Genomic DNA, 72,089 nt, shown 5'->3' on the forward strand with positions numbered 1-72,089 from the left:
GACTCAGGGCATACATTGTCCACTCCATTTGGAGAAAACTGTGTCTCAGAGAAGATGTTACCTGTCCAAGGTCACACAGCAAGAAAAGATGGGTCAGAGCTGGGTTTTCCGACTCCCAGCCTAAGATTCTTCATCCTGAACCAGACCTCCAAATGCATAGGGCTTTAAAATTTTATAACCTGAGAGGTAAAATTTGAGCCAATCTAAGGAAAAAATCAAATGCTGAATCATTTATAAAGGACTTAGTCTTTTGATTCTAAAGCATTCATAAATGGTAAGAGTTATATTTTGCCTTCACCCTTATCTCTTTCTCCTCTCCATGACCATCTGCTGAGTCATTGAAGCTGGTTGTTTCTTCCCTTGTGGAGTTCTTCACCCTCCCCTTTCTTTCTCATTTCACTGCCACCCCCCAAGTTTAATTCTTCCTGATGTTGTGTCTGAACTACTGTAACTGCCTCCTGATTGATTTCCCTGGCTCCATCCTGATATGGTTTGGATCTGTGTCCCCACTGAAATATCATGTCAAAATGTAATTAATCCCCAGTGTTGGAGGAGGGGCCTAGTGGGAGGTGATTGGATCTATGTTATTGGGGTACAGGTGGTATTTGGTCCTTCATGAATGGTTTAGCACTACTGTCTTGGTGCTATTCTGGGTGATACTGTGTGAGTTATTATGAGATCTGGTTCTTTAAAAGTATGTAGCACTTCCCCCTTCTCTCTCCTTCCTGCTCTGGCCATGTAAAATGTAACTGCTTCCCCTTTGCCTTCTGCCATGATTGTAAGCTTCCTGGGGCCTCCCAGCCATGCTTCCTGTACAGCCTGTGGAAGCATGAACCAATTAAACCTCTTTTCCTTTTAAATTACCCAATCTCAAGCATTTCTTTGCAGCAATGCTAGAGAAGACTAATATACTCCCTTCATCCTATACTTAGAACTTGATGAACCTCCCTGGAGCATCACTCTCTGCATATCAGCTTCTCCATGCTTAGAATCTCCAGGAGTGCCCCATTTGATAAGGTCCATCACTTTCCCCAGCCTTCTCTGTTAGAATTCTCATCATCTACCATACTGGTTAAGAAGCCATTCTTTCTTCAACTACCCACATGTATTCTGGTGTTTTGTTTTGTTTGTTTGTTTTTAGCTTAGTGTGACTTTGAACTTCTGGCTCAATAAGATATACATATACGCACATATTATATACATAGAGAGAGACAAATCCCAGAGCGATTGTCTTGTATTTTATTTTTATTTTTCCATAAGTTATTGGGGTATAGGTGGTATGTGGTTACATGAGTAAGCTCTTTAGTGGTGATTTGTGAGATTTTGGTGCACCCATAACCCCAGCAGTATACACTGTACTATATTTGTAGTCTTTTATCCCTTGCCCCACTCCCTATCTTCCTTCCAAGTCCCCAAAGTCCACTGTACCATTCTTATGCCTTTGCTTTCTCATAGCGTAGCTCCCACATATCAGTGAGAACATATGATGTTTGGTTTTCCATTACGTCACTTACAATAATAGTCTCCAATCTCATCCAGGTCACTGTAAATGCTGTTAATTCATTCCTTTTTATAGCCGTGCAGTATTCCATTATATATATGTATATCACAGTTTCTTTATCCACTCATTGACTGATGGGCATTTGGGTTGGTTCCATGATTTTGCATTTGTGAATTGTGCTGCTATAAACATGCGTGTGCAAGTATCTTTCTCGAATAATGACTTCTTTTCCTCTGGATAGATACCCAGTAATAGGATTGCTGGGTCAAATGGTAGTTCTACTTTTAGTTCTTTAAGGAATCTCCACACTGTTTTCCATAATGGCTGTACTAATTTACATTCCCACCAGCAGTGGAGAAGGGTTCCCTGTTGACTGCATCCACACCAACATCTACTTTTTAAAATTTTTTTGATTATGGCCACTCTTGCAGGAGTAAGGTGGTATCACATTGTGGTTTTGATTTGATTTCCCTGATCATTAGTGATGTTGAGCATGTTTTCATATGTTTGTTGGCCATTTGTATATCTTCTTTTGAGAACTGTCTATTCATATCCTTAGCCCACTTTTTGATGGGATTGTTTGTTTTTTTCTTACTGATTTGTTTGTGTTCATTGTAGATTCTGGATATTAGTCCTTTTTCAGATGTATAGATTGTGAAGATTTTCTCCCACTCTGTGGGTTGTCTGTTTATTCTGATGACTGTTCCTTTTGCTGTGCAAAAGCTCTTTAATTTAATTAGGTCCCAGTAATTTATCTTTGTCTTTATTGCATTTGTTTTTGGGTTCTTGGTCATGAAATCCTTGCCTAAGCCAATGTCTAGAAGGGGTTTTTCAATGTTATCTACTTGAATTTCTGTAGTCCCAGGTCTTAGGTTTAAGTCCTTAATCCATCTTGAGTTGATTTTTGTATAAGGTGAGAGATGAGGATCCAGATGCATTCTCCTACATGTGGCTAGCCAATTATCCCAGCACCATTTGTTGAAAAGGGTATCCTTTCCCCACTTCATGTTTTTGTTTGCTTTGTCGAAGATCAGTTGGCTGTAAGTATTTGGGTTTATCTCTGGGTTCTCCATTCTTTCCCATTGGTCTATGTGCCTATTTTTGTAGCAGTATCATGCCATTTTGGTGACTATGGCCTTATAGGATACTTTGAAATCAGGTAGTGTGATGTCTCCACATTTGTTCTTTTTGCTTAGTTTTGCTTTGGCTATGCGGGCTCTTTTTTTGTTTCCATATAAATTTTAGAACTGGTTTTTCTAATTCTGTGAAGAATGATGGTGGTATTCTGATGGGGTTGCATTGAATTTGTAGATTGCTTTTGGCAGTATGGTCATTTTCTCAATATTGATTCTACCCATCCATGAGCATGGGATGTATTTCCATTTGTTTGTGTCATCTATGATTTCTTTCAGCAGTATTTTGTAGTTTTCCTTGTAGAGATCTTTCGACCCCTTTGTTGGGTATATTCCTAAGTATTTACCTTTTAGGAATTGAGTTCTTGATTTGATTCTCTGCTTGGTTGCTGTTGATGTATAGAAGAGCTACTGAGTTGTGTACATTAATCTTGTATTCGGAAACTGTTGAATTCTTTTATCAGTTCTAGGAGATTTCTAGAGGAGTCCTTAAGGTTTCCAGGGTAAATGATCACATGGTCAGCAAACAGTGACATTTTGACTTCCTCTTTACCAATTTGGATGCCTTTTATTTCTTTCTCTTGTCTGATTGCTCTGGCTAGGACTTCCAGTGCTATGTTGAAGAGGAGTGATGGGAGTGGGCATCCTTCTCTTATTCCAGTTCTCAGAGTGAATGCTTTCCACTTTTCCCCATTCAGCATTATGTCGGCTGTGGGTTTGTCATAGATGTTTTTTATTACGTTAAGGTAGGTCCCTTGTATGCTGATTTTGCTGAGAGTTTTAATCATAAAGGGATGCTGGATTTTGTCAAATGCTTTTTCTGCATCTATTGAGATGATCATGTGATTTCTGTTTTTAATTCTGTTTATGCAGTGTATCACATTTATTGACTTGCATATGTTAAACCATCCCTGCATCCCTGGTATGAAGCCAACTTGATCAAGGTGGACTATCTTTTTGATATGTTGTTGGATTCAGTTAGCTAGTATTTTGTTAAGGATTTTAGCATCTAAGTTCATCAAGGATATAGGTCTGTAGTTTTCTTTTTTGGTTATGTCCTTTCCTGGTTTTGGTATTAGGGTGATGCTGGCTTCATAGAATGAATGAGGCAGGGTTCCTTCTTTCTCTGTGTTTTGGAATAGTGTCAAAAGTATTGGTACCAATTCTTCTTTGAACGTCTGGTAGAATTCTGCTGTGAATCCGTCTGGTCCTGGACTTTCTTTGTTGGTAATTTTTAAATTACCATTTCAATCTCGCTGCTTGTTATTAGTCTGTTCAGGGTATCTAATTCTTCCTGATTTAAGCTAGGAGGGTTGTGTTTTCCCAGGAATTTACCTATCTCTTCTAGGTTTTCTAGTTTATGTGCGTAAAGGTGTTCCTAGTAGCCTTGAATGACCTTTTGTATTGCAGTGGTGTCAGTTGTAGTATCGCCTGTTTCATTTCTTAGTGAAGTTATTTGGATTTTCTCTCGTCTTTTCTTGGTTAATCTTGCTAATGGTCTATCAATTTTATTTATTTTTTCAAAGAACCAGCTTTTTGTTTCATTTGTCTTTTGTATTTTTTTCTTGTTTCAATTTCATTTAGTTCTGCTCTCATCTTGGTTATTTCCTCTCCTCTGCTGGGTTTGGGTTTGGTTTGTTCTTGTTTCTCTAGTTCCTTAAGGTGTGACCTTAGATTGTCTGTTTGTGCTCTTTCAGACTTTTTGATGTAGGCGTTTAGGGCTATGAACTTTCCTCTTAGCACTGCCTTTGCTGCATCCCAGAGGTTTTGATAGTTGTATCATTATTGTCATTCAGTTCAAAGAATTTTTTAATTTCCATCTTCATTTCGCTTTTGACCCAATGCTCATTCAGGATCAGGTTATTTAATTTCCATGTATTTGCATGGTTTTGAAGGTTCCTTTTGGAGTTGATTTCCAGTTTTACTCCACTGTGGTCTGAGACAGTGCTCGATATCATTTCAATTTTTTTAAATTTATTGAGGCTTATTTTATGGCCTATCACATGGTCTATCTTGGAGAAAGTTCCATGCCCTGTTGAATAAGAATGTGTATTCTGCGATTGTTGGATGAAATGTTCTATATATATCTCTTAAGTCTATTTGTTCCAAGGTATAGTTTAAATCCATTGTTTCTTTGTTGACTTTCTGTCTTGATGACCTGCCTATTGCTGTCAGTGGAGTATTGAAGTCCCCGACTATTATTGTGTTGCTGTCTATCTCATTTCTGAGGTCTGTTAGTAATTGTTTTATAAATTTGGGAACTACAGTGTTAGGTCATATATGTTTAGGACTGTGATGTTTTCCTGTTGGACAAGGCCTCTTTTACCATTATATAATGTTTCTCTTTGTCTCTTTTCTCCACTATTGCTTTAAAGTTTGTTTTGTCTGATATGAGAATAGCTACCCCTGCTGACTTTTGGTGTCCATTTGCATTTAAGCCTTTTTCCACCCTTTTACTTTAAGTTTATGTGAGTCCTTACGTGTTAGGGAGTCTGTTGCTCTATTTTTGTGCTGATTGTCCTCCTGCTAAGAGGTGGTGCTTTCCAGAAAGCATCAGCTATAGTAGTGTGGAGAGGGACCAGTGGTGGGCGGGGCCCTAGAACTCCCAAGATTATACTCCCTTTGGCTTCCACTACCAGGGTGGATAGGGAAGGACCATCAGGTGGTGGTGGGGGCTGGGCGTGTCTGAGCTCAGACTCTCCTTGGGTAGGTCTTGCTGCAGTTGCTGTTGGGGATGGGAGTGAGATTCTCAGGTCACTGGAGTTGTGTACCTAAGAGGATTATGGCTGCCTCTGCTGAGTCATGCAGGTTGTCAGCAAACTGGGGAAAAGCCAGCAGTCACAGTCCTCACCCAGTTCCCATGCAAACTGAAAGGCCAGTCTCACTCCCACCGTGCCCCCACCCCCCACCCCCCGCCTGCAACAGCCCAGTCTGTTTCCTGGTGGAGTGCCAAAGGGGCTTGAAAACTTGCCGGAGGCTATCTGCCTCCCAGTAGCTAGAGGAAACGGCTTTATTCTCCCCCTCCCTGTGAAGTCTGCCCTCCTGAATCGCACCCTCCCTGGAGTTCTGGCCAGGAGGCTTCACACCCTGTTTAAATTGTTACAGAGTTCAGCTGGAGAATTCCTTCTCCCTGTGGAGTTTTACCCTCTGCTCCTCTGGCCACCCTCCCAATGGATCCCTGTGGTGTCCGGCAGGAATGGGCTGCCTGGGGACCCAGTGAGCTCCCAAGGCCCTTCTGCTGCTTCCTCTACCCCTGTATTTTGCTCAGCTCTCTAACTTAACTCAGCTGCAGATAAAGTTAGAAACTTCCCCCGCAAACAGACCTTCAGCTTCTCCAGTGGGGAGGGGGGTGTGTTCAAGAGAGGAGGGTCTCCCTTTCCCACTTTCACAGTTGGGGCACTCGCAGTATTTGGGGTGTCTTCCGGGTCCTGCAGGGGCAGCTCCCTTCCTTCAGAGGGTCCGTGGGTCCTCTTGGGATTGCTAGCTCGTCCTTGCAGTCCATCTGCAGCTAAAATTCACAGTGTAAGCTTCCGCATGCTGCTCTGTCAGGAGCTGGAATCTAGTCCCACCTCCCGTACACCAGCTCTCCATGGTATCTCCCCACATATATGCTTTTTTGTACACCTTTGCTCACAAAGTTCCTTCTCTAGTGAATGTTTATCCCTCTCTCCCCTGCTGAGGTTCTAACTTTCCATCAAGGGCTCCCTTATGTACAAAGCCCTTCATGAAGCATCCCCTGTGTACCCCAATGTTTCCAGATTATTACCACTTTCTGAATCCTATACTGCCATCTGGACCACATATTTGATTCTAAGCTGGGGATGCCCTACTCATCTTTCTATGAAGAAGTCTAGTCTCAGCTACTAGCTTATACATTCGGTGGATCTTAGATCAACTATGCTCAAACATCTCTAATGTTTTAGACGAGTCTGAATTCTAAATATTTTGCTTGTTGGTAAAAGCATAAACCCTGATTTTACTTCAGAACATAAAGTAGATGAAGAGTTATAGATCTCCTTTTCTCCAGTGCCTAGATCAAGGGTATGTAATAAAGGCTTTTTGGGCCAGGCGCTGTGGCTCACACCTGTAATCCCAGCACTTTGCTGGGGCTGAGGCAGGCGAATCACGAGGTCAGGAGATCGACACTATCCTGGTCAATACGGTGAAACCCCGTCTCTACTAAAAATACAGAATTTAGCTGGGCGTGGTGGCGAGCGCCTGTAGTCCCTGCTACTCGGGGGGCTGAGGCAGGAGAATCGCTTGAACCCAGGAGGTAGTGGTTGCAGTGAGCCGAGATCCTGCCACTGCACTCCAGCCTGGGTGACAGAGCGAGACTCTGTCAAAAAAAAAAAAAAAAAAAGAGAGAGAGATACTTTTCAAGTCTGACTAGGTCTTTCTGTAGCTACATAGCCATACCTGAGTCTCATTTCATCTTTCAGCTTGTTATTTGACATGGCAGGTAAGGGTTAGATGAGTGGTTGTCTGAGTCTAAACCTTGGAATTCTAAGGGTTCTAGAAACATGATTTTCAGGAGTGTTCTGGGGAGAGGGAAAGGAAGGAGGAGGGCCAGGTATGTAGGATCCCTCATCTTCCAGCTCTTCCTACCTTCTTCAGAAACGCTTTTCATGGATCTAATTCACAAGTTTGTGTTTCTGCCCACAGTTTCATTTCTACAGAACATTCTCCATGGCTTTAAAATATTTCAAAGTTGCTGGAGTGGATGATTTCTAAAGTCTATTGTGGTTTTTCTATTTTTTTTTTTTAATCTGTTGCTGAGGATGAAGGAGAATGAGGGCTAACATGTACTGAGTCCTCACTGTGTGCCAAACACTGTGCAGAGTGCAGGCACTCTGATAATTCCCATTTTATATGTAAGGACAAGGGCTTGTGGTAAAGACACATGGTCAGTTAGTGATTAATAAGATTGAGACGTGAGTTGAAGTTGGTGGGGCTTAACTACTATACTGCCTGCCATTTTTAGTTATCTACAGAGAAAGGTTAGGAGCTGGAACATAGCCCCCTTTGCCTGCTTTGTGAGAAGAAGATGGTGCAAATGACAAAGCAGGGCATTAGCGCTTGCAGAAGTGTTTGACGAAGGTGGGTCAGCCACATGGTCAACCTTAGCCTCATCTATAGAAATGAATAGCTCGAATAGCTGTAGTATCCATGACTGGTGAATGCTCTTATCTTTGACAGTATTGCTTGAAGTCTGGAAGAAAATTGGACTGGCAGGGATTTAACTAGACCTGATCTTCCAAGCGGTTCACATTTTTGACAATATTGCTGACCTCTTCAGCAAGCCAGAACATGGCTTAGAACTCAGGATGTTGAATTGAGCCCAAAAGCACCTTCTCTAAGGTAGCCTACAAATATAGATACACAAGGCAGGTGTCTCAAGTTAGTGAATATCTTACATACAGCTACAAAAATCTTAAGACTTTACTGACACAAAGACACAACAGAGTCTCTTAAATTAAAAAAAAAAAAATGAGTCAAGGGAACTGCCAATTTCAATTCAGAGAGAGCAGGGTATTGCCTGAGAGTGGTTCCAAGACAAGCAAGATTTAGCCACAGACAAACCATTTGCCTGTGAACCTTAATCAGTAACTGAATCATACAATAAAATCTGTAAATTCCTTGTATCTGGTGCCGCCAAGATGTCTGAGAGGGGCTGGTCCAACCACCCAATCGACCCATCAGAAGATTTTTCCCCTCTGCTGACAGGGGTTCTCTGTGTAGAGCTTGACTGGGAACCAGGCTAGGATTCAGCGTAAGCTGCTCTGTAAAGCTGTTTTTTTCAGGGAGCCACCGTATAATTTCACTAAGAAGTTGCAAGCGTGGTTTTGACATTCTTCATATTGTCACAGAAATTATAACTGCACTTAAGTCCAGTGAATTGTGTGTGTGGCAGGGAGTGGGGGAAGGAGGGTTTGTTGTTTGGTTTTGTTTTTAAACTGGGACAGAGGAATTGAGTTAAGGGGGGAAATTAGGCCTTTACTAAAGGGAAAAAAACACACGCATACAATAGAGCATTTCAGAGGATGCATACAGTAAATTATAATGTTTAAAAAAAAAAAGAGATGGCATTTCTCTCGTCTTTTTTCATTTCCCACCTCCTTCTGCTTATTCTTCAAGAGTCATCTTTCTTGCCCAACACGCTCACAAAAGGCCTCCTTTATTACCTTTTGTTATGTCACCTCCTGATGTGGGAGTGGTGTGATAATGGGGTCTCCCAAGCTGAGTCCTTGAGGATAGATAATCACTCTTTGTTAGTGGGCTTTCCACCTTTCTTCTGAGGCTTTCAAAGGCTTAAAATAAGGCTCCACCAAATAGGTATGGCAGATGTTATTAAACTTCTATTTTTCCGGGTAAAAAACTGAAGAAAGTGGCACCTAGTGAAAGAGCCTTGGCTTCCATTTTATTCATTTTCAAAGCCAAGCTTGAGGACTTGTCATTATGTATATTTAAAAAATAAAAAGAGGAGAAAAGAGTTCTCAAATAGTTTCCAAAGAATACGCAGTGATGAAAGAAAGAAAGAAAGAAAGAAACAAAGAAGAGAAAGAAAGAGAGAGAGAGAGAAAGAGAGAAAGAAAGAAAAAAGGAAAGAGGGAGGGAAGGAAGGAAGGAAAGAAGGAAGGAAGGAAGGAAGGAAGGAAGGAAGGAAGGAAGGAAGGAAGGAGAGAGACAGAAAGAAAGAAAAGATGAAAGAGGGAAGGAAGGAAAGAAAAGAAAGAGAAAGGAAGAAAGAGAAGAGAAAGAAAGAAAGAAAGAAAGAAAGAAAGAAAGAAAGAAAGAAAGAAAGAAAGAAAGAAAAGAAAGAGCTACAAAAATAAAGCTGAAGCGAAATCATTTGCTGTGGTATAAACTCACCAACCCAGGTTTTCTCCTACAATATCTGGAGTTTGCAAAAGAATATTAAAAAAAATAGATGCGGCCCCATCTTCTGGCAGTCTGAAGCAATAGCTGTAGCAATCTGAGTTTTCAGATATGGTTTGTTTTGTTTCGTTTTATATTTTAAGGTGCTCTTCGAGGTTTGTACTTCCTTAAGGTGACTGCCATCTGAAGACAACTATTTCCTTAGCAGCATTTCTACTCCCAAAGGCAGACACCAGTTGGGTGGGTGTCAAAAAAGCTTTGTGATCTGACACCAAGCCCATCACAGGTCTGCCTGTGGACAGGTTAGGCATTGGTGTGGGAGTCTGTGCATGGGCAGTTGCCTTCTGTGCAGAGAAGTAGACAATACCCTTGGATTTGCTGACTGAAACAGACTCCATGGACCTGAATGTTCTATAAAGGTATTTTGTCAGCTTATGCTGGTGACAACCTCCAACCTAAACTCCATAGTAACTGGACAGTTCCTCGAGTTCAGCAAGAATGATGGATGATGTGCACAAGTCAAATCTTATCTGCTTCTCAACAATGATTAATTGTTCCCCAAGATAAAAGCTCAAAGAGTCAAGATTCACTTAGGGCTCAATTTTGACCAAGAATTCCATGGTTGTTTGTGTGGGTTGGTAAGGATTAGAGGACAGACAGACTGGGGTGAAAGGAAGGCATGGTAATGCATTCTGTTTCCTCAGATAAAGATAAAAGAGACAAAAGAAACAGCTAGCTGAGTCTAAGGGTTGAATAAGCTCATCTGCTTAGTTGTCTTCCTCTGAGGGTACAGTGTTCACTGAGGTTGCCTGACTGTAGACCCTGTAGTGAGATGAACCCAGAATTTCTAAAGCCTTCCAAGCTGGAGTAGATTTGGACTGGGGGCTATGCAAAAAAGCATGTTCCCTCTCCCACAATCGAAAATGAGGCTTCCCAACATCCCATGGAAATGGTGACACTTGTAGATGTCAGATCATAGTGATATCATAAAACTTGAGACAGGATGGTAAAAGAGGTTATTAACTACCTATATAGACTGTAAAACCAAGGGCATGGGCTTGTTTGTTCTCAAGCGAGGTAAACATCTCCAATTTCATGTCAAAGTATAAATGAAAAACAAGAGCACCTAACTATGACATCTGCTGAAACAATGACCATCATCTCTCTAGACCGTGCTGGGCCAGCTCTCTCCTGTCTCCTGCATCTTTATCAGCTTTGTAATGGGGAACACAGTAGTACCTTAGCCTCAATATAATCATGTGACAACAACAATACAGCAATAACTAATCTAAACTGTGCTCTTACTATATGCCAAGTACAATAAACAGCACTTGGCATGAATCGTCTCCTTGAATTTTTAAAACAAAACTGTGAGAGGTATTTTTATTGTTCCCTTGTTACGGATGAGAAAAGGGAAGATTCGTTAGGGCAAGGACACACCAAAGACATTCTAGCTTTTTTTCACTTATTCATTAACTCACAATTCATCACAGTTTTTCTTGAGCTCTAATTATGTCAGGCCATATTTGAGACTTGGTAGGATACAGCAGTGAGCAGAACAGGTAGGTTCTTGCCTTAATGGAGTCCACATCAGCAGATGATAAACAAATATGTCATGTTATGGACTAAATTATCTCCCCCCAAAATTCTTATGTGGAAGCGATAACCCTCAGAGTGACTGTATTTGGATAAGGTCGTTAGGAGGCAATTAAGGTAAATGAAATCACAAGGCTGGAACCCTCATCTGAAATAGAATTAAGGTCTTTATGAGAAGAACAACTCAGAACACGCACTCAGAGGAAATGTTATGTGAGGACTGCTGCGAGAAGGTGGCCATGTGCAAGTCAGAAAGAGAGCCCTCACCAGGAGTCAAACTCTACTGGACCTTGATCTGGAATTTCCAACCTCCAGAACTGTGAGAAATAGATGTCTGTTGTTTAAGCCACTGTTTGTGGTATTTTGTTATGGCAGTCCACGCTTACTAATGCATGTCATATGTCAAGTGATGATAAGTGCTGTGCAATTTGCTATTTCGTATTTCAGTGCTAGGGATTACTGTTTTATATAGGGGCTAAGTATCTCCTCTCTGATAAGGAGCTTTAAGGGAAGAAAGACAAAGAACGTGGTGAAGCAAACTACATGGGTACCTGGAGAAGGACTGGTCCAGGAAGAGAGCATGGACATGGAGAGTGTTTGGGATTTCTGAGGAACAGCAAGAAGGACAGATTGACTAGAATAGAATGAATGAAGGAGAAATATTAGGAGATGGGAATGGACAGGAATTCAAACCCAGATATCCTGCTACAGAGCCTTGTTCTTAAATAATTCACACAGCATAGATGCCTGGCTTTATTTGATTATTTCCATTTGCTTGGTAAATTTTTGTCCATCCCTTCATTTATAGTTGTTTTGATTCATTCATTTAAAGAGTGTCTCTCATATATGGTATGGAGTTGGGTTTTGCTTTATAAACCACTTAGAAACGCTGCATACTTAAAAAATAGATATGCTAAATCCCTTCATATTCATTGATAGGACTGACTGGTTTGGTCTCAATTTTGACTATCTTATGTTTTGATACATGTGTACATTACATTTACTGTGTTCCTTCTCTATTTGATGTGTTGTCCATTTTTTGCTTTTGGTTTTTACAAAAATTTTCTTTTTAGCGTAGTGTTTTTATTGGTATCAATACTTTTTATATTCTACTAATTCCCTATTTTCCTACTTACCCTTCTTTATTATCTTTTCAGTTCAAAAAAATTATTCTACTTATACCTAAATGGTTTATTCTGCTTTTTACTATTTCTCTCTCTTCTCCTCCTATTTTAATATTGTTATTTATTTTATAAGTTGGTAATTCTAGATTCACAGAGGTTGCAAAGATAGGACAGAGTGGTCCTATGTACACTTCAGTTTCCCACAATAGTTACAGATGACAAAATTTTATAGTATAGTAGCAAATCGGAAATTGACATTGGTATAACATGTTTATATAGTTCTATGTTGTCTTATCACAATGGCAGATTGTGATAACCACCACTGTGTAACCACCACTGTGATCAAAACACAGACTTATTCCATTACCACAGAGATCTCCTTTGGGCTACTTCTTTATTGCCACCTCTACTCCCATCCCTCCCTAAATCCCAAAACACTGGCCATCAATAATTTGTCCTCCATCTATAGTTTGCTATTTTGAAGGTGTTGCCTTCAATTATTGATGAAATAAAGCTCAAGTCTGCCATATTGGTTTTTGTTCTCTGCTTATTTCTTCTGTTTTCCAGCTTTGTTTTTTCTGCCTTTCTGTAGGTTACTTGAATGTTTTTTAGAATTCTGTTTTTATCTCTAGTGCTGGCATGTTTTGGTGCATTCCAACTCAGAGCCTTTTGTCAGTTTCTAGACAGTCTCTTTTCTTCTCTTCACCTTTTCAAGTCTTCTTATGTTCATTTTACATATAATGTTCAGATTTTTAGCTTCACGTAGTAGTAGAAATATAGGAAAATGTGTCCTCTTCATCTTTCCAGAAGTTGAAGTCTCCTGTCATTTTTAAAGTTGTGTTCTTTCTTATTTGTCAGAACATGTAATGTCTACATATTATTTTTTATTAGTACTTTTGGCAAAGCTTTCCTAGACATCTTTTGGTTGATTGAAGCTCATTCCCTAACAGAGAATGCAACTCTGCTATTGCCTTGCTTTTCATGTTGTTTTAAAGAAGTCTGATGACAAACTAATTATCTTGCCTTTCCAAATTATTCTATCTTTGTGCCTGGAGGACTTGAGGATTTTTTCTTTTTCTTTAATGTCTACTGATTTAACTAGTCCATGTCCCAGAATCAATTACTCCGATTTTTCCTAGTCCCCTTTAGACCCTGTCTATGTGTAAATTCACTTTTTCTTTTAGTTCTGGAACTTTTCTGGAATTTCACTTTTTAAAATATTAGTTCTATTCTATTTATTTTCTTCTTTGGGGATGCCAATCGTAGGTATGTTAGACACCCTTTTCCAATTTTGTATCATTTCAACCACTTTCCCTCTGACCTTTTTTACTTTGTTCTTCATGTCATAGTTATTTTGATTGGTGATCTATTTTTGTCAACACTCTTTCCACTTTTATTTGATTCTATCCTCCTCTTTAGTCTTCATGACTGATGTACTTTTATCTTTTGCCCTATTTCTTTCCCAACTCCCTTCCCAATTCATTTTCACTCATTTTATTATTTTCTGGGTTTAAAAAAATTGTTTACATTCTTTTAATTTTTAAAAAATCAACACAGTTATTGCACATGTTCATGGGGCACACAGTGATATTTTGATACACATAAAGTATAGTGATTGGATCAGGGAAGCTGGGTGGCACACACCTGCAGTCCCAGCTACTTAGGAGGATGAGCAGCAGAATCACTTGAGCCCAGGACTTTGAGTCCAGCCTAAGCAACATAGCAAGACCCTGTCTTTATTAAAAATTATTTTTTAAACCTACTCTTTGGGATTCTTTCTGGGTAGTGGTTTTGTGTGCTTTTTGGGGGGTCTATTTCTGTTCCTGGTTTTAATATTTCTGATTCAATGTGTTTTTTCATATCTGTAAATTGATTCACTTTGGAGTGTTCCTTTACACTTGTTTTAGAGTTTTCTTCTGATTTTTAGTTAAATTTCCTGGGGAGAATTTCTGTTAACAGAAATGCTTTGATTCTCATTTTCTGATTTTTAATAACAATCTCATATAAATGTGGCTTTATTTTCTTGATTCTTATTCCTTTCATGAACAGGCTTCCTAATTTAAGAGCCTCCCTTTCTTCAGGTTCTTCCCTCTTCTAGGCAGTTTCTTTTATGGATGGTTTGGGCTCTAGGTTGGGGTGGGATGAGGTGAAGGAGGGTATATTTCTCTTGGAGAGTCATTTATCTCCCCTGCTGATGTTCTTCATTGATTTATCTCCCAGGGGCACCAGCTCTTGTCTCTCTGTAGCTCTTCCCTCTCTTCCCTCTCTGCCCTGTGTAAAGTACTGAGAATTTCAGGTCACAGGCTACATTCTGTACTTTGGAATTTAATGTTGGACTTTCGTTTCTGGTTTTATTTTGTTTGCGCCTTTTGTGGAGTCTCTTAAGCCTCCCCTTTTCTAATCTCTCACCCACAGGCAGGGGCTCTACTGGAATTCACCTTTTTCTCTACTTACAGGTAATTTAGAGGCTGTGACGCTTCTGTCTCCTAGTAACACAAAAGACATGGTCATGTGTGGTTTTGTTTGCTTTTTCTCCTTGTTATTCTGTGTTTTCCTTTTGGGAGGGTGTGGTAAGTTTTGAAATCAAGGAGCCTCCATTGTTCTCTGAATCCAGAAGTGTCCTCTGCCTGCCTTTGTTTTAGATAGTCAGCAAAGCCAACTATTCCTATCAACTCTAACCTTTATTCAGTGACATGTTTTGTGAGACAATGTGCCCCAAAGCTCCGGTTATCTTTTTCTTTTTCTTTTTTATATTTTCCCTGCAAAGACAACAGGTTACCAATGATTTTGTCTACTTAGAAAGAACATCCTATTGACTAAGTAATAATTTCATTATTGATCTACGTGTAGCCAATGATATCTTATCTGACAGCTGTATTAGCACAGAGTTGATAAACTAACCACCAAGCAAAGGGGCATTTCACTCAACTGGAGCTAAGCTCTTGAGAGTAGATGTGCAATATTCATTAAAATTGTTTGACATTAATAATGGCTTATGCATCCTGGTTATTGCTATGGTGAATGTCTGGAGGATCAGCAGTCCCTAGGTTGGGAACTATTCCCCTGCCCATTCCACCTCATTTAATCAGCAAACATTTACAGAAGATGGGGGTTAAAGAGAAGAATATGAAGCCAGCCAATGAAGGAAGACTATGGACTGGAGGAGACAGGTAAGCATTTAATTACAAGATTAGAAGAGCCTTAATAAGTTGTTCACGGTAGAGTGGGGTCAAAAGAGGAAAAGGATCAAGTCTGCTTGGGTGAATCAGAAAAGCCTTCAGAAGAGATATGTCTAATCCAGGTCTTAAAAGGGTAAGGAAATTTGTCAGATCAGCTTATTCCAGGATTCAGCACCTCTCCCAGCTGCCTCCCCAGAGCAGCACAGGTTAGAACTCACCTCCACACTTTCACTCCTAAACACACACACATACACACACACCAAACTCAAGAAAAAGTGGATGCATTTTGTTTTTGATTTTTTTTTCATTCTGTTTTTAAATATATATATATTTGACTATGAGAGTATAGTGGAATCATCCAGGGAGCTTTTTGTTTTCAAAATACCCAAGCAAGAGGCCTCTCTACTCATAATCTTGTATCACCCTCATGTTATTTGGGACGGGGGTATTCACTAATATAAAGAGGTTTACACAATTTTGGTCCTTAATGTGGAGAGAATTAGACTAAAGGACCTCCTGGTCTCCTACTCTAGGTTTCTTCTGGAACAGAAGACTTTTCTCTGCAACAATGATGAGAAGACTCTCCTGCGGAATGCAGAGTTATGTTGGTCAAAACCCCTCTGAGTGTTTCCAGGGTACCAGATGGAAAGACCTCAGTTTCCAAAGAATAGGTTCCTGTCCTCCATGATGGGGGTAGGGCTGTTTCTCCAGCCCTGTTGGGCAATTCCAGTCAGCCATACTACCTGAGTGCTTGCTTCTGAAGTAAACTAGCAAGTCATCTCTCCTAGCACTTTTTCCTTCTAAGAAATACAGCCCCACTGAGCTGGTTGTTAGTTCACTCCACTTTGTTTGATCAAAGGGAACAGGGGGTCCTTTGAGAACCTCTTTGGGTGGAAGGGCAGGCCCACATGTGCTGATTATCTACCCCCATGCCCCATGGCACCCAACTGTGTCCTGGTGAGAAGCTGTAGAACTCCATGAGCCAATCTTCAAAGCTGACAGGGATGGCGCCCATGGAATGAGGGACCGTGTGCAGGTACATTTCCCCAGAAGACCTGTGGCTCATGTGTGTTCATATTTTCAACTCAGGAGCCTGGTTTTCAGCTTCTCGGGTCTAACCTTCCTGTATACTAGAGTGGGCAGAAGGTGAGCAGGGAGGGTTTAGAGGAGTCAGAGAGAAGTTCAAGTTCAGTATTGGGGGAAATGCCTTCACTCTGGAAGCCTGGACCTTGTTTGGGGGATGTGCCTGCAGCTAACATCTCTTTGAAGAAACATAAGAAGATACCTGCTTCTCTTACCTATTCAGTCTCAAATCTGGCAGAATTGCAGAGTCTGTGGGCGAGAGACCCAAAGAAAATGCACAGGAATTAACAACTCTTCATTTACTGAGCAGTTACTAAGAGCTGGCTGTGTGTGTGATGCTGGGGAAATACCAATGACAAGACACAGTCCTTGCTGTCTTTAAGCTCCTTGCCTGAGGAGAAAGCTAGACAAGGACACATATGAGTTATAAATCATTTGGAATTATAACACTCTAAGCAGAAACATGGGTAGCCAAAAAATCAGGCAGCCCAGCGATCTCCAAGTGCTCCTGCCTGCCTCCCAAACCTCACCTAAAACCACTTTCTGTCTTGCTTACTTTTCACCTTTTTCACATTTATCTTCTCTTTGTTGTTCAAATTGCTGAGGTCTTTTCCTGCCCAGGGCTTCTTCACTTGCTGTAACCTCTACCTAGGATACTCTTCCCCCAGTTTTGGGGAAGCCTGCCTCATTTTTGCCCTTCGGCTTTTGATTTAAATGTCTCTTCCTCAAAGGGACCTTCTTTGTGACTACACTATCTAAACTTGATACCCTGAGGCTCAGAACTTACTGTTTTACTTGATTACTCCAATTCTTATCTAAATATTCTTAACACTGACAATGGAAAACAGCACCAGATACTTGCCAAAGGCAGCAAGACAGATTTTATTCAGGCTCCTGCAGTAGGAGAGAAACCAGTATAAACTGAGCTCAATTCTAACCAAGACAAGGGAAATAAGGTTGCAAAGGGAGAGCAGAGGGGGCTGTCAGGAAGTGTGAAAACAGGAACCAAAAGAAAGTAGGGGGGCTACAGAGAAATTGCAGAAGAAAAATTACAGAAAGAGGTAAATAGAGAATTAATTACTAAAATGGCTTGGTGATGTCGGCTGGAATAATGTATTTTCTTAGGTCTGGCAGCATTGTCTTTTCTTTTCTTTTCTTTTCTTTTTTCTTGAGACAGTCTCGCTCTGTCTCCCAGGCTGGAGTACAGTGGCAAAATCTCAGCTCACTGAAACCTCTGCCTTACAGGTTCAATTCTCCTGCCTCAGTCTCCTGAGTAGCTGGGACTACAGGTATGTGCCACCATGTCTGGCTAACTTTTTTTTTTTTTTTTTTTTTTAGTAGAAACGGGATTTCACCATGTTGGCCAGGCTGGTCTCAAACTCCTGACCTCAAGTAATCTGCCCACCTCAGCCTCCCAAATTGCTAGGATTACAGGCGTGAGCCACTGCTCCCAACCAGCATTGTCTTTTCTTGAGCAAAGACTCAGCCTGGGACTGAGGTCACCTTTGGGGAGGTAACCTAGTGGAAGCCAGAGGTCAGCTTTAGGGACACAACGTAGTGCAGGTGGAAGGCTGGCTGAAGTGTGGTCAAGTCTCTTGGCACAGTGTTCAAGCAAGTCCTTTGTGCATGGTTCACAACACATGCATTTATGCTTAGCATTTCTTTCTGTTTGTTTTAGTCAATATTTAGAGTTCATTGCTATCTCTGGTTACTCTCAAATAGAACAAGACCTAACCACACTTTAAGTTTCCCTTTTTCTTTGGTTTACCTTCAGCTACCATGTGAGACAATCTGAGATGTATTAAAGTTATTACATAGTCTAATAATTAAAATGTTGTTATAGTTAGTAGTATATTTTACTGGTTTTGTTTTTCTCTTTTCTCCTTTTACCTCGCATCTTCCTCTTGGATTTGTCTTGTTTGTTTGTTTGTTTGTTTGCTTGTTTTGCCAAGTACAATTTCTAGTAATTTTTTCAGTTACCATTTAAAGATGATAAACTATCCAAGTCAGTGATAAGTGTCTATTTTGTATTTCCATTTGAAGTGAACAATAGTTTGGCTGGGTATAGAAATCCAGTTATACTGTTATATTTTCCTCTTGCATCCAGTGTTGTAAATGAAAGATTTATGCCAATATGAGTTATTCTCTCTATAAGCAAGCTTTCTTTTTCCTTGTCTGAAAAGTTTTGGATTTCCTCTTTTTTTAGTGGTTTAAAAATTTTTTAATATGTTTAAATCTGGAATATTTCACATTCTTTCTGTCCAGCACCTAACAGTCTTTTTAAATCTGAAACTTATGTCTTCTTCAAGTTGAGTATGTTTCTCCTATTTTTTTTACCCTTTCTTTCTATGCTCTGTGTTCTTTTCCTCTAGAACCCTTCATAGGACTTCTGATTTCTACATTCAGTACAACTACTGCTTTTTCTTTTATTTCAACAAAACATCCTATGTCCAAGATCTCTAGTCGATTATTTTTTATTTGGATGCAATGTCCTCTCTCATTGCTCCATAATTGCTGTGTTAATTTGATATCCTTAGTTCTCAGAACTTGGATTTGTTGAGTTTGCTGTCTTCCTTTATTAGACTGACTTTCTTAAATGTCTGATGTTTCTAATGTTTTGTGCTGATCTTTGTATTTCTGAGTCACTGTTTGCATTTTTGAGACTAGACTATACTGCCTGTTGCCTGTGATGATAAAATGAAGGTGAGATGTTCTGCGTACTGGGAGAGTCAGTTGCCAGGCTTCTGGTTATGGGGGCTCGTTGTTTCCCTTGACTATCATCTGCCACTCATGGGGCTATTCTGCCTCTCAGGCCCAATGCCTCCATTTAGAGTTCCTGCCTAAGGAGGACCCTTCTGCTACTGCCCTTAAAAGTGGGTGCTAATGGTAGGGAGGAGAGAGAAGCAAGACATCTGGTTTATCCTGCTGTGGTATTGTAGAAGTCACCTTGACTATCAAGAGCTCCCTAGAGCTCCCTCCTGCCCCAGTATCCAATCCTTAGCAGTTACACAGAGTATTTGAAGCCACTCCCAACTGCGAGCAGGCACCTCCTGGGTGTGTTTAGCGCTAAGGCTTCATCAATTATACATATACCATCTGCCTCAAGCCTCTCAGGAGTTCTTTATAATTTCTGGTCTATGTATAGTAGTTCTTATTTTTCAACATTGTTATGGATAGTTTATTTTATATATTTGGGGCAGGAAAAGGAAAGTTTAGCATGTGCTCAGTTTATCATCTTAATACCATCTCCTGTATTTAACTTCACATTTGTTTTTGATACATAGCTGTACAAAAGCTATAAGCATAAGAGTATATATCCAATTGATTTGTACACATTTAAGTAATATTATAATTAAAATAATTGAACACTAGGAAATCACCATATTTTTTAAAATAATTTCTTTAGAAGAGTGTGTATATATTATTCCAGTTTTAGAAATATTGTTCTGGGTTCTTAAATGAAAATGCACTTTATTGAGACTTGACTCAAGAATTACAGACAAAGAGATGAAAATCAATACCCACTGCCTCAGCCATGAAGCCTTCACTATAGAAACAACACATTTGCTGATTGACCCCTGGAACAGCCTCTCTCTTCATGCCAACACAGTCCATTTTGGTTCTGCCAACGTGCTGATCAACCCCAACAGACAGAAGGAAGGAAGAGAAAGCTGAGATGCAGATGATCTGGCTTATGCAATATTTTTATTGTGCCACTATTCAAATGTATTACATTGATTTGTTCTGACCGAAAATAACATGGATGTTTTGATATCAGTGGATTGGGTATTATCTTCATTTTACAAATGAGAAAAACACTCAGACTAATCAAGTGACCTGTCCAAGGTCCCACTGTCACTCTTGACTATGAAGTCAAAATCCTTTACAAGGTTTGTCAGTCAGTGCCCTAGCAGAACACAGACAGCATACTGAAATTAGGATAACTTAAGGAGGGACTACTTACAATGGTGTGGAGAGTGTAGAGGAACGACAAGGCAAAATTCCTGTCCTCCTTAAGGCTAGCGAGAGTGGAGCAGTCGCGACCACCAGGCTGATGGAATAAAGGCAGAAATGGTTACTTGGCGGGCTCCTAACCTTTTGTTACTCTGATGGACTCCAAAGACTGATCTCAAGTTAATGTCTTTAAATGTCTTTAAATGAATTTAATAAAATACTTAGAATTACAAAAGAATACAATGATATCAAAATCCAATGAATAAAATATGCTAATAAGTGTGTAATATATTAACATAAGTGTTTCTTTATTAACACACTATCTAACAAGGCCTGATGGTGGGTCTAATAATGACTGCAACTTCAAAGTAGGGGTGAGCATAAAAGAGACTTTGACATGTCTGCATCCTCTGTGATGTAATATGAAAATACTCATGACAGCAGTCACAGGCATTGCTAATACCATTAGGGTGTGTTGCCTAGCCTGGTGATTGAAGGAAATGGTCAATTTTGGTTGGAGATCAGTGATTATAAAGATATAGTTTTAGTTTCTCCATTGAAGTTCACAAATCTCCTAAACTTTATCTACAGATCTCAGATTAACAACTTCTTGGCTATTGGAAACCAGAAGAAAAGAGTCATGTAAAGAGGTTACTTGAGAGGAACAGCAACCCTAGTTAGAGGGACAGAGCCAGCTCAAAGACCACACCACAGGGAGGAACAAACACCCCAACAACCTTCTCCTCTTTCCACCCCATCTCATGCCAGCTTTCCCCATTGGTGTAGTTCGTGCAGATTGGCTTCTCAAGCCAGAGAACAGGGTGAGGAAGGCTGGAGAGTGAATCTGGAGGCAAACTAAAGACATCCACCTCTCAACAATCTGCCACTCTACCTATATCTACCCCTCATCCACCTGCTTCCCACCTTTTTGCTCTACATAGTCAAGACTGACTTATTTGAGTGAGAATAAGTCAGAAATAAACTAGAAAGTACTCGAGCCCCTCCAGCGTCAAGAGATATTTCTACCCCATGGAAAATTTTGCCTAACCCCACTAATTCTACATTCTCCAGTAATAATTTAAATCTACTTGATGACAGATATTTCAATTAAAATAAAAGTATCATTTATATGAGTATTTGTTTAATGTTTTGTATCAATAGCCATTATGTTTGGCTGCAGGTAACAGAAACCCACAACCAAAAACCAGTGGTTTAAGTATATCAGAAGTTTTGTTGTTATTATGCAACAAGAAGTCCAGAGGTAGGCAGGGCAGAGATAATTAATATAGAAACTTAGAGCTGTCATCAGAGATCCTGGGTCCTTCCTTTTCTATATCACAACCTTAGCATGCTTCCTCGCTTGCAGTGGACTTATGATTATGGGATGGCTGCTGGAACCCCAGCTGTAGACATTAAGGCAGGAAGAAGGAATAGGACAAGAGGAAAAGTTTATTTCAGCTGGAATAGCCCAGAGTTTTGGAGCTTTTACAGGAGCTATATGAGAAAGGGTCAACTGCAAGGTGTTTGTTAAGGAGTATTGGAATTGACACTGTGGAAGGAGAGGAATGGAAGCAGGAGCAGGCAGAGAAATACCTGGAGCTTCCAGACAGGGCCAGCAACAGCTTTGGCTGATGCCTCCAGAAGCTCCTGAGAGACAGCAGCTCTTCAGAGTCATCACTGTTGAGCTAAGATGCCTGGGCTCTCATTGACCACTGGGTATGGGCTACCTCAGAAAAAACATGACCTTGGGCAAGGCGACTCCCCACAGCTGAGACCATCAGGAGATGACAACTCCCTTCACATACAAACTTCAGGGGACACAATTCAGCTCCTAACAGAGAGGATGTGATGAAGACAAGGGGGTCCTTCCATTTCATCAGAGATCTTTATCCCTGTGGGTTTAGTTCCAGGCTTTTTGATGCTCCTTCATCAGCTTCAAGAAAGTTGTACCCCACCTTCAGTAGCCTCACGGTCACCAACCTGACCGGGGTGACCCAAGTAGGAAGTGTTGGAAACTTGGGGCCTGGAGCCCAGACAGGAAACAGCTTTCCTCAGAACTATGTTCCATTACAGTGTCCTTCTTCATACTAATGATATGGATTGTATTAAGGAATCATTGTACAATATATCTCTCTTTGAGGGAACTGTAATTAAATTGTTCTCGATATTCATGTATCTTGTATATGTCAGGGTTATGAGCTGGGTTCAAATTAAACATATATAGCTTCAAATCTCAATTTTTGTAATTCTAAGTGGACAGCTGTCGAATTCCCTCAGTTTCCTCATTTTCACTATAGTTACAATTATATATAAAATACATACATATGTGAATATATATTTCATATTGTATTAAAATATATTTTTACAAATTTTCTAATATAGCAGGTGATATATAAATATAGTTATAGTTTCTTCATTGTGTTTATTACATATAAAATAAGGTTATGCATTTAGAAGCTACATAAATGACAATTGTTATTTGGTAAATGTGCTGAATATGTCCACGTGCTCTACAACAGGGATATAGAAATAAATGTTCATTTCCTATCCTAAGGAAATTCATAATATACAAGGGAAGTAGCCAGAACATTGTGAAGAGTGGAATAAGAGAGCTAAAAACAAGCCTTCAGGAGAACACAAATGGTGCACATTCACACTGACTAGGATGGCTCCCTGAAACAGAGCACCTTTTTGCTGAACGGAGAGACAGAAGATATTGAAGAACTTTACAAGCACAGGAGACAGCATATGCAACTCCACAGAGGCAGAGGGATCTGGCCTTCGCAGGGAATCAAAATAGGCCATTATGCCAGAGAGATAAAGTGTGGTGAAAGAGGAAACCCAGGGTGGGGGGCACAGGGAGCAGGTTCTAAATTTCTGCAGTGGGCTGGGTCTGCCTTCAAAGGGAGTGATTCATGTGGGAAACTAGGTCAGAGCTGCTTCTGGTGAAGGCCAGGATTAATGGCAATCTACGTGTTACTATCCTCATGGAAAAAAAGAATAACAGGACTAATAATAATAGTCCTCCTGCAGGTATGCTGTATGTTTCCAACTTAGTCGCTCATTTAATTACCTGCAGAAGACACAAGCACCAACATGATTTCTGCCTCCACCTATTTTTGTGATTCATCATGGGAATTCTGAGTAACAGGTCCTTGTCATTCTTAAACCTTACCTAAAGTTAGGAATTAAGGGAGACACGGTGGAGATGGCTGGTGCCACCAATACTCTTTGATAGCTATATCTTCTCCCCTTTTGGTTTCATTTTACCTGTTCTTCTTTATTTATTTTTTTATTTTTTTACCCTTCCTTCCAATCAAACTTTGATCCTCCTAAAAAGTCTTTGATGAGTCCTTTCAATGTGATTTGATACTAATGAAGGTTTCCCACTGCAAATGATAAACTGAAAATCAGAATCAACATTTATTAAGCACCTCCTGTGTGTACTGTTTTCACAGCTGCTCTATCATTCCCATTTTATAGATTAGGAAAAGGAACATCAGAAATATCAAGTACTTTGTTTATCAATATTCATGTTCTCCTTTTCCTTCCTCCATTTCCTAGGCCACCCACATGGGGGTCACATGGTGAGGGCTCATCAATGGCATGTAAGTAGCGGTGACTGTCACCTCCAGCCCAAGGTGGTTAAAAGTGGGTGAGCCTTCTCTACACTCTTGCTTTTCCTTAATCACTTGGCTGAACTCGGGGGATCCAGTGCAAGACTCTGGGACTCTTGGAGAAGGCAAAGTCTATGTTGGAAGAACACTGATTTCCAAATGACTGTGGAAAAGTAAAGCACCCTCAACCTCATTTCACCTCCTCAACATACCACTGACCTACATTGGACTAGGACATGAGCCAGCAATGAAACTTTATTGTTTTATGCCACTATTAATATATATCTAGGGCAATATTTGTTCCAGTCAACTAATATTTTTGGAATGCTTTCTATAAAACAGTGTCATCAGTGCAATTCAGAGTATTATATGATAAATTCCAAGTGAGTGGCACACACAGACAAGGCATAGGTGATCAGAGTTTGGAGGGAGCATGAGTTTTGAAGGCTAGGCAGAACTTACATGGTGCCCTCAACCACACACAAGGCAAAGGCTTCTGTAATGGCCAAGATTCTGCCTCTGGAGGCAGGGATACGAGGTTTAATTCTAGATTTGCTCTTTACCAACTGAATGACTTTGTGGACCCCAAGCCTCAGTTCCCCCATCTGTAAAATAGAGCAAAAAATACCTATCTCCCAATGTTATTGGTTATTATAAAGATTAAATTCGGCCAGGCATGGTGGCTCACGCCTGTAATCCCAGCACTTTGGGAGGCCGAGATTTGCGGATCACGAGGTCAGGAGATCGAGACCATCCTGGCTAAGACGGTGAAACCCCGTCTCTACTAAAAATACAAAAAAACTAGCCGGGTGCGGTGGCGGGCGCCTGTAGTCCCAGCTACTTGAGAGGCTGAGGCAGGAGAATTGTGGGAACCCGGGAGGCAGAGCTTGCAGTGAGCCAAGATTGCGCCACCACACTCCAGCCTGGGCAATTGAGCAAGACTCGGTCTCAAAAAAAAAAAAAAAAAGATTAAATTCAGGGAGTGGGGGGTGAGGGGAGGGAGAGCATTAGGACAAATAGCTAATGCATGTGGGGCTTAAAACCTAGATGACGGGTTGATAGGTGCAGCCAACACCATCGTGGACATACACCTATGTAACAAACCTGCACTTTCTGCACTTGTATCCTAGAAATTAAAGTACAATTTTAAAAAAAATTAAATGAAATAATGTGTATTAAGTAAATATAATGGGACATTCTTGATAAATAATAATTATTATCACTATTATCGGTGTTACAAATATAAGGAGAAGTTCAGTTTCTCACTGGCTTAGACCCAAATAAATCAAGTACCCATCTTGACCATAAGTATTTTCATCTATTGCTATTGGATAGTCACATGACTACAGCTACCTCATTTTATGTTTTTATTTTCTCTAAGAATAATCAAAAGCTGAATCTAAAGTTTATCACATAAAAAATTTTACCTACTTTGGACCTCAACTAATTCTGTCTTCTTACCTTGGATTTACAGTCTATTTCATTACAAAAAACAAACAAACAAACAAACAGTCATTTGGTGAGTGGGCCTGGTCCAGACTGCAGCTGTTTCTTCTCGGTGTGTACATTGTTATGCAGAGTGAGTGATTTTACTCTGTCACTTTAATTCATAAGATACTAGAGCGGACAGGGGCTTTGGAGGACATTAGATCCAACCTACCATTTTACATCTACAGAGGAGGAACCTGAGGCCCAAATGTTAGTGCATCACAGATGTCCACGAGTATGTTTTCTTTCTTTCTCTCCCAGACTTTAAGGGTTCTAGCAGCTTCACTAAATGGCCCCAGTCTCACCCACAAGGCTTGATAGAACCTCTGTTAATCAAATCGCATGAGAAATGAGGTGCTATAGCCAAATTTTCCAGATCCAGTAAATTAACAGAGAACATATTCTTTATATATATTTTCCCCCGATATACAGTAATTCCCTTTTCCTGCCTTGTTAGGACAGTCTTGTGAACAAACTCAAGTGTGTCTTTAGTTAGCAGTGAAAGGAACCTAGGGATCACTTAGTCCATCTTGTTCATTTTTCAGATGTAAACAAAAAGATTTTATAATTGTCATACAATGTAATCTTTACACTGATCTTTTAAAAATTTTATTTCCTCCATCATATAGATGAGAGAACGAAAACTCCTAACTATTGAACGACCTCCTCTGGATCACAGAACTCATAATACAGACAGTGGCACAGGCACCAGGCCCACTTACCTGTCTCTCTGGGCTCACAGATTCCATTTCCCAGTTGGGTCTGGCCGTATAACTGAGTTCTCACCAGTGGAGTGTAAGCAGAAGGCAACTATGCCAGCTCCCACACATGTTCCTCCATGCTCACTCCCTTTCCAGCTGGCTAGAATGGAGATGAACCCCAGGGTGAACCTGGAAGCCATGAATAAAGATTCTGCAAGGACCAGATAAATAGAGCCTGAGTTCTTGAATCACTGCCAGAGGAGGATGGCCACCTCCTGGTCAATACTACTTGTTGTGGACTGTCTGTAATGAGAAATAAACTTCTCTTGTATTTGGTCCCTTGTAAACTTGGGGATTTGTGTGCTGAAGCAGCAAGTATGTCCTTAATGCATAGCTTGCTAACAGCAGAACTGCAGATACTTACTATGGGCAAGGCATTATGTTTGTGATAAAAGATAGGAATATGATTTCCAATAGTTTGGGTCCTTAAGAAGCATTAAGCACAGCTGGGTTCTGAGATATGGACAGAAACAGCATAATATGAAATAGAAATAGAAAAAGAAAGGTCTAAAGAAAGATAAATAGGAAAGAACCTAGGAATCCAGAGAAGAAATAAGTTGTGCTGTTATATAAACAGGAGTGATTTTTGGGAGGAGGATGGGAATTTTGGACTGGGAGGATGGGTAGCATGCACAATCAGAACTCCTAGGAAACAAGAAAAAGCCTGGCACAGTGAGCTGTTTATTGGGATGGAAATGGGATACACAAACAAATGGAAGGGTAGGATAAAGCTCCATCACGAAAGATGCTAATGCCAAGTTAATAACTTTGAGTACTGTTTACAAGTTTGGATAAAGCTCCATCACGAAAGATGCTAATGCCAAGTTAATAACTTTGAGTACTGTTTACAAGTTTGGCTAATGCTTGTCACCAACGCCTGCTGGCTGAGAAATCTTGAAAATGAATGGCATGCCATGCCCTCAGAGTGTGACGACAAGCGCTGGATCTCAGAACACAGGGAGTTTTCATTTCTGAGAGCTGACTCCCTAGTCTGCGGTAGATAGAGAGCAGAGGTGGGGCTGGGAGTATGGAGAAACAGCATTCAGAATCGGCCCACACTGTCAAATTTCCAGGCCTTGAACAAGGTTGGTAGGAAAATTATTTGATTAGCTGTTCAATCCTATTCCATTTCTGCCTTGCTCGGGAGACGTATGTTGAGGGACTTTTTTTCTTCCAGAAGTACATATGGAAATGGCAAGGTTGGTGTTTGATGGTGTGACAGAGAAAGCCACACTGGGGAAATGGTGTGCTTTGAAATCAGGTCACTTAGAAAAAAAATATATATATATATATATCCAGAAACGTCAAAGCTTAAATGAAGCTATCAATTTAGGGACTTTTCACAGCCTTACTTACTGGGTTCTCTTTCTAACTTAAAAATCAGGAAAGGCACTTTCTGAGTCTCTACCTCTGTAAAGTTTGTTTGAGTCTCTTTTATTATTTTTACAGTGCACACATTGATCTCAAGTTTTAAGTATCCTTTTTATCACTGTAGCTAGAAGCAAAAAAGCCACCCAGCTGTTCAGTCTGTTAGTGCCAAATGTGGTCTCTTCTGAACACTATAATTCTCATACTACAAGATATCCCAAATGTACAGAAAGGTCAAGCAGAAAGAGATGATGACAACTCTGAATTCTCATGTCGTTTTAAAGATAAATCAGTTTGGTATGAGACCCTTCTTGGTAAGAGAAAATATTTATCATTCTAGCCCAATTCATGTTAAAGTTCCCTACAGGGATTTCAAACCAATGTGCCTATTGTTTTAAGGAATAGTCACTGACACTACAACACTACATCATGTTTCTGTAGAGGGAAAGAGAAAGAAAAAAAAAAATAAAGCCAGTATTTATTTATCACATCCTACCTATCATTTGCTTATGTTATTATTTAGTTATCAAAACAACCATATGATATGGGAATCCCTTTTCCCAACCTTTACAGAATAGATATCAAAGTTCAGTTAACTTAAGGAACTTATTCAAGGTCATATAACAGTAAAGGATAGAGATATAAACAAGTTTATCCTGGCTTGAGAATTCATGTCAATAAGTTGCTTATAACCAAATATGCAATTGAATAGTAGAGATTTCATGAAAAGGCATCAGACGATAAAATAGGCCATATATATGCAAGTCTAAATAACACGGTATTAATCTCACTCATAAATACTGAATGAAAAGAATGTAATCAGTTGAAATTATCTCAAGAATGTATCTGGAAAAAGGTGAGATTTTAGGAGATTAGAAACTGCTCATTTTGGACACTATTAATTTGTAAACATCATTACAATATGAGTATACAGAATGTTATAATATTCTGCTGTGAAATCTACTATCATGCTGTTTTCTTATTGCACTTATTTCAAAAGGTCCTCTTTATAACTCATTGCTTTTAGGTCCTAAAAATTCTAATTCAACATGATTCTTGACAGATTCATGAAATCATTCATACATACACAAATTTACCAAACCTTATGATATCTCCCTGGTTTGAAGATTGAGAGGTTCATGCTTTGCTCACAAGAGATTTTGTTGTCAAAATCTCTATACAAGGAGTTCAAAATTCATCACGTCAATACTCCTAGGTCTAGGACTGAGAAGAAGAAAGAGGGGCCAATATAGTCTCACAGTGAGAAGAAAACAAATAAATATACAGTCATAAAATAATGTAGCAAGTGCTATGCAGCAGGAAGTCCAGAGGTAGGCAGCCCTTGGAACCATTTTTCCTCCTAGGCCTCTGAGCCTGTGATGGGAAGGGCTGCCTTGAAGATCTCTGATATGCTCCAGAGATATTTTTTCCATTGTCTTGGTAATTCACATTTGGCTCCTCGTTATTATGCAAATTTCTGCCGCAGGCTTGAATTTCTCCTTAGAAAATGGGTTTGTCTTTTATATCGCATCATCAGACTGCAAATTTTCCAAACTTTTATGCTTTACTTCCCTTTTAAACATAAGTTCCAATTTCAGATCACCTCTCTCAAGTTCAAAGTCCCACAGATACCAAGCGCATGGACAAAGTGCCACCAGTCTCTTTGCTAAAGAATAGCAAGAATGACCTTGGCTCCAGTTCCCAAGAAGTTCCTCATCTTCATCTGAGACCACCTCAGCCTGGACTTCATTGTCAGCACCACTATGAGAATTTTAATCAAAACCATTCAACGAGTCTCTAGGAAGTTCCAAACTTTCCCACATCTTCAGTCTTCTTCTGAGCCCTGCAAACTGTTTCAACCTCTATCCATTACCCAGTTCCAAAGTCACTTCCACATTTTCAAGTTATCTTTATAGCAGTGCCCCTCTCCCAGTATCAATTTACTGTATCAGTCTGTTTTCATACTGCTGTAAAGAAATACCCAAGACTGGGTTATTTATAAAGGAAAGAGGTTTAATTGACTCACAGTTCCACATGGCTGAGGAGGCCTCAGGAAACTTACAATCACGTTGGAAAGGAAAGCAGGCACCTTCTTCACAGGGTGGCAGAAGAGAGAGAAGAGAAAGGGTGAAGGGGGAAGAGCCCCTTATAAAAGCATCAGATCTCATGAGAACTCACTCACTTTCATGAGAACAGCATGAGGGAAACCACCCCTATGATCCAATTACCTCCCACGAGGTCCCCCCCTCAACACCTGGGGATCACAATTCAAGATGAGATTTGGGTGGAGACACAAAGCCCAACCATATCATTAGGTGTACAGGCTAGGTAAGGTATCGCAGGTCAAGGCAAAGTGTATTTCAAGGCTCAGAAAAGTGAGAGAATGTGTGGGGTTTTGTCCAATTTACTAGAGAGTGAATAGGTAAATAGAGGGCAGACCACTGAGGGTGAGGTTTGAACACCATAGGGTCCACCAGACATGTTGGAACTCCCCTTCTTTTCCCTAGGTTTTGCAGAATGGCACCCAGGCTGTTATAATACATACTTAAACTTTGCTTTCTCTTTAAAAGTACTTTCTATTCATCACTGTTTGGGCTCCTTCTGACAGAGGTCATTACCAGAGATTCAGACCTTTATTTACTCAATTCCCTGTTGTGGTTCTGCAAGGGAGGCTTTCTCGTTCCTCTCCAAAAACAGACATGCCTGTGAAGGTGGGTTACACTTCCGTTCTCTTAAGTCTGTCATAATAAAGACATTTCATCAAGTGCTAAAAGAAAGCCAGAATTTAGAATGTACTTTGTGACTTTTGAGGGTTATGAGATGCTGAATGTGAGACACTGTAGCCAGTTGCTTAGGGAAATTGAAAACAAATTCTTCTCTAGAGAAATTAGAAAACCAGGTCAATGCCTCATTGCATAGTCCTGCTGGAAGACAAGAATTAAGGCTGAATACATTGTCAAGGTCATTTCAGATCCTATTATTCTGCTTCTCTGGTGATAATGATAATAAAAATAGCACTTTTTATTTGTGACTCACATAATTTTCAGAACTCTTTCACCTATGATCTCCTCTGAACAGCTGATGAGGAATTCATGCCATCAACCTGGAGGACAACTTGGAGGACCAAGTGCTCCCAACCAGACCTCAAGGTTAAAAAGAATTTCAGATGGGAGGTATAAGATATTGACTAACTTACGATATATCCTTTTGTCTTTTATACCAAAGATTATTTCATAGATGTTAGCTGGCCTCCATATTTCTAAACGTAAAATTTAGGAATATTCCCAGAACATCCTACTCTTCCTGTATAGTCCTTTATAATTATTTGTTTTTTAAAAAGCCATCTAAATTTTCAGTTCATTTATGCCTTGGAGAAAGGAGTTTTATAATTACTGTCTTCCCTAATATTGTTTTAATTTTTGTTTCACCTATACAAAGTTTTCTAAATGTAAGCAGTACTCCATAGTTAATTGTGACATCACTATTAACAAAGATGTGTTTCAGAAACATACCCAACTGAGAGAAACATAGTAATCAGAGACAGAAATGATCTGAAAGACTTGGAGGAACTCTGCGGAAAACAATGAATACAACGAAGAACTGGAAAGCATAAAATATGTGTGAGCTACAGGGTAGAGAGAAAAGAGGTCAAGACTTAGGCAAAGTCATCTTTGCCCAAACTGTATTCTGTAGAACCCATTCTGCTACATGTTCTCAGAGGAAGAGTAGGGTCTTATGATCAGGTAAGTTGAATGTATCCCCTTTGATGGTAGGCATGTTAGCATAACCAAGCCTCTGAGAAGTCTGTAATAAAGAAAGTTGCAAAACTTTATTTAATCCAGAGACCTTCAAACATTTTGACAGCAGATACTTTTTTCCCCCTCATATAGCTTTGGATCAGGGTTCCATGAAATACACTTTGAGAAATGCTGCTTTGAAGTTAGGGAAAGTGAGAGAGAGGCCGGCCTAAATTTTTGAAGAAAAGGAGACCTACCAGCAGTGCTATCAAATATAAAAGGTTATTTTGCAATTTCTTTCTCAGAAATCTTTCAAAAATAAAACAACAAGCATGGTGAAGTGTTTGGAGAGAGATGTATTTCTGTCTTCAACTTACTTTGAAATGTATCAAAAATAGCTGAATTAATTAATTGACAGAGGGATGGATACATACATGATCAAACAAGTATAATAAAATGATAATTATAGAATCTAGGTGATAGGTACATTGAGAATTTACTGTACATTTTTTATAATTTTTCTGAATATTTGAATGAATTTCAGGTAACATGTTGAAAAAGAATAGAATATACATCCAACCAACACTTGCATGAAGTATGGCTTAGAAGGAGGTAGAAAGACTAGTTGGATTTTCAGCTTGTCATGATAGTTTCTATCAGTTGACCATGGGCTAAGTATTAAGCTGGATATATCACGTTCATATGTTATCTAATTTATTATTCAAACCAATACCAATGGAAGTTTGGGCATCAACACTTTAATAATGAGACAAATGAGATTCAGTGAGGCTAAGTATCATGACAAAATCTGCCCTTGTTGAACCATGTGTTAATGCTATGTGTAGAAGGTGCCAAAATGAGCATTTCCTTCCTCTCATCCCATTCCCCATATAAGAAATTCTGGCAATGCCCACAGGAAATTTTTCCCTTCCTCCAACCTCCTCTCCTTCTTACTTTTCAGCCTTCTTTTGTAGTTTGGTGGGACTAAGCAGTTGTGGTGAGAAGCAGAAAAGTAGATGTGAGTTATCTCATCCAGAAAGAGCCAATACTTACTGACCAATGAGGAGGAATGGGAATGAAAGGAAAGAAGGAAAGGAAGCAAAGAGAAGAAGCTGTGGTGGAAACGTGTGAATATGGTAGAGAAGGAGATGGAAATGAGGAAGAAAGAAAAGGCTTCAAAACAGGCTGGGGACCCAGTTGAGTGCAGGGGGAATAGACGAAAATAACTTTTTAAATGCTGCAGTGGCATATATTAATAAATTACATATTTACTATTCTTTGAGGGATACAGTATTGAAGTTACTTTTATTTCTTTGCAAGAACAATATTTCTTTGAATGTGATATTTCTGTGCACTATATTTTTAAAAATATGCATAGAAGGCTGGGCCTGGTGGCTCATGCCTGTAATCCCAGCACTTTGAGAAGCCGAGGTGGGTGGATTACCTGAGGTCAGGAGTTCAAGACCAGCCTGGCCGACATGAGGAAACCCCGTCTCTACTAAAAAATACAAAAATTAGCCAGGAGTGGTGGCAGGTGCCTGTAATCCCAGCTACTCAGGAGGCTGAGACAGGAGAATTGCTTGAACCTGGGAGGAAGAGGTTGCAGTGAACCGAGATCACGCCATTGCACTCCAGCCTGGATGACAAAAGAGAAACTCCATCTCAAAAAAAAAGCATAGGAAACAGATTGCTGTTTCTGCATAAACCTCGGCAGGAAGCATATCTCACATTGATCCACTTCACTGGGGTCATCAACTTTCTTGGATGCCAATGGGTTGAATGTTGGGAAAGACACGCAGTGGTATGGAACAGACATCCTCCTTCTCTTCTTGGTAATGTGTGAACTTAGGTAAGTTACTGAGCTGCTCTGACTGTCAGCACCATTATGCCAATCAAATGGTCTTGACTGCGGAGATCTTTGACTACATAATTATGGGGATTCTAGAATGGACATCAATGGGCAACCCACTGAAATGCTTCTTGAAATGTGATGAAAAATCTCTAGGTCAGGAGAAGAGAGGCCTGACATAAGCCATTAAGCAAGAAGATTAGGTATGGGTTTAGTTTCGTCTGCTTCAGCTTTGCAGCCCCACAAAATGAGTCAGTCTTTAGCCCAGCTAATGAAAGTCTTTAATTTCAGATCTTTACACTGAACCAGGAATTTAGGACTGTGTACTTAGTATTTTCTTTCTCTATTCACTTCCATTAGGACCCACCACCCATTCATACATCTTAGAATTTCTTATACCAGGTTCTACAGCAAGGGACCATGTGGTCCCCATACCTCATCTTCACTGGGGGTTTTATTACAGTTGACGATGCATGATAATTGGATTAATTGTTTTGCCAGTCTCTGTCTTAGGTTGCCAGAGTCCCATTCCTCGGCAAGAACTGGATTTTCGCTATTCATAGCCCTAAGTAAACCAGACAACCAACGCCAATTTTTCCAGTATCCTGAGGGTCTGCTGCTATAACCACACCACTTCTGGTATTGACAAATCCGGGTTTTTCAGTCAGGAAGATGATTCTGAGGAATCTACATAGGAAACAAATTGACCAGAAGCATATCGGATAAGATAGGGTTTCTAGAGAAGATAGAGAACCAGACTCAGGAGTTACATAACTAAGAAAAATGTAAGCCACAGAACTGGTTCCAGGCTGCCACTTCCTCTGGGTGGACACAAAGCTGGACTCGGGATGCTACTACCAGAAACCCTTCTGTGTCACCTCTGTGAGCAGGTGTTACTTTCTGTCTCTACCTATAGCCAGATAAGAGTCAGTATCGTCTCTGCCTTGAGGGACCACTAGTTTCTCATCCAAAGTCAAGGGACAGTTCTGAATGAAGGAGCCTAGGTCATTTGCTGTCCTAGGGTGCCTCACCCAGAAGCAGGCTCTGAGATAAGTGTTAGTATAGAAGTGACTTATTTTAAAAGGGCTTAATAATGTATGATATGAAAAAATACAATATACATTATAACAAATAACATAGTCTAGCCCAGATTTAATTTGTATATTTGGGAATCAGTGCAGTAGAGCAGAAAGCTTTACTACAGTGAGAGCATCTTGGGCCTAGATGTGGACATTAACCAGCAGCACACTTTTATTTAAGTAAGAGTGCCAGAAAAACAAAACAAAACAGAACTTTCAATTAATTTTATATTCCAGATATTTTAACAACAAAATAGTGTTCGTATTTTTAATTTTTTAGCTTTTAGTTTATTGCATGGGACCTGCATATACTGAAAGTTATCCATCATTTTTTAAAACTGTGCAGGATACTTAAAGCTATCAACCCTCAAATTTAACTGGGCTTTCCTTAATTTATTTGCTAAAGTTGGCAACCCTTTATTTATGTCACTTAACTTCTCTGATCCTTAATTTCCTCAGCTGTGAAATGGTCTGATAGCACATTAGTCCACAGGAGACACTCAGGCAGTAGTTGTGACTTTTACTTTTCTAACAGTTTACTCCTAATGCATATGGGGCAAGATCACATCTTGAAAGCACAGAGTTAAGGTGCTTTATATTTCCTTCACTTTCTGAAACATGAGCCAGATCAATTGTTCCTTGATCAGATAGAAACCTGTAAGGCATGGATGGGTTGTCATTTAATGCATTGTCTGTGTTCCAGCTGGCTACCTCCCCAGCTGGCCAGCGCACATTATTCCCTGGGTTCAACTTTGCTCCCGGCTTGCAGGAGGCAGCTAATATCCAAGTCGGGCTGCTTGGCTGGTGCATTCTTCCCAATGACTTCCCCTCCCCTTGCCTCTTCTATCTATGACATCAAAAAAAAAAAAAAAATCACAGCCTCTTCTTTACCAAGCAGCTGCTTCCCCTAGGACTTACTATCTCTCAGGCTAGAGTTCCTATTGGGAAACCCATAAAAAGAGATGTTTAGACACATGGGGTATTATAGTAATCACAGAACTCTGAATATTTAAGTTGGAAGAATAATTTATTAGGCTTATTACTTTTCAAAATATGTCTGTTATAGCATTTCCAGGGATTTGGGAAACAAAGGGGAAGGCAATATCATGTGCTTGGTCTTTGATCTTCAAATGAAACCCACTTCCTTGCAGTGGAGTCTGTGAAATGCTTTCCACAGATTTTCACTTGGTCTTCATGGTAACTGGGAGGAGAGTCCCCTATAGCATTTTCTGCTACGTTCTCTCTCATCTTGGTCTTTTCTGCAAGACTACCTAATGATAAGGGTGAGAGCCTGGGCTTTTCGTAAAAATATGACTCAGAATCTCCTAAGGAAATTAAGTTCACAGCTACTAGAAGAGGTCCTGCATAGGAGCTATTCACTTTCTGTGGGTGTCGACCCCTAAATTCTTTTTGTGTTTATTCATGCAACAATTACTTGTTGAGCTATGTCTTAGTTTGGAGTATCCAGCATCAGATGCAGAGATCAGAGTGTGTATGAAAATGATCAATCAGAGCTCCCATGGAGGGATGCATGGTCTATTCCTGACCCAGCTTCTGCCCTTCCAGACCCACTTCCACATCAATGGTGAGGACAGGCTGCTTGTGGGCCAGCAGTTGAAGACAGTGGGCACCCATATAGGCCCTTTCCTATGGGACACGGGATTCCTCAAGTGAGTGACTTAGGCTCAAGGAGTCTCATCAGCCTGGTCAGAACTTTCTTAGGACTGCACTGCAATCCATGACTCTTCCAGCCCAATCCTCCTTCCTTTCTACCTCCTCGCAAAGGCCAGATCAGCATCACAGTCTGAAGACTCCCTGCCTACCCCTCACCCTCCTGTTTACCCAACACACATATTTCCCCCAATGGGTTCCTTACACATTTGATGTTCTTTTGGCATTTCTTCTCAGAAGACCCAAACTAATACAAGATGCCATCCCAAAAGCACAGTGAGGGAGTGGGGAAGAGAGGCAGGGAAGAAGAGAGAGCTGACAGAGAGTGTTGACAAGGCTACCTCTGTGGGGAATTCGAGGTTCAGACTTCCCCAGAACCTTCTGAGAAACTGAATGGAACTCATTTCAGAATTCTATCCCTAAGCAGGAAGAAACCCGGAGTATTTATTCACAACTCCTGTCCCTCCATGAGTGAGGCACTCCCGGGCATTAACTGTCTTGCACTCCCTGGCTTGCTACATCACCTTGTCAGGGGTGACCCTAGCAATGGGCCAGGAAGTCTGACTCCAGAGCCTAAATTCTTAATCACTAAGCCATGCCCCTCAAATTTATTACATTTGAAAGCTTGAATTTAAAACTAACATAGTATCTATCAGCTACTTTTTTTTTGTCCCCAATTAAGGACAATTTGGCAATAAGCATCTTTCTTACTAAAATATTTTATACTAGTAGAGTTGTCAATCTATCCAGCTAGCTTATAGAAGACCATGGCCACTTACTAGCTGTGTGACTTTGGGTAGATGACTTAACCTCTCTGTGCCTTAATTCCTTTATGGATCAAAAGCAGATAACAGTCTGTCTTGCTGACTTTACAGGATTATTTTGAAAACTTTCAGAGTGCACGGTTATGAAAGAGCTTTGTAATAAACTGTTAAGTGCCATCCAAGTGGAATGGAGTATCCTTCTCAGATAAGCTTGAACTTTCTCCTTCTTCCCTGCTCTGCTCTACTTCGGAAACAAATGCATACACTGCTTACTCTGGCCTTCTCCCATCCCTGCCCCCACAGTGTTATAGGAGTTGTCCTCTGGTTCCTCTTCTAGTTCCAAAACTGGTTTCACAATCTCAACAGCACGAGATGTTTCATTCTATTCCAGTATAGCTTAGGTAATATAGATTAAGAATCTGTAATTCATCCTTCATTGATCAATGTTCTTGACTGTTTCATGCTTGCCTGAACACGGTCGATTCAGTTGTAAAGCCAGAGGCTTAAGGACAATGAATGGTTTCAGGCCTTTCTCATGTCAGTTAGGCAGCTTTTTCTTAATTCTCTCTTCCTAAGGAGGTTTCTAAAATCTTATTGGGTCATTTACTTCTTTGAGACTTTTATGAAAGCTAAGGTTTCTCTCCTTGGGAAAAATAAAAAATAAAAACATAAGCCTGTATACACAGAGACCCACAGCCCCCAAGCCCTCACCACTCCCCAACATACATATAAATTAAGTACAATTTTGTAGGTACCCACAGCCCTCTGAAAACTATAAATGAAGCTCCTTGGTAAAACATTTGCTCTCTGATATCAGCTAGATCTAGTTTTATATACTGGTTATATGTAAAATAACTACCAATAATGCTGGCACACAGTAAGTATTCAATAAATAAGAGCCGTTTTTATCATTAATGTAACATTACCTTCTCCGGAAACATTACACAGTCCTGGGAAATGTTCAAGAAAAGGGCTGGGCAGTTTCAAACGGATGAGACCATTTTCTAAAGAGAAGAGGTTTGCTTTAAACATAGAAAGAGGCTAGTGTTGGTTCTCCCTCTGCTGGCCTGAGGTTAACACACATCCTTTGTTTTGATTGTGGTGAGCTTTGATGTATCCTGGGGAGAAGACAATGGGGCCAGAGGTGGGAAATGGGCAGCTGAGGAGGTCGTGGTTAGTTCTGAGCCATCTCGCATACTGGGAAAGCTAAGGACAGGAAAGCTGTCTAACCCTTTGTTTATTATGCCCCAAATAACTGTATTTGCTGAGCAAATGAGTATCTGCTATGAGGAGGCTTCATGACAATGAAACGAATGAGATCCAGCCCTACTCACAGACCCGGGCCTCATCATCAAGAAGTTTGCCTTCACTTCCAGACTTGGAGTTATAGTTGAAATATGGGGGCTCTGGATAATGGTTAAGAACAAGAGCTTTGGGCTCTGGACTCCAGCTCTGCCCTTATTAATGAAGGGAATGATTTACTGGAACTTGAGCTTCCTGAGTCCCAGTTTACTCACCTGTAAAATAGGCTTAAAAATAGTCCCCACCTTATGAGGATTAAATAGTACATCAGGTGCTTAGTGGAGAGTCTAGCAATAAAACAAACTTAATAAGTGGCAGATACTAACATTATTTTGATTCTAACATAGGAATAGTATTTTTAAAGCCTTTAGTACATTTAAAATTCACAATAATCCTTGCTTGTTGTATGAGGTCAAACCACTTGAACTTGCTAATATTCAGCCACTTGTGACCTTACAAAACCAGCACATTTTCATATGGTTTAATGTAACAGAAGAATTGGAAAATTCATATTAAAAATAGAAATCATGCATAGTACTGCCATCCAGAGCTACACATTTGGATGTATCCTTCTGATATCTTGTCTATCTGTAAATAAGTCATGCCAATATGAAGTAGGAGTGCAATCCTGATCAGATCAGGTTTTCTAAAAATCCAGTCGGACTGCCAGGTGATCAAGGAGCGACAGTCAAAATGTCCCCCAGAGGATGCCAGGGTAATGGGCAGAACCTGTGGACAAGGGAAGGACATTGTTAACATCCACTGTGCTCAAGGGAGACCCTGGGTGCTCTGTCCAGTGTCTATACAACCCTTCCTGTAGCAGCAGCCAGCCCCTCTGGCTGTTAAGGGCAGACTGCTGCCTCAGCAGATACACTTGACCCTGGCAGCAAGGGATACAGCCTTGACAGGCGATTTCATCAGCTCCTTAGAAAGGAGATAAATTGTAGCTTTGACTTTATAATTTCCCAACCACTTTGGGTAATCAGGGTTTCTGCTAGAGCACAATTACTTATTAGAGTAAAACCGTGGTAGGGTTAAATCCACCATCTCTCTTTATTGTCCCAAGCTTTTTGCCAACATAAATAACTCCTAGCTATTTTTGGAATGGAGACGTAGCTATCAAGCTGTGCACAGCCTAGCAAGACTTCATGATGCATACGAAAGCTTTCTAAATGTCCTGCTGCTCCTGTTAAGAGGGTAGAGGAGGCTGGGCCCAGAAGGGCCTGCTCTTCTTGCCTTCTGGTCCTGGAGTTGTTGAAACTCTTATTGATGCAGACACAGATTATCAATTGTCCTGTCACTCCCCATGGAGACTCTTTTCCCACTACTCCAAGTTAATGAAATAGGGAATGTGCCCGGGCAAAGAACTATGGGCTAGGAGATGAGAGCCCACGATTTAATCTCAACTTTGCCCACGATTTAATCTCAACTTTGCTACTCATCAGTTCTGTGACCAGGAGCAAGTTACCTATCCTCTCTGGCTTGTAGTTTCCTAAAGGAAAAACCCAGGGAACTGAGAGAGATGATCTCTAAGCTTTTTTCTATTATAGTTTTCAAGATCTCCGTATACCTAATGGAAATCTTTTCTCTCCTCTTTCAGTGAGTCTGTGAACTAGGAAGTAATGAGGATCTAAGAGTAAAAGGGTCGAAGAGAAAATTAGAAATTATGGGAGATTATTTTGTTTATCAAGAACACTAATGAGAGAAGGAAAAGGCCAGCCAGATGGCAATGCATATATCTGACAAAGGACATATTCCCAACATATATAAAGAACTCCTACATATCGATGAGCAAAAAGGCAGACAACACAACATAAAAGAGCAAAATAGTTTAACTAAAAAGGATACACAAATAGTAGATAAAATTGTAGAAAGATACTCATTAGTTATCAAAGAATACAAATTAAAACTACAAAGACATGCCCCTCCACATACGCCAGAATGGCTAATGATGAAACCAAGCACTAAGGAGGATGCAGAGCAACAGGTACCTGCTTATACCTTGGGTGGGATAAAAAATAAAAATGGTACAACCATTTTGGAAAATGGTGTAATGTTATCTATGAAAGCTGAATATATTTATAATTTATGATCCAGTAGTTTTATGTATTAGCTATATACTCAACAGAAATGCATATACTCATCTCTTAAAAGACTTGTACAAGAAAACAGAATTACTTATAAATAGCTAAAAACTGGAAACCACCCAAATTTCCATCAACAGAAGAACAAAGAGATAAAAGTGGTGTATTTGCGCAATGAATTCTAAACAGCAATGTAAGTAGACTACCACCGAACACAACTTGAATGAATTTCAAAATATAATTTTGAGCAGAATAAACCAGACATGAAAAGGGCGTATTACATAATTTCATTTAAAGGAGAAACTCACCTCTGCTATTACATGTTGGAGTAGTGGTTTTCTTAGGGGTAGGTAGTGACTGGAAGGGAACAGAAAGGAGCTTTTGAGATGCTAGCAATGCTCCGTTTCTTGAACCAGGTCTTAGTTACAGAGATGTACTTAGTTTGTAAAATTTCATTGAGCTGCATATTTATGATATATATAAATTTGGGAGCATATTTTGTATAATAATAAAAATGTTTTTACTTGAAAAAATAGAAAATATGAATTCTGTGATATTTTTGGTATTGTTTTCTTAACGCCCCCCCCCCAGAGACTTTTTTAAACCATTCTAACGTCTGTTGATCTTTTTTTTTTTTCCCAAGCTTGCTCTGTATCACATAACCCAGAATTTGATAATCAGCTATCTTTTTATGGTTGATTATTTCCTTTGCTAAAATCTCACCCTGTCAACTGCATTGTGAGTTCTAGAGCCTGGTAGCTATGCCCTTTACTACTGGACTTGGGAAAACAAAAATGTAAAACCTTCCTATCTGTCCCTCTGGTTTCCATTATTTAGTGCACCCATATTCCCATGTGATATTACAGTCCTCAGTCCTGGCTTTTTCTATACTACTTGTGTCATGGATTTATAAACCTGTCAGTTTTTCCTACCTCTACACTTCCCATTTATAACATCTGCAGAATAACCTGCCTGTTTTCTCTTGATAACTCTAGCTTTATGGTTTACTTCTGTAAACACTTAGCAGCTGACCAAGCTGAATACTGTGATATGCTGCAGGGAGGTATAGGTAATAACAGAAAGTCCCTGACCCCAGGAGTTCCTTGGATGGCCGGGAAAGACAGCCTCCTCAATGCAAAATGTCTCATCAATGCATTAAGTAGATAGAAACAAAGAGAACAATTACCCAACACAGTCATGGGTGGCTCAGAGAAGGCTCCCAGATGAAGGAGTCACCTTAGAATTGGGGCCTAAAGGACGAATAGGGCTGGGCAGAGTGGCTCATGCCTGTAATCCCAGCACTTTGGGAGCCAAGGCGAGTGGGTCACCTGAGGTCAGGAGTTCAAGACCAGCCTGGCCAACATGGTGAAACCCCATCTGCAATAAAAATACAAAAATTAGCTTGGTGTTGTGGTGAATGCCTGTAATCCCAGCTACTTGGGGGGCTAAGGCAGGAGAATCACTTTAACCCAGGAGGTGGAGGTTGCAGTGAGCCGAGATCACACCATTGCACTCCAGCTTGGGCAACAAGAGCAAAACTCCATATTTAAAAAAAAAAAAAAAAAAAAAAAGAATTTGACCAAGTGAAGAGAGTGGAAAATCTTTTCAGGTGGATGAGACAGCAAGTGTAAAATCACAGAATCATGAAACAGCAGAGTGTCTGTGTGCACCAGTGTATGTGTGTCTGTATCCATATGTGTGTAGGGCAGGGTTATTATAACCACTTGGGTATCTCTGGCTTCTAGATAGAGGGGCTGGGAAGGCATAAAGTGGGCAAGGACAGTATGTACAGATATAGAAGTAGATGGGGGGCCAGGTAGTGAGGAGCCCTGAATCCTAAGCTAAGGAGCTTGAGTCTTGTGATATAGAACAGGGGTAGGCAAACTAGAATGGCAGCCAAATCTGGCGACCTGTTTCATAAATGAAGTTTTATTGGAACACAGCCATACCCATTAATTTAGGGATTTTTTGACTGCTGCACAGTAACAGCAGAGTTGAGTAGTTGCTCCTGAGACCATGTAGCCCAAGCCTTGACAGCCCCTTGATATGGTTTGAATCTGTGTCCCCACCCAAATCTCCTGTTGGATTGTAATCCCCAGTGTTGGAGGTGGGGCCTTGTGGGAGGTGACTGGATCATGGTGGTAGCTTTTTCATGAATGGCTTAGTACCATCCCCTTGATACTGTCCGTGCAATAGTGAATGAGTTCTTGTGAGACCTGATCTTTTAAAAGTGTGTGGCATCTCCTCCCTTCTTCTCTTGCTCCTGATCTGGTCATGTGGGGTGCCTGCTCCCCCTTCGCTTTCTGCCATGATTTTAAGTTTCCTGGGGCCTTCGCAGAAGCAGAGTAGATGCCATCACCGTGCTTCCTGTACAGCCTGCAGAACTGTGAGTCGATTAAGACTCTTTTCTTTAAAAGTTACCCAGTCTCAGGTATTTATTTATAGCAATAGGAAAACAGCCTAACATACCCTTGATAATGAACCACGGAGGGGCTCTAAGTAGAGTGTAGAGATGACTAGGTGTATGTGAGAGTAAAGTTGCCCAACATAGTCTCAGTGCATTCTGTGGAATGGAGATGGCTTATTTTGCTTAAGTAACAAAGAAGCATTATGGGAGCCTACTTGAGTCAAGTACTGTGTTTTCTGAGCCCAGGACTGTACTGAGTCTATCTCCATGCCTGTGAGGAACCACAAACATGACGTACATGTCCATGGATATAATCAGATCTCAGGAGAGGGAACAGGAAGTAAACTGAGGTAGGCACAGCTCTACCAACCTTGGGCTTTGTTCCCCAACACTGAGATTTAGGTTTAGAGAGCTAAAGTGACACTCCCCTTTCCCATTTTTTGAGTTTAGAAACCAAGTAGTAGAAAACCCTAGGAATCAAGTAAATAGAAATGAAAATATTTCTTATTAAAACTTCACCCCTGAAGTAAACAAATGTACCACCCCACAGACATTGGCAGGGCTGAATGACTTCAGGTTCTCTCTGTGGACACTTGTTCCTGAGTGTTCACTCCAGCAAATACGCAGTGACAGAGGAGACAAATGAGCCTGATAAACACACTTATCAGACATGTCATTACTCCCTCCCTGGAGAGGGAACGAGTTGAGAGCCAAGAGTGTCACTCAGTGGAGCACTCTCCACATGGAAGCATGAAGGCATGAAGGTGAGGAAAGGAGCTCCCTCCTCAACACTGTGCGTTTATTTTCCCTCGAATAATTCTATCTTTTGGTGATATACCAACGTTAGACAATTGTGAGATTGTCTCCTCTGGGTCACTGGGCCAGGCTATGGCTCTGTGGATAGTGGTTTTCCTTACAGAGAACTAAGGTCCTTGCTATCACTCATCCCAGAAGATGCTGATGCTGAGAAGGGAAACAAGGACCCGCATGAGTCCCACACTAGATGAGGATCAGTTTAGCCCAGTACCTGAAGTGTGAAGATGCCTGGAGAGTTCGTGGTGGTGGGAAGTTGGCTTAAAGGACCGGCACATGGAGAACACACCATCAGATAGGAAGGAAGGTGGTGTGAGAAGAGCCCCTAGGATGAGATTGAGCCAGCTGGGAGGAATGATACATTATTACCCACAGTGCATAGCTCTTCCATTATCCCTGAAGCTTCAATGCACTCCTGTTTCACATCCTAATTCCAGTTATTCTTTTAAGTATTATATGTGGTCCTATCCTGTGCTGCAGATGGAGTAGCAAGAGGAAGAACAATGCCACAATCCCGGGATGCGAAATTGGTAGAAAGAATAATAACTACTAGTTACCCCTCTTCACAGAAGAGTGGCCATCCCACCAGCCATCAGCAGCAGAGGAAGTAGCATGGGAGCATAATAAGAACTATGGGTGGAGGAACTCAAAGTCCATGTCCCTGAGCACCTCCGACCTCTGAGATACAGCCAGATGCCTTGCAAAAGGCTACTTCCCAGAAATCACGTTAGTGGGACTCAAACTGTTCTAATTTGGGCATAAAGGTAAATAAGGCATTGTTTTGCAGTCATAGGCAACATACACAAAGTACTTAGCCCATTTGTCAGCTTTTAACAAGCAATAATTACTCCACATACAGGACCTTTTGTTATTTCGGTAGTTATATTATCATGATCTGGGAATCTTGGCTTTCATTTCCCCAGAGTGGCTGATTGATAGGTCACTGTTGGTTTAGAGCTATTTGGTGTTCTCCAGGCACTTGACAAGGATTTGTGGAAACAAAGCGTTCTAAGTTCTGTTTAAAATACAATAAAGATTCGACTTTGCAGACAAAAAGCAGGGCAAGACAAAATGTGGGACAAGGCCATTGCAAGCTGGGCTGCCCAGGGAGAGATTTGGCAACAACAGTGACATGCAAAGGACAGGAGAACTTAAGGGTTGGGAGAAGAGAAAGAGAAGCGAAAGTTTATACGAGGTGGTTTTGTAGAAGATCAAACCTGACATATTTTTAGGACTTGCATATAAAATGCAAAATAGTCATGCCTTTTAAGAACCACCTTTGAAATTGCAATAAATTCTCCTTGACAGAAACTCAGTCAAGTCCAGCATGTAATATTCTGCTGTCAGGAAGAGTAATGATGAGTGGTGTACATTCTTCTGTTCTATGGGAAAAAAAAAAAATAGATGAAGGAGGTTGCTTGCCTGGGAAGATGGAAGTTAATTTTCCAAAGCTGCTTTTCAAGGCTTAGCTTGCTTTCTTTGTGTGGGTCTCCTTTTTATCACTCTTGTGTAAAATGAATACTTTTAGGAAGGCACTCTTTGGTCCATTCTTTCTCACCACTTCTTTCCCATGAAGAAGAAGTAAGAGGATCTGGAATTAGATAAATTGGGGCATGAACCCAAGCTCTGCCAGTTATTAGCTATGAGTTCTTGAGCAAGTTGTTTCCATACCCAAGCCCAAATAAAGGAAATTGTGAATAAGGGTAATAATAGGACATCTCTCCCAAGTCTTATTATGAGGACTGACTGAAATAAGACATGCTACATGCTTAGACTACAATTGTGGCATTTTGTAAGTGCTCAATAAATGTTAGTTGCTATTATCATCACCATCATTGTCGTCGTCGTCTTCTTCTTCTTCTTCTTCTTCCTCTTCTTCTTCTCCTCCTCCTCCTCTTCTTCTTCTTCTTCCTCTTCTCCTCCTCCTCCTCCTTCTCTTCCTTCCTTCCTTCCTTCCTTCCTTCCTTCCTTCCTTCCTTCCTTCCTTTCTTTCTTTCTTTCTCTCTCTCTCTCTCTCTCTCTCTCTCTCTCTCTCTCTCTCTCTTTCTTTCTTCTTTCTTCTTCTTCCTTTTCGATAGTTTCTCGCTTTGTCACCCAGACTGGAGTGTAGTGGCACAATCTTGGCTCACTGCAACCTCCACCTCCTCAGTTCAAGCAATTCTCCTGTCTCAGCCTCCTAAGTAGCTGAGACTACAGATGCATGCCACAACGCAGGCTAAGTTTGTATTTTTAATAGAGACAGGATTTTGCCTTGTTGGCCAGGCTGGTCTCGAACTCCTAACCTCAGGTGATCCACCCACTTCAGCCTCCCAAAGTGCCTGGATTACAGGCATGAGCCACCACACCCGGCCTCTTTCTTCTTTATAGTTGTCATTACTTTCTACCATCTCTAGAGATGTCACTTCTTTGTTTTTTGTTTTGTTTTGTTTTGTTTTGTTTTTTAACAGAATGTTTTCCCAATTCAAGGTCAGAGTTTTGGGATTCCACAATCATGTTTTGGGGCCACTGCAAAGGGTGAATTTGAGAAAGAGAAACCAAATGGACTTTAATAAGCTTCTTCCCTTCTGCTAGTTCATCTCAAGAAGTTTTGCTGTGTGTGTATGTCTCCTGTCCATTTTATTTTGAAAACTCTATTATAATCTAATCATGTAACAGATATTTTAGGAAAGTTACTATCAATCATCCCTATTAACACACAAATATCTCAACTATCCACCAGTTTTAAAGATAAAATAACACTTCATGACTACCTATCTCCTTTCAAGCACTGCTCATTAATCTGCTCCTCTTCAAGCAAAACTCCCCAAAGAAGTAGGTGCAATTCGTATATCCTGTTGCTCCCCCAAACTTCTCCTTTCAATGCAAGCTTCCTTCCTCAACACTATTGAGACCACCCTTGTCAAAGGCAGCAGTGACTTGAGTTGCCACATTCACTGGCCATTTCTCTATCCTTCTGGCACTTGACTTCATAGCAGCATTCAGCCAAATAGACCCTCCCTTGTTCTATTGTTGTTATTCTCTAACATCTTTAGAGATACTATAGTTTCACCAGCTTCTTCTGGTGTCCATGTCCTCACTTTCTCCAGACTTCCATCTAACCAGCTGTGCCTTTGCAGTTTTGTTGTTGTTGTTGTTAATTTCTTCCCAATGGCTTGAAATGCCCTAGAGCATTTCCCAGGCCCCCTTTCCCTTCTCAACCTCTACTCTCCTTAGGTGATCTCATCCAGTCTAATGGCTTTAAATGTCATATATACAACTTTGAAGCCCAAATTTTATCTCAAGATTTTAACCTTTTTCTGACTTATATATGAACTCCTACTAAATGCCATCTGATATGGTTTGGTTCGGCTCTGTGTCTCCACCCAAATCTTACCTTGAATTGTAATCCGCATAATCCTGATGTGTCAAGGACAGGACCAGGTGGAGGTAATTGAATCATGGGAGCAGTTCCCCCATGCTATTCTTGTGATAATGAGTGTGTCTCACAAGATCTGATGGTTTTATACACCTCTGGCATTTCCCCTGCTTGCACCCATTCTCTTTCCTGCCACCCTGTGAAAGGGTGTCTTCTATCATGATTGTAAGTTTCGTGAGGACTCCCTAGCCATGCAGAATGGTGAGTCAATTTAACCACTTTTATTTGCAAATTACCCAGTGTCTGGTATGTCTTCATAGCAGCATGAGAACAGAAAAATACAGTAAATTAGTACCAGGAGTGGGGTGCTGCTATAAGAGTACCTGAAAATGTGGAAGTGACTTTGGAACTGGATAACAGGCAGAGGATGGAACAGTTTGGAGGGCTCAGAAGAAGACAGGAAAATGTGGGAAAGTTTGAAACTTCCTAGAGACTTAGAGGGCTCAGAAGACAGGATGATGTAAGAAAGTTTGGAACTTCCTAGACATTTGTTGAATAGTTTTGACCAAAATGCTGATCATTATATGAACAATGATGTCCAGACTCAGGTTGTCTCAGATGGAGATGAGGAACTTCCCAAGGAATGAAGCAAAGGTGACTCTTGCTATGTGTTAGCAAAGAGACTGGTGGCATTTTGCCCCTGCCTAGAGGTCTATGGAACTTTGAACTTGAGAGAGATGATGTAAGGTATCTGGCAGAAGAAATTTCTAAGCAGCAAGGCAGAGCATGAAAGTGTGGAAAGTTTGCAGCCTGATTATGTGATATAAAAGAAATACCCATTTTCTGGGGAGAAAGTCAACCCTGCTGCAGAAATTTGCATAAGTAACAAGGAATGAAATGTTAATCACCAAGGCAATGGGGAAAATGTCTCCAGGGCATGTCAGAGACCTTCACAGCAGCCCCTCCTATCACAGGTCCAGAGGCCTAGGAGGGAAAAATGGTTTTGTAGGCCAGGCCCAGGGCTTCCCTGCTCTATGCAGCCTCAGGACATGGTGCCCTGTGTCCCAGCTGCTTCAGCTCCAGCCATTACTAAAAGGGGCCAAGGTACAGCTCAAGCCATTGCTTCATAGGGTGCAAGCCCTAAGCCTTGGTGGCTTCCATGTGGTTTTGAGCCTGCGAGTGCACAGAAGTCAAGAACTGAGGTTTGGAAACCTCTGCCTAGATTTCAGAGGATGTACAGAAATGCCTGGATGTCCAGGCAGAAGTTTCTTGCAGAGGCAGAACCCTCATGTAGAATCTCTGCTGGGGCAGTGCCAAAGGGAAATGCAGGGTGCAAACTACCACGCAGAGCCCCCAGTGTGGGGCTGCCTACTAGAGCTGTGAGAAGAGGGCCACCATCCTGCATACCCTAGAATGGTAGATCCACTGACAGCTTGCATTGTGCACCTGGAAAAGCCACAGGCACTCAATGCTACCCCATAAAAGCAGCCAGGAGGGGGGCTGTACCCTGAAAAGCCATAGGGGCAGAACTTCCCAAGGCCATGGGAGCCTACCTCTTGCATCAGTGTGACCTGGATGCGAGATATGGAGTCAAAGGAGATCCTTTTGAAACTTTAAGGTTTAATGACCACCCTATTGGATTTCGAACTTGCATGCGGCCTATAGCCCCTTTGTTTTGACCAATTTCTCCCATTTGGAATGGGTATATTTACCCAATGCCTGTACCCCCATTGTATCTAAAAAGTAATTTGCTTTTGATTTTACAGGCTCATAGGTGGAAGGTACTTGCCTTGTCTCAGATGAGACTTTGGACTTGGACTTTTGAGTTAATGCTGGAATGAGTTAAGACTTTGGGGGACTGTTGGAAGGGCATGATTGTGTTTTGAAATGTGAGGACATAAGATTTGGGAGGGACCAGGGATGGAATGATATGGTTTGGCTCTGTGTCCCCACCAAATGTCACCTTGACTTGTAATCCCCATAATCCCCACACATCAAGGGCAGGACCAGGTGGAGGTAATTGAATCATGGGGGGCAATTTACCTATGCTGTTCTCATGTCATTGAGTGTGTCTTAAAAGATCTGATGGTTTTATAAGCATCTGGCTTTTCCTCTGCTTGGACTCATTCTCTCTCCTGCTGCCCTGTGAGCAGGTGCTTCCACCATGATAGTAAGTTTCCTGAGGCCTCTCCAGTCATGCAGAACTGTGAGTCAATTAAATCCCCTTTTTAAAATAAATTACCAAGTCTCAGGTATTTCTTCATAGCAGCACGAGAACAGACGAATACATCATTTCTTCTCAGATTTATCTAGTTCTTAGTAAACCAAAGAAGAAGTTTGACCACGTCATACCCTCATTTAAAATCCATCAAATGTCTTGGATCTGGCCCCTGACTCGCTCCTCAAGCCTCATCTCTCAATATATTTTGACCCTGCTTATCCTTAATGCTCACCCTATGCCATGTGACCAGTGTTGTTTTCTCTACACATTATGCTCATGTGTTTCCCTTTTCATAGAATGTGCTTTCTCTCTATCTTTGTTAATGTCCCACAAATTCCTATGTATACTACTCAGACCCTATTTAATCATCTGCTCAGACTTAAATGCCCCTTCTTCTACCACTCCAGTGACTTAGCCACCTGTCAAGTACTTGCCACTTACTTATATCTTGGTTTATCATTACCTATCTCTTTCCCTTGCCAGCATGTGAGCATCTCAAGAGTGCAGTCTGTGTCATTCAGCCATATAGTCCCAGCACCTGCCATAGTGTCTTGCAGACCACACCAGCATTTTCAGGATCAACATTTAAGTTTTACTGAGATTACTCTGTACCAGGCATTGTACCAAGTGTTTAGAGAAACCCTGTCATTAGGCAGAAAGCACTTTCTCTTTCTCCATGCTTCTGTCCATGCAGAGGGAATTGTTGGTGTAGCACTTTTATCCTCTCTCCTCCTCCCAAGGTCAAACGGAATTACTTTTCTGATTGGAAGATGCAGAAGACAAAGTTAAGCATATGTAGTTCAGATTTCTCATAGGAGAGTGCTGTCTGCAATGAGCACTTGCTTCTTCATGCCAAAAATGTCCCTGTGGCTGGGCATGTCAGTCTTTCTAATTCTGGGGATTGCATTAAAAATCCCACTTTTCTGTTTTTGCAATATCAATATTATCAGAGTTTTTAAAAATGATATATTGGCCCTGTCTACTGACTCTTTTACTTTTCATTTGGTCAAAGTTCAGTTGTGGGAAGATAAAGGATTTTTATCGGTTCCCCACTTGAAGGTCCCAGCCCTTATGAAGCCTGAAATATTATCCCACATAGTAAGTTCTCAATAAAAGTCAATTGAACTAAAAGAAAATTAAGTCTAATATATTTATGAATCAAAGTGAATACCTTATGCTGTGGAACATATTAACACTGATATTTCATGACTTATAGACATTTGTTTATTGCTCATACTACTTGTCCCAGACATGATCCTCATAATAAAGACCTAATATATGAATATACCACCATCTTGTCATTATGTCATTTCAGCACATGACTACAAGGTAGACCCAGCAAGAGAGAAACGTTTGTAAGTTTACATATCCTTTATTATTTCCAACTGGAAGTGGCACTTCCATTTACAGCCATTTTGCCAGAACAAGTTATATGGATCTGTGCTAACTACAAGGAAAACTGAGAAACGTAAGAGAGCATGTGGGATATTCAGCAAGCCTTAGGGTCTCTGCCACAACACTTGAACACCATGCAACAGTATGTCTGGAGACAAGGAACTCTTGACTGAACTTCACAGTGAATGCCTCACTTCATTCCTATGCTGCTATCACAAAACACCTGAGACTGGGTAATTTATAAAGAACAGAAATTTATTTTCTCACAGTCCTGGAGGTTGAGAAGTCCAAGATCAAGGTGCTGATAAGTTCGCTGTGTCAGGTGAAGGCCCTCTTGCTGCATTTTCACGTGGCAAAAGGTGAAAAGGAAAAAAGAGAACAAAGTCTGTGTCTTCTGGTGGAAGACAGAAGAGAGTGAATCCACTCCCTCAAGCCCTTTTTATTTATTTATTTATTTATTTATTGAGATGGAGTTTCACTCTTGTCGCCCAGGCTGGAGTGCAGTGGTGAGATCTTGGCTCACTGCAACCTCCACCTCCTGGTTCAAGTGATTCTCCTGCCTCAGCCTCCCGAGTAGCTGGGATTACAGGTGCGCACCACCATGCCTGTCTAATTTTTTGTATTTTTAGTAGACATGGGATTTTGCCACACTGGGCAGGCTGGTCTCGAACTGCTGACCTCAGGTGATCTGCCTGCCTTGGCTTCCCAAAATGCTGGGATTACAGGCGTGAGCCACCATGCCCAGCCCTCAAGCCCTTCTATAAGGGCCCTCATCCCACCCATGAGGACTGCACCCTAATGACTTAATCACCTCCTACAAGACCCCACCTCTTAATATTATAACATTGACCACTAAGCTTCAACATATGAATTTTGGGAGACACATTCAGCTCACAGCAGTGAATGAGATGCATACTATGTGAAATTAGACAGATAGAAAGGGGGAAGTCAGGCATCATGTACAGAAAAAGGTCAAGCAAGAGGGATTGGAGGGATCCCCTACCCACTTCTCAACCCCAACACTCAGTTTCCTTATTTATAAAATCAAGATAATGTTTCCTTCTCCATGAGGTATTGTGAAGATTGAATAAGATAAAAATATATAGACTGTCAAGCACAGTATCTGGCTTTTGGTAAGTTTTCCAGAAATATTACTTCCTGTCCCCTTCTTGACTAAAAGATCACATCACAAGCCCTTTGATCTCCACTAAATACATATTCCTAAAGATATGAGGGTTTCCCCTAAAATTACTTTTCAGAACAAAGGAAGCTGCCTTATTTTTATGAGTTTACAAGGTATCTCATATAAAAAGAGTTCTTCTAATTATTTGGAACAATGAACTATTTGTCAAGATATATTTGCCTGAAATGTACTCAATGTTGATTTTCAAAGTGATAGAGGCCACTTGACAGCACTGGGTTTTTAAAAGGAAGAAAAGGAATTTAACACAGATTTAGTAATTATTTCTGGGGTTAAAGAGTATGATTTCCAGACAGAAGCACTGCTTATTGTTTTAAACAAGCCTTTCAAAAATAATTTTAAATACCAATTTAAATAAAAATAAACGAAATACTGATGCACGCTATAACATAGATGAACCTTGAAAACATAACGCTAAGTGAAAGAGCCAGTCACAAGGAAACATATTGTACAATTACGTTTATATCAAATGTCAGAACAGGCAAATTCATGGAGATAGAAAGTAGATCAGTGCTTGCCTAGGGCTGAGGGATTGGGAGTAATTACAGAGCGCCACTAATAGATGTGGAGTTTCTTTGGAGGGTGACAACAATGTGCTAAAGTTGAGCGTGATCATGGCTGCACAGCTCTGTGAATATACTAAAACCCCTGACTTGTACACACTGAATGGACAAATTGTATGGCATGTGAATTATATCTCAATCAAGTTACTACAAAAACCAGTTTAATAACTAGTTGCTGTGTAAATATTACACAGAAAGAATGAAAGAAAACTATGAGAACAGGTATCTACAGCTTGGAATAAAATGTACAGTGACAGCATCATGGATCCAAAAGACTTTGAATTCCAAATAACTTCAATGGGAATAAAGCTGAATTGCTCCAGGCATCCTACTTAGATGACTCACAAAGCAGATCTAGCAATGAGCAAAAAAGTAACAGCAAAGAGTTCCTTTGTGGAATTGAATACAGTTTTTTTCATGAAATATGATGTAGGAAAAAATATTTTTAAATTAACATACCATTTTATATAATATTATTCATATTATACTCTACTACATATATTAATATAATATTTAAAATATGTAACTAAATTAATAATGTGAATGCTATAAGTAGACTTCAGGCCATGTCTTCAATACCCCCAAAAGTGTATTTAATCAGACTGACCACAAATTTTTAGAAGATTTTCATACTAGATAAAAGGAGTTTCAGCTGAGAGAAGTAACACCTTAAAATTCTGAAGTTATGTAGAACAACGGGGAGCCCTCGTCCTCTAGACGCTTGCTAGTCCTATCGGCCATACTGTTCTCTACATCTTGAGATTTGGGCCACGCCCAGGTTCAAGCCTGAGCTAGAGAGAACATTTCTTCATTCCAGTGTGTAGAGCAGTGCATGACATAAATAGGTACTATTAAAACACAGTTCTTCAAAACCTATTACACAAATGGCCGGTTTTCCTTCTTGAAAACTTGCGACAACATAGAGGACATTATGCTAAGTGAAATAGCCATACACATAAAGATAAAATACTGCATGGTCTCATTTAAGTATAGGATCCAAAAAATTCAAACTCACAGAAGCAGAGAGTAGGACTGTGGTTACCAGGGGTTAAGGGTGAAGGAAATGGAGAGGTACTGATCAAAGAGGACAAACTTTCATTTATAAGATGAACAAGTTCTGGAAAGCTAATGTATATCATGAGTGGTTATCGATGTGTTAACCCTAATTTGATTGTGGAAATCATTATTCAATCTATATGTGTACCTAACAAATTAGTTGTATACCTTGAATATAGTCAACCTTTATTTGTTAACTGAATACTTAAAAATTTTTAAGTGTTACATATATGAATACTGATCGTAAAGTATAAAACTCCTCCATGCTGTCATTGTGCAAATGAAAACTAAACAATGACCAAATATCTGACAGCAATTCTGTAGTCCAGTGTTTTTAAACTGCAGCTTGCAATACATTAGTGAGACATGAAATCAATTTAGTGAGTACCTAATGGCATTAACACATATTTTTATATATATATATATATGTATCACACATACCTATACGATCAGAATACAATAAAATGGAAGAAATTATAATAAAATAATAATCAGTTATCAGTGGACAGAATAAAAGTAAAGCTATTGGTACACATTGTATATAGTAAGGGCATTTTAAACTTTTTTCACAAATATGTTTATGTGTGAGACTGCACATGCAAGGCATGTGCTTGGTTGTGGTGTAAAATGTATTTTTTACCATGATTTGCAGTTTAGGAATCATTGAAGCACACTGTGGTAGAACAAATTTCTGCATTCAGTGGGTGGGAAAGTTGGCTGTAATAACCCCTAAGTTTCCACCTAATTCTTGGTTGAGGATGCTGGAATTCTTAGCACTGTGAGGAAGAAAAAGTGGTAGCCTCTTCCAAGACCAGGGAGATGGTATGTTGCTCAGAACTGCTGAAACGCACGTCGAAGACACAAGTCCCCCAGCCATTCAGTAATTGTAAACACATTTCAAGCTGATGAACAGTGTTCAACAGCTCCAGTGAGAAGTCAATGGAGAAATAAAATCCAAAAACTCTTCCATTGCTGTTAACAGAGAAGCATTCCAGTGGTTTAAATCACAAATCTAATGAATGTAAATGCCCAGTATATTTAAATTTCTGGACAGAGCAGCCTTGTAATCAGTACATTTCTTACCCTCAGTTCCTCTTAGGAACTCTCATTTGCCTCATTTGTGCTAATAAAATCCTCAGTAGTAGGTCTCTTACCACTGATAATATTTTCAACAAGGCATTGGTGCCAACTTTGGGTCTGGAGTACAGCAATAAAACTGGAGACATGAGTAAAATCTGACCACAGAGCATTGGAACATCTCTTAAAAATTCCAAAACAAGTTTTAAAAAATGAATCAGAGTTTTTTCCTCTTAAAACATGAAATGTCATCACTTCACAAGAAGCTCTATGAGCCATATATAATTATAAACATATTTCGCTTTTTTGGAGTAAAGTGACTGAAACTGAAACAATCTGGTTAGGTCATTAACTCTACAACTGTGCAACTCACAAATGCAATGGTCCAACTTCAAAATAAGTTAACATTTACTGAGTATAAACTATGTGCCAGGCATAGTGGTAAGCTCTATGGGTTGGCTGAAAAATATATCAGGTATAGTTCCTGCTATGAAAGTCTCACGGATGTACAATTTAATTGTGGAAATGGATTGTACCCAAGTAAAAAAAAACAACACAGAGGGCAAGTCATGGTAAGAATTCAACTTTTCTAGGTAAAACTTTTTTAGATGAGATGAAGGTTATAGACTTTTCACCAGAAAAAAAGCATATTTACATAAACACTCCACCGCCAATGTATTTGCTAACAATTTAGTTCTACGAGTGCACTCTGGGTTTCAAACATTTAAATTAAGAGTTCAATGAAAATTCCATGGAAGAGTAAAGAATGAATTCACAAAAGAGGCTTTCTTAACCAACCTCTTCTTTACCAACTCAATGGCTTAACTAGCATTCTTCACTTCTTTAAAAAAAGAAAATACCAACAGATGCCAAGGTATACTGACTATTCCCTCTTCATAAGCTCTCTCTATATATACTTCTACTCCTATCATTTGAGGTTTACACTGACCAGTGGTCAGTGGTGTTTGCTCCTGTCTTAGTCTGCTTGGGCTTCCACACAAAATACCATAAGCTGTCTGGCTTAAACAACAGAAAGTTATTTTCTCTCAGTTCTGGAGGCAAGAATCGTAAGGTCAATTTGGTTTCTGGTGTGGGCCCTCTTCCTGGACTGTAGATAGCTGCCCTTTCACTATGTCCTCACATGGCTTTTCCTTGGTGTGTGTGTAAGCACAGAGAGAGAGAAAGAGAGCAGACTCTGGTATCTCTTCTTATAAGGACAATAACCCCTATTGGATTAGTGTCCCACCTTTAATTTAACATTGATTAATTCACTGGAGGCTCCATCTCCAAATGCAGCCACTCTGGGAATTAGGATTCCAACAGATGAATTTTGAGTGGAACACAAACAGTCACTTACAGCAGCTTCCGAACCTGATTTACACTGGGAATTATGCAATTTGCTCAAGAGAATGTGCATCAAGGTAAAACAAGTATGGGCTCCCTGGTAGGCAGAGTAATAGTCTCCCAAAGATGCCCGCAACTTCATCTTTGGTAACAGTGAATATGTTAGATTACAAGGTAAAGGAAAACTAAGTTTGCAGATAGAATTAAGGTTGCTAATTCTTTGCTTTTAGGATAGGAAGATTATCCTGAATTATTTAGGTGAACCAATGCAATCGCAAGCACCCTTAAAAGTAGAAGAGGCTGGAAGAAGGTAGCTGAAGAACTAAAGAACTAGAGTGATGGCAGCATGAGAAACAATCAGCCCTGACTTTGTCGGCTTTAAAGATGGAGGAAGCGAGACTTGAGCCAAAGAAAGCTGACAGCAAGGAAATGTATTTTCCCCTAGAGCTTCCAGAAAGTAACCTAGTCCAACCTTCATTTGAGCCCAGTGAGAATTGTGTTGGACTCTTAACCCACAGATTTGTAACATAATAACTGTGTGTTGTTTCAAGCCACTAAATTCGTGGTAATTTGTTACTGCAACAATAGAGAACTCAAATAGGATTTTTTTTTCATAAGAACTAAGTGGAATGTTTGGAAATACTGGATAACAAGTGAAATTAAGCTAAATATTTGCTGCTATGTTAGGCATGGCAAGATTCATTTTAAATTAATGGTGGAAAGAAATATAAAAACTAACATATCTTAACTAAAATTATTTTACCAGCATCAGAGTCTAAAGAAACAAACTGAATGTCATTCATGATGCATTATGGATATGCTTTATTGTATTTTCCAGAGTTCTTAAGAGAAGTTGAACCAATAGGAGATAGATAGATAGATAGATAGATAGATAGATAGATAGATAGATAGATAGATCCATATATTCCAATAGGAGGGGACACACACACACACACACACACACACACACAGAGACACACACACATTGATATGGTTTGGATTTGTGTCCCTGCCCAAATCTCATGTCAAATTGTAATCCCAAATGTTGGAGGTGGGGCCTGGTGGGAGGTGATTGGATCGTGGAGGTGGTTCTTCATGAATGGTTTACTGCCATCTCCTTGGTGCTGTTCTTGTGACAGTGAATGAGCGAGTTATCGCGAGATCTGGTGTTTAAAACTGTGTAGCACCTCCCTGCTCCCTCTCTTGCTCCTGGTCTGGCCATGTAAGATGTGCCTGCTTTCCCTTCATCTTCTGTCATGCTTGTAAGTTTCCTGACACCTTCCCAGAAGCTGAGCAGATGCCAACACCACACTTCCTGCACAGTCTGTGGAACTGAGAGCCAATTAAACCTTTTCTCTTCAAAAATTACCAGTCTCAGTTATTTCCTTATAGCAGTGCAAGAACTGAATAATACATATATGTAATACACACACACACATATGTATATACATATGTATTAGTATATAGATGTATTATGTGTATATATATGTGTGTGTGTTTATGTATAGGTGTATGAATACAGTTTGTGACAAGGTTACAAGAAACTGGCTCACAAAATTAGGGAAGCTGAGAAATCCTGCAACCTGCTAGTCTACAAGGTAAAAACCAAGGAAAACCGGAAAACTGGTGGTATAATTCAGTCAGAGTCTGAAAGCCTGTGAACCAGGGAAGCCAGTGGTGTAAATTCCCATTGGAGGGCCAGAGAAGAAGAGATGAAATGTCCAACTCAAGCAGGCAGGGAGGAAGCAAAAAGGGCAAATTCCCCCTTTCTTCACTTTTTGTTCTATTTAGGACCTCAAAGCACTGAATGATGTCCACCTACACTGCGAAGGGTGATCTACTTTACTGAATCTACTGATTCAAATGCTAATCTCATCTGGAAACACCCAGAAATTATAGATACACCCTGAAATAATATTTAATCTGGGCACCATGTGTTGCAGGCAAGTTGACACATGCAATTAACCATCACATTGATAAAAGAAAGGCAAAGTCTACCCCTTTGTCTACAAAGTCTACAAAGGAGTAGACTTTGCCATATTCGAAGAAAAGGTGTTAGCCCTACCTAAAAAGATTGGTACATGGACATATGTTTATATACGTTAGGTTAAATTAAATGAGTAAGGGAGAAATACATTTTTGTATATGTGAGTCCTTACATTAACAGATTTTATTTGCTTAAACAACCAGCTATCCATCCTGATCATGTTGAATAAAAAGACTCCTCTAACCACATTTTCTCATGTGGACAACTCAAAAGTGAGGAAATAATGGCATTTTTATAGGATCACTCAATCGAGACCATCAGTGGGCTGAGCTAAGTTGGTTTGTGTCTCTTTGATGACACTTTATGGTTCAGAGAATTCAAGAGATATTCATGGGTTACCTGCACAGTGCCTGGTAATTGGCTTTACACCAACAGTACAGGAAAAATAATTATTTATGTAATTATTTTTGTCTCCTTTCCTTGTGGCACTGTCTTTTTGAATGAGGTAGGAAGAATTAATTGGGGTTGGGGGAGAGTGTCACAGGGGCCAGCAGATGGAGAGGAGTCCTGGTCTTGGAGGCAGGGGTGGAGAGGCAGAGCTTGTTAAGAAATATCATTCCTGTGACAGTAGGTGTTGTGGGAAGACACAGGCAACTCCTGAAGCTTTTCTTGAAGCAGTTTGCTGTGATCCCCTACAGAGACTGATTACCCAGGTTCTGTTCTGAAGAAAATGCCTCTAGGATCTTCATGTCAAGAAAACTTTAAATGAGGGCTGAAAGATGTAGAATTAGACTGTCAATAAAGAAACAAGCAAATGTATCTCTATTAAAGGCTTTCAGTCCTATAAGAACCATTTCATTTCATCCAATATGAAAGACATACCCAAGCAAACAGGGAGGGAAAAACTTGGAGGAAATAGAGATTATACAGGAGAAGAAAAAACATGTATCAACAAAAATGTTAAAAGAAAACGATACATTTTCCCTTTCTTTTGAAAGGAATAACGTTATTTTTTCTACTTGCCGGTGTTCTCATGATATTTATGCCTGACTTAAATGTGGACACTAAAAACCCTTACCCAAGTATGACTAGAGGGAAACAGTATAGTGTAATAGAATTCTCTCATTAAAAAATGGTTGGCATAATGCACTCAAACCTGTGTTAGCCTGTGTTCCCCTTTGAAGCTCTAATAAAATGAAAATAACTGCATTTTTGGAGCACATAAGCCCACAAGGACAAAGAGAATGAAAGAGGAAAGAGGAGGCATCTCAATAATATTTCAGGAGATAGAAAGAAGAAATATTGGGTGACTGGCTTAAAAAACTCTAATATGGAGTCCTAAGAAGGCAAAGAAAGAAAAGGCGAGTCCACCAGGTTACATTATGGAAAATGTGAATTGCCAAAAAGCCTCAGGAATTTACATTGCCATGTGCTTCTTAAAGCGAGGGAAAGGTGGGCTGAAAACAGGACTAATTGAAGATCTGTTTAAAGAACTCCCACATCCCTTTCTTTGTCATCTCACGGGCGTACAACTAGTGGAAGAGTGTCTGAAGGATGTAAAATGGAGAAGCTATGATACCAGAAAAACACAATACCATATTAAAAGCTGGGGCATTAAATAAAAGTGTTTTCACCAAATATTGAGATCCTCGGCCAAGCTTGTACTTTCCAGACTAAAAGATTGAAATATTTTTTCAAAGGAATTTGACCAGCTCAAAATAAAGAGAGGGAGAAAGAGACAGACAAAAAGAGCCATAATTTGAAATTCTTCAGGGAAAATGCTTAGCCAGATAGTGAAGTCCACAGGAAACAAAGCCCTGCAAGCACAGAGATTTTTAGTCCCCAAATCCTAAATGTGTGCCGACAACTAAGAATCATCAAATACTTAGAAAATCACCCAATATGAATGGTACACCCAAGCAAACAATCAGGGAGGAAAGAACTTGGAGGAAACAGAGATTATACAAGAAGAAGAAAAAATAATATCAATAAAAACATTAAAAGGAAAGGAAACTACACATTAATATCCTCAGACACACAGACACAAAAAATTTCGGCAAAATATTAACAAATTGAATTCAGCAGCAAATAGAATGGATAATACCTTATGACCAACTGGAGTGCATTCCAAAAATGCAATGGTGTTTTAACATTTGAAAATTATTCTGTTACATGCCACACTAACAGACTAAATGAGAAAAGTTATACAATCATCTCAATGCAGAATAATCATATGACAAAATTCAAATCCGGCAAAGTAGAAATAGAAGGTAATTTTCTTAACCTAATAAAGCACACCTAACAAAGTATGTTCCTATAAGGAACATATATGGAGAGAGAGAAAGAGAGAGAGACTGTGGAATAGTGAGAAACCAAATACTTTGCCTATAACATCAGAAACAAAAAATGGATATTCTTTCTCTCTGCTCACAGTTCAATATCATATTGAAGGACCGATCAGTGCAATCAGGCATGTCAAAGAACAAAATATTTAATCCATATCAAAAAGAAGAAATAAAACAATATCTATTTGCAGTTGAATAACTGGCTTTGTAGAAAATTCTCCCTAAACTTACAAAAAACGTCCTAGTTTAGGAAGGTTGCACAAAATAAGGCCAATGTGCAAAATCAAATCTATTCCTATCTACCAGTAATTGGCAATTGGAATTTGAAATAAAATAATAAATACCATATAAAACAGCATCAAAAATATAAAGTACTTAGGTATAAATCTAACCAAATGTGTGCAGGATTTGCATGCTGAAAACTACAAAGCACTAATAAAAGAAATCAAAGAAGATATAAATAAATGAAAAGCTACCTGGTTTTCATAGATTTGGAGACTCAATATTGTTAAGAGGTCAGTTCTTCCAAATCTGGTCTGTAAATTGAATGCAATCACAATAAAAATCCCAAGAGATTTTTTTAAAAAGATGAGTCTAAAAAATTTAGCTAGTTCCAAAATTTATACAGAAAGACAAAGAAATAGATTAGCCAAAACAATTTGCAAAAAGAACTGAGTTGGAGGACTCATATTACTTGGTTTTAATACTCACTATAAAGCTATCATAATAAAGACAGTAAGGTGTTAGTGAAAACACAATCACATAGATCAACAAAGCAGACTAGAGAGCCCAAAAATAAACCCACTCAAACGCAGTGAACTCAATTCTGGCAAAGTGACAAAAACAAATCAATGAAGAAAGGATAGTCTTTTCAACAAATAGTGCTGGAACAACTGAATATTCATATAAAGTAATAAATCTCAACACACACCTTATCCCTTAAACAACAATTAACACAAAATGAATCATAGACCTAAAGGTAAAATGTAAAATGTTGAAACTTCTGAAAGACTATATAGAAGAAAATTTGCTTGATTTGGTTTTGATAAGTTTTTAAATATAATACCAAAAACATAATCCATAAAATTAAAAAATAAGTTGACATTATCAAAATTAAAAATATTTGCTCTTCAACAGACACTATAAAGTGAAAGAAAAGACAAATCACTAACTGAGAGAAAATATTTGCTAATCATACTAATCACATATCTGATCATGGATTTGTATCCAGAAACCTTACACCTCAATAAGAATAAAACAACTCAATTTTAAAAGTAGACCAAATAAGATATGAAAAGATGCTTTGCCAAGAAAAAGTATTCAGAAGGCAAACAAGCATGTAAGAAATGCACTAGATTATTTGTCATCAGAAAAACACGAATTAAGACCACAATGAGATACCACTATATCTGTGTATCAATTAGAATCACTATTTTTTTAACATGTCAAAAAGAAAAACAACCTAAAGAAGCTTTTAATAGCCAAAGCTGTAATAATTTGAGCACAAAATAGGCAACAATAGTCTTGGATTGTAACCCAAAGAATAATATAAAGATCCATGAGTCCATGCTAATATAATTAAATAATCAAATAAACAAATAAATGAGGAGGAATGGACAAATCTTTAAAACAGAAAAATTTCAAATTATAAATATGAAGGAATGTGGTAAATAAAAAATCATCATGAGCATGCCACAGGAATAATTGCTACTGTCACGATCTACTGATAAATGCTAAAATAGTGGGAGAAACTTCAAAGAGCAATAAGATATTTAAATAGCCTCAAGATTTTTTATTTGTAAGATTTAAGTACTGTGATGGTTTTAACAGGTACCTACACATTCCCCAACCCTTAAGTATAGACTAGACTTAGAGATCCACTTCTAATGAATCCAGTAAGAAAGGAAACAAATCACAGCTTTTGAGTAGAGATACCTGGAACATACTACCATAACCATAACTTCTACTGAAGTTAATATCATCAGTAAGAAGTCATGTTGATACCCCCTGATAAGAGGATGTAAGATGGGCATGTCAATTCTGTAATATTCTTGCTAAAATCCCAAAACCCCATGTAATCATGAGAAAACATCAGATAAATCCAAATAGAAGGGAATTCTGTAATATATAACCAGTATGCTTCAGAATATCAAGGTAATAAAAAACTAGAAAAGACTGAGAATCTGTCACAGATTGGAGGAGGCAACGTGGTATCCTGAATTAAATTCTGAAGGAGAAAAGCACTAGTGGAAAAACTGGTGAAACCTGAATACAGTGTTGTAGTTTTAGCCAATAGTATTGATCATTGTTAAATGTTTAGTTTTGGTAAGTGCAGCATGATAGTGTAAGATGTTAACAGTAGGGGTAGGGTATATGGGAACTCTTTATGCTATTTTACAACTCATCTGCAAATCTAAAATTACTTCAAAATAAAAATTCAAAGTATTTAGATTCTTTGAAAATAGTGCACCATATGAGAAGATAATACATAACAAAAAATGAGAAAGAGAAAAACAATCAAAGACCAATAGGGGATAGAAATAATGGAATTAGCAGATGCAAATTTAAAAATAAGTATGTTTAGTATCTTCAGGGAATTAAAAGACAAGATTAAAATTTTGGGCAAACTATAATCTGTAGAAAACAACTAAAAATTCTAGAACTAAATAAATATGGTAACTAAAACGAAGAAATTGGTGAATAAACTTACTACAGATGGTACATAACTAAAAAGAAAATTGGTGAACCAGAAGATAGGCCAGAAGGAAATACGGACTGAGACACAAATGGGTGGAAAAGTAGAGAAAATCATATATGAGGCATATGAATGTAACGGAAAGGTCCATACACCAGTAATTGAAGTCCTAGATATAGAAATTATTTTTAAAAGAGGTACAGGTAATATTTGAAAACCTAATGACTGAAAATACATTTTTGAAACTATGGAAAGATACTCTACCACAGATTCAAGAAGCACTACAAATCTCAATCATAACATCATAATAAAATGGATGAAAAAGAAGTAAAAAGAGAAAACGATCAAAAGAGAATTGATTAAAAAATACATATTACTGTTAGCTGACTCTCGCCAGAAATGATGGAAGCCAAAAATTCAGAGTGTGATATCTTTTATTGTTTTTTGAGATGGAGTCTCGTTCTGTCGCCCAGGCTAGAGTGCAATGGCGCAGTCTTGGCTCACTGCAACCTCCACTTCCCAGGTTCAAGCAATTCTCCTACCTCAGCCTCCCGAGTAGCTGGGATTACAGGTGCCTACCACCGTGCCTGGCTAATTTTTGTATTTTTAGTAAAGATGGGGTTTCACCATCCTGGCCAGGCTGGTCTTGAACTCATGACCTCGTGATCCATCCACCTCAGCCTCCCAAAGTGCTGAGATTACAGGCGTGAGCCACTGCGCCCAGCCCAGAGTGTGATATCTTTAAAATGCTAGAGAAAATTACTGCTAACTTAGACTCCTATGCCCAGGGAAAATATTCTTCAAAAACAAAGGCAAAATATGGACACCTAGAGACAAAAATGGAGCTAATTTATCACCAACAGACAAATGGGAATACATGAGAGAAGGAAAATGGCCCCAAATGGAAGCTCAAAGATATATGAAAGGAAAAATAATTAACATGTGTAAATCTAAATGAATATTGCCAATGTTAAATAAAAATTCTTATAAGATTTGAAATATAAAGATGATTGAAATAACCAATAACAATAACAGATATGTCAGGAGTAGATAAATGGAGTTAAGGCATTCTATTATCTTTGCATGTACTGGGACATTTAAAAACATTTAATAAGTCAGGAAAGCATATTATAAACTCTAGGGTAACCAGTAAAATGTCATTAATTTATATTTTTTTGTAAAACATATTATGTATGTTTTGCATACCAATTATAATATGAATAACACCATAAACTACAACACAGTAAGTAGTTTATAACAAGCTAGTAAAGGGGAAGATTGAAATAATTTTTTTTAAAGTGACAAATAAGTAAAAAAGTAACATGCTGAGACAAGTAGTAAGATGGTATTACCTCCAAGAGGCAAGAAGGAATATTATAAAGTGATGGAAATAGTATTTATCTTGCTCATAGTGGTCCTTCCATAGTTACACACATTGTCAAAACTTGTTAAAGGGGTATACATACCAAGGGTGAATTATATTATATGAAATTGTGTATCAATAAATTGGATTTAAAAAATCTTTGGTATGATCCAGCAGACTTGAAGGCAAGAAGCATTACCAGAGGGTCATTTTGTAATGAGATAAAATGTTTACTTCATAATGAAGATATCATATTTATAAATGTGTATGTACCTAATAATATGGCCTCAAGACATCTAAAGCAATAATGATTAATGGAGCTAAACAGAAAAATATGCAAATTTATAAACATAATGGTGGAGATTAATACAGCTCTCTCAGTAAGCAATAGAACAAGTAAAAAATAGTACAGATATAAAAGATTTGATAACACAGTTAAGATTATTTAATTTACTTATTTTGAACTCTGCATACAACAAGCACATAATTTATAAACTATCATGTGTACATGTGGGACTCTTAACAATATTTTTTGAAAAGTAAGTCTAAGTAATTTGCAAAGATTAAAATCATACAGAATGTATTCTGACCGGTGTAGAATTAAACTTGAAACTGATAACAAAAAGAAAACTAGAAAACACTCATATTTGAAAATAAATAAACATAATTTCAAAAAACTCATGAGTCAAAGAATAAATCACTGGAAATTTTAAAATATTTTGAAGTAAGTGGTAAGAAAAATGCAATATGCCAAAATTTTTAGAATATAGATATCTGTGTTTACAGGGAAATTTTGAGCCTATTAGAAAAAGATAAGATATTGAAAATCAACAATCTTAGGAGGAAAAAAAAACTATTCTAAAATTCATGTGGAACTGAAAAAAAATAAAAAGCTGAACTAGCCTAAACAATCCTAAGCGGAAAGAGCAAAGCCAGACTCATCACATTACCTGACTTCAAACTATGCTGTATGGCCACAGTAATCAAAACAGCATGGTACTGGTACAAAAACAGACACATAGACCAAAGGAACAGAATAGAGGACCTATAAATAAAGCTGCACACTTACAGCCATCGGATCTTTAACAAAGTCGACAAAGATAAGTAGTGGAGAAAGGGTTCCTGATTCTATAATGGTGCTGGGATAGCTAGCAATATGCAGAAGAATGAAATTAGACCCCTATCTTTCACCATATGAAAAAATCTACCCAAGATGGATTAAAGAATTAAATGTAAGGCCTCAAACGATATGAATCCTAGAAGAAAACCTAGAAAACATCATTCTGGACATTGGCTTTGTCCAGAATTTATGACTAAGTCCTCAAAAACAATTGCAACAAAAACAAAAATTGATACATAAGACCTAATTAAACTACTAAAGAGCTTTTTCACAGCAAAAGAAATTATCAACAGAGTAAACAGATGACCTACAGAATGAGAGAAAATATTTACAAACTATGCATCTAACAAAGGCCTAATATACAGAATCTATAAGGAACTTAAATAATTCAACAAGCAAAAAACAAATAATCCCATTAAAAAGTGGGCAAACAGCATGAACAGACACTGCTCTAAAGAAGACATACAAGAGGTCAACAAACATCAAAAAATGCTCAACATTGCTAATCAACAGAGAAATGCAAATCAAAGCCACAATGAGATACCATTTCACACCAGTTAGAATAGCTATTACAAAAAAGTCAAAAATTGACAGATGCTGGTGAGGCTACTGAGAAAAGGGAATGCTTATTATACACTGTTACTGGGAATGTAAATTAGTTCAGCCACTGCGGAAAGCAGTTTGGAGATTTCTCAAAAAACGTAGAACTACCATTCAATCCAGCAATCCCATTAACAGGTATATATCCAAAGGAAAATAAATTGTTCTACCAAAAAGACACATGCAACCGGGTGCAGTGGCTCACACCTGTAGTCCCAGCACTTTGGGAGGCCAAGGAAGGCAAAGCACAAGGTCAGAAGTTGGAGACCAATCTGGCCAACATGGTGAAACCCCATCTCTACTACAAAAATACAAAAATTAGCAGAGTGTAGTGGTACACACCTGTAATCCCAGCTACTCGGGAGGCTGAGGCAGGAGAACTGCTTGAACCCAAGAGGTGGGGGTGGCCAAGATCATGCCACTACACCACAGCTTGGGCAACAGAGCAAGACTCCATCTCGGAAAAAAAAAAAAAAGAGAGAGAGAGAGAGAGAGACATGAACTCACATGCTTATCCCAGCACTATTCACAATAGTAAAGACATGGACTCAACCTAGGTGCCCATAAATGGTGGACTGGATAAAGGAAATACGATACATATATACCATGGAATACTACACAGCCATAAAAAAGAATGAAATTATGTCCTTTGCAGCAAAATGGACATAGCTGAAGGCCATTATCCTAAGCAAACTAACACAGAAACAGAAAACCAAATACCACATGTTCTCACTTGTAAGTGGGAGCTAAACACTGGGTACACATGGACATAAAGATGGGAACAACAGACACTGGGAACTACTAGAGCAGGGAGAAAGAGAAGGGGGCAGGGGCTGAAAAACTGTGTGTTGAGTATTATGCTCACTACCTGGATATTGGGACATTCATACCCCTAACCTCAGCATCATGAAATACACTCATATAACAAACCTGCATGTGTACCCCCTGAATCTAAGCTAAAATTTGGAATTATTTTAAAAAAGAAAATCAATAATCTAAGCATCAATTTCAAAAAGCTTTTTTTAAAAAAATAGCAAATTAAGCCCCAAGAAGGAAATAACACAGAGATGAGCAAAACTCAATAAAATAGGAAATAAGCACATAACAGAATCAACAAAGTCAAGTTTGTTATTTAAAATGATTAACACAACTGATAAACCCCTGGCCAAAAAAATAATAATAATAATAAATGGTAAGACTATGACAAAAAGAGAAAAGGTCAAATAAGCAACATCAGAAACGACAAAAGACGCAAGTTAAAAATAAATAAATAAATAAAACTCTGCTTCCCGGTAATCCCAGCACTTTGGGAGGCTGAGGAGGGCGGATAACCTGAGGTGAGGAGTTCGAGACCAGCCTGACCAACATGGAGAAACCCTGTCTCTACTAAACATTACAAATATTAGCCGGGCATGGTGACAGGTGCCTGTAATCCCAGGTACTCAGAAGGCTGAGCCAGGAGAATCGCTTGAACCCAGGAGGTGGAGATTGCAGTGAGCTGAGATCGTGCCATTGCACTCCAGCCTGGGCGACAGAGCGAGACTCTGCCTCAAGAAAAAAAAAAAAAAAAAAAAGCTCTAGGAAAGAAACAATATGTAATAAGATCAGCAGTTGCCTGGAGTTGAGAATGTGGGGTGCTATTGCCTGGCCAGGGACACTAGGCAAAGGTTCTTTATTTTGTTTGTAGTGATACAGACCTGGGTACACACGTGTCCAAAGTCATTAGATTGTACATTTAAATGTATTCATTTAATTGTGTATGAATTATATACCTCAATCAAGATTACTTCAACGAAAAAAGGAATGAAAATTAGAAAGGAAGGGGAAAACTGCAATTATGCAAAGATATGATTATGAATGTAGAGGCCAAAAAAGCTACAGATAAGCTGTTGGAATTAATAAGCTAATATAGCAAGACTGCTGGTTACATGGTCAATACAAAAGAAAATAATGACATTTTTAATTACCAACAACAAACAGAAAATGTGTATGCCATGGCACAGCTGTCAATAGAGTTTACCTAGTCATAGTAATATATCCATTGAATATTGATAGTAGTTCTAAGCCAAATTATGACAGAATTGTAATGGTGGGTTGGGGAAAATGTGATGATAGCAGAGTAGGGGAATGTAAAGAGAGTTAAATATTAATACCTACATTCAGTACTTGGAAGTAAAAGAACGATAATCAAAGCAGATCAAGAAATGACAACATAAGCCATTTATTTACAGCCATAGAGGTAAATACAAAATATCAATAGTAATTTAGCATCCACAGTTTTGATAAAAATAAAAATTAAAAAAACTTTAGAATGAGAACATGAATTTTGGAATCAGACAGTCCTGAGTTTGAAATCTGTTTCCACTATTTTCTAGCTGTGTGGCGTGACTGAGACACGTAACATTTCCATGACTTAGATTTTTCGTCTGTAAAATGAGGAATAATCATATCTGTTTTATATAATTGTCATGGAGATTGATGTGGGCAAAAGTATAGTCACAGGGAGCAAAATGATTAAAAACAAGAATGATTGTAGCAAAAAAAAAAAAAAAAAATGATCATAGCCAATTCTGTATCTAAGGAGCAGGCACTGAGGCCAAGGACTGGGGAATCAGAGGACACAATTTAGGTCATCAGTGGGAAATGTCTCTATATAGGGAAGTAGAAAGAGAGATGGAAGAGTAAAGAGAAATGCAAAATAGATAGTTCTTCGTTCACCAAAGCCTGAGCTGTGGTGGACAGTTGTCATTTTACTGAAGTCTCCAGGATCTTGAGGCTCTTCTTATTTCTATGGGGCTTGGTTGGAGGCAAGACCAGTCTGCAGGGGGAGGAGGGCTACAGCAGACCACAGTGTTGGTGGTGGTGCCAGCTAGGACATGTAGCAACCTAGCAGTGGCTCCACCATGTGTCTCTGCACGATTTCACACTGGTCTTGGAACCCACACTCCCATTTTTGCCTGTTCATTTCCTGCGCCTGATTCTCCAGCAACTCTGTCAATTCTTGAACTATTCTAATTTTCCTTCGATAAATTATTCTGCTTAATTCATCTAGAATTCATTTTTGTTGCTTGCAACTAAGAACAGTCTTGGATACATGGGTCCATACAAAAGATGGTCTGGATTTGAACTTGGGAGAGACAACATAGGCTGAGAGTTAAGTTGGATTACTCTGCACAAAGAGATAAAAACTTCGCCTTTTTCCTCCTGAGGAAGAGGAGACAAAGAAGAGGAGAAGAAATAGGAATGAGAAAAAAGAGAAAATAGCCAAGGAGCATGAAAGGATGGCTAAAGGAACACAGAAGAAAAGGAATTTGGTTGCTAGCATGCAGTTAGGAGGGATTTGTGCATTGCTATGATGTAACCCTCATCCCCATTAGGCCAAACAACCACTCATGTGGGTCTTCTGTGGGTAGATATTTTTGGTGGAAATCAATCAAGGAAGTGGTTCAATTTGAAACAGAACAAGGATACACTTTGCTGAGCATTGTGACATAACTGTCACAACCAATTACCCAATGAATATATGGGCAGCGGGAGATTTAGAGATGATTGGAAAAGGCTTAAACTATCCCATCCTGCCCCACCCTTCAAATCCCTTCAGAGACGGAAAAAGATAAATAACTCTCGCTGTATACAGAATCAGATTTAAGTCTTTTCACTTGAATTTCAAGACAACCCGCTTCAGCTGATGTATGGGTTCAAAACAAGACCTCAGCCAAAAGGAAGCGAATTAAATTTTCTTTAAACATGATGTTTGAAGGTTCTCCAAAAGCTTGCAGTTTTTCTCTATTTTCTGAGCTCAGCTGGTGGGAGACACAGGATGGCCTCTATCCAGGGTACTCCAAAAGTCCCAATGATTGTATATGACCCTTGTGTTAGTCAGGGTTCTCTAGAGGGACAGAACTAATAGGATTTGTATATATGAAAGGGAGTTTATGAAAGAGAATTGACTCACATGATCACAAGGTGAAGTCCCACAATAGGCCGTCTGCAAGCTGAGGAGCAAGGAAGCCAGTGGTAGATCAATCCGAGTTCCCAAACCTCAAAAGTGGACAAGCCGACAGTGCAACCTTCAGTCTGTGGCCGAAGGTCCAAGAGCCCCTGGCAAACCCCTGGTGTAAGTCCAAAAGTTCAAAAGCCAAAGAACTTGGAGTCTGATGTTCCAGTGCAGGAAGCATCCAGCACCGGAGAAAGATGGAGGCCGGAAGACTCAGCAAATCGGCTTCTTCCACCTTCTTCTGCCTGCTTTTTCTAGCTACAGGGGAGGCAGCCAATGGGATGGTGCCCACCCACATTGTGCGTGGGTGTTCATCTCCCAGTCAGCGGATTTCAATGTTAATCTCTTCTGGCCACAGTCAGAAACAGCCAGGTACATCCAGAAACAATACTTTGCATCCTTCAATCCAATCAAGTTGACACTTAATATTAACCATCGCAATCTTATAATCAGAACAATATCACAGGGATGAGTAAAGTCCTATTTTCTTGGAAAAACTTTGGGTCAAAGCCAGGGAAGCTGGGATCAAAGAAGAGGTACAACCCTCAGGCAAGAAACGAAGCCGCAGAGCTGGAACTGAGCAAGAAGGACGTGGGTAATCAGAGCATCTGGAGAGGAAGAGGCTCAGGCTTACATCTGCTGATGTCTGGGAGGTTCCAGCTGACCTGGAAGTTCAGGTTGAAGGAAATAGTTGCGATCTATGGTGAAATCCCCATCACCCACTAATAAACATCGAGTGTCCCTATGCGGGCCCTCCAACATCAAGTAGCAATGTGTGCTACCTACATCAGCCCCCGCACTTCCTTGCTGTTTTATAGAAAGAGTGGCCTACTTTCCTCCTACCAAAGTCATCTTACAGATAAATTAATTCTGCTGTTTTTAAACCGCCTTTATCTCCATGATCTTGGTGTTTACATGCCACATTTTTTCAGTTGTATGTTAATGTGATATTTGTCCATTAAAATACTGAAAGTCTTTAAAACGAGAGGAAGAACAAAATTCCTGGATGTTCAGCCTAATATACCTTTCTGGGTGATCTCTGCCTTTCATTGTCTTTTAATTTTTTTTTTTTTTTTTTTTTTTTTTTGAGACAGAGTCTTGCTCTGTCACCCAGGCTGGAGTGTAGTGGTGCCATCTTGGTTCACTGCAACCTCCTCCTCCCAGGTTCAAGTGATTCTCCTGCCTCCGCCTCTGGAGTAGCTGGGATTACAGGCATGCGCCACCACACTCAGCTAATTTTTGTATGTTTAGTGGAAATAGGGTTTCACAATATTGGCCAGGCTGGTCACGAACTCCTGACCTCAAGTGATCTGCCTGCCTTGGCCTCCCAAAGTGCTGGGATTGAGCCACCACATGAGCCACCATGCCCAGCCTCATTGTCTTTGAATCCTTCTACTACCCTGTAAGTTGTAGAAAGCTGAGTCATGCAAATCTTTGTGTCCAGATCAATGCAAATGAATTGTGTCCCATAGAATGCAATTGATTATTGCTCTATGGATACTGATCAATTTTTATCAATTAAGAAAATCTATTTCTGCATTCCTGGTTGCCTCAGAGTAGACACTCAAAAATGTTTGTTGACTGAATAAATAATATCTGAAGGAAGCTTAAAATAAAAACCATAAAAACCCTCCCATTAAAGTGTACCATTCTTATAGGTAAGATGGGATTCATAGCACACCACTCATCTTTCAGCTGCCAAGGAGCCTTGTCCACAATGCCTCTAGGCCCTTCAGCCTCTACAGGTTCAACTACCCACTACTTACTGCTCATTCAAATACAGTCTCAAATGAGGGCACTCCCACTTGGCTGTCTTTTTTTTCTCCTCCAGCCCTTGAGATACCATGCATGGGTGGGATCTCTGGTCTTCTGTTGACTAAAGGCAGCAAACCACCTAGAAAGGAAACTGCAGGGTTACAATAGGTACACCTCACCATAGAACACTACACACCAATTACAGAGAGAAAAAGAGAGACAGCAAGAGAGAGAGAGACGTGGCAGAAAGATGTGGAACTTATCCAAGATGCCTGATGTTAAAAAAACTCAAATTGCAGAACATGTTAGTATGATCCCATTCTTGTTAAAGCGCTCGCATATAAGTTGGTATATTCATTAAACAGAATGAACACAATCATATGCCAAACCTTTGAAAGAAAGTTGGGATTATGGAAAATGTTTCCTTTACAGGCCATGTGTTTCTGTAATGTTTCAATTTTTTTTTTTTACAATAATCACATATTACTGTTGTAAGTAATAAAAAAAACCTACAATTTTTTTAAAAGGAAAAGCAGCTGATTCTACAAACAGGAACCCATCTTAGTTCACTTGGGCTTCCATAAAATATAACAGAAACTAGGTAGCTTATAAACAGCAGAAATTTATTT

The 72,089-nt window shown here is 39.5% G+C and overlaps 1 long non-coding RNA gene across 1 annotated transcript; it reads left to right on the plus strand.

Annotated features, from left to right (window-relative positions):
• The first annotated feature begins 27,300 nt into the window (after positions 1 to 27,300).
• LOC141410283 (uncharacterized) lies at positions 27,301 to 31,754 on the plus strand. Its single transcript, XR_012434694.1, has 2 exons — positions 27,301 to 27,397; positions 30,728 to 31,754. It is a non-coding gene; the product is annotated as an uncharacterized lncRNA (long non-coding RNA).
• The last annotated feature ends 40,335 nt before the right edge of the window (positions 31,755 to 72,089 follow it).

Source organism: Macaca fascicularis, chromosome 5 (genome assembly GCF_037993035.2).
Source record: "Macaca fascicularis isolate 582-1 chromosome 5, T2T-MFA8v1.1".
In the NCBI taxonomy this organism is placed as follows: Eukaryota; Metazoa; Chordata; class Mammalia; order Primates; family Cercopithecidae; genus Macaca; species Macaca fascicularis.